Source organism: Oxyura jamaicensis, chromosome 5, assembly GCF_011077185.1.
Source record: "Oxyura jamaicensis isolate SHBP4307 breed ruddy duck chromosome 5, BPBGC_Ojam_1.0, whole genome shotgun sequence".
In the NCBI taxonomy this organism is placed as follows: domain Eukaryota; kingdom Metazoa; phylum Chordata; class Aves; order Anseriformes; family Anatidae; genus Oxyura; species Oxyura jamaicensis.
In genome coordinates this window covers 35,676,556-35,748,644 of record NC_048897.1, presented here as the reverse complement: position 1 = coordinate 35,748,644, position 72,089 = coordinate 35,676,556, and the positions used below count along the sequence as shown (strand labels likewise).

Genomic DNA, 72,089 nt, shown 5'->3' with positions numbered 1-72,089 from the left:
ACTTGTTAGAGTTCAGATTTTAAAGAATTTAGAAGTCACTCAAATTGCCTTTGTAGAGGAGTCAAGAAAGATTTCTTCTTTCTCAGGTAAAAATAGCACAGGCATGATGGATTTGCTCAGCTTCCTCAAAGTGTAAGGGAAGCAAGGGTATATATTCTTTGAGGAGGATTCGGGAATTATCATTAGTATTGTGCCCAGTGTGAACAAAGTTCAAATAATTTTTCTAAGTAAAGTAATCCTGAGGTTTCAGCAGGAGATCGTGATCGAGAAAGCAGTAGAATAGAGAAGAACCAGTTTTTATAAACTAATATCATAAACATTTGAGATCTTTTCACCTATTGCACACCTGGAAGATGGTAGGATAAAAAAGACTAATGAGAATATCTTTTGGAACAGCTTGAAGACAACACTATGTCTACAATGCATTGTATCAAGTAAGTCTTGTAACTTGACCCATTTAAAGGTCTGGAAAATTAAGTTAAGTTATACTGAAATCTGCTGCTTAAATTGTTCCTGTTATTTCAATTACCTGTATATTCAATTACTTATTGAATTGTATTTTGGTCAATCAGCTTTTTTTTCTAGGAACTCTCAGTGACTGTACCATCTCTAAGGTTTTTTAAACCCTATACTGATGGGATGATAAACTTGGTTTTATAAAGGCTCTTCAGTTCCAAAGGAATTCAGTGTAACTGGTGCAGAGTTTCAGAGCAACAAGAAAAAATGTCAGACTTGGATCCCCAAATCTTTTGAATAAGGCAACAAGCCGTCTATGGAAATTAAGATAGCTCCAGTGGCTCAACCAGTAGAGGGAACTCTTACACAGTACAAAGTCAGGCCAGGAACACATTGTAGTAAATTAAGGGTGTAAACACGCAATGTGTGTACATTGCAAAAATCTAACAATGTTTTTTGACTTCATTGTACACGGCACATTAACCTTCATGTTTTCTTCCGGCTGTAATTTACACAGTGAAAGTGTGACACTGCTAGATACCAGACTGCAACTGATTTCAATCCCAAAGTCACCTTACACGGAATGTTTAGGGGGAAAAAATAAAAATAAAAATCTGTGTATCTGTGGCTATTCTTTTCTTTAAAACCTGTGAATTGTCTTTGAGAATGGAAAACCACTTTATTTTTCATTTTCTGGGAACATTCGTTTCAGATTTTTTTTTTTTTAATGTATTTTACTTTGAAACTTTCATTGCTGTGACTGTATTACTTGAGACTTTTGTCCCCTGTGCTCAGGACAAATGTATCTGACTAAAGTGAGAAACAGACATCTTTACATTGGCCCCATGGGCTAGATTTTTCTAGCAGGAACAGTGCTTTGAATTATCCTTCTAGGTACTTCCAGGAGGCATCCAGAGATATCTGTTAGTGGTTTTGCCCATTAAATGCTTTTAAAATTTTCAGAGAATAAAAGATATTTTACTATTTATATCTGATACTAATGTGAGCCCTGAAGTTAAGCGTAAAATTTACTTTGAAGAAAGAGAGCTATACATGGAAGAACCCTTATAATTAGGCACAGCGCCATCTATGATCCTACATCTCAGTCCTGTCTGACAAACCATATACACTGTTTTTGCAAAGTGTTTTGCATCATTGCTGACCTTCTACAGGAACACAGGAACAGATTCTAATTAGTTTTGATGGGTCTAATCATGCATGTTTATTGTTTTTTTTTTTTTTTTTTTTTTTCTCTCTCCTTTGAGTTCTTTAATAGTGCCCCTTCCATCCATGGAAAGAGAAGAAGAGAGATGTACAGTAGACTGGATACCGTTTTCTCATAGCTGTAAATTCAGAGTAACTTCTCTGAAAACACATATTATATCCAGTATTCAGTGAATGGATATTTTATCCCAACACTTACTCATTTCCTAAAGAAAGGCATTATGTTCCCATATCAACCGGCTATGATGGACATTTTGTCATGTAAATAAGTGATTTTTGATTTTTTTTTAATCTTCTCATGTCACCGAATCACTAAGGCTGATCGTTATCTTTTTCAACATTTCCATGGAGTTCAGAAAGCTCTTTTCAGCAAAGAAGTTGAAAACATGGCATGTAGGTCTCTACTTATGATGCATTTTGTGGGTTTGGAAGCTATGCTATGTGGAGCCCTCCCTGTTTCATTTCTCTCTCTTGGATCATTTTGTTATGTATTTCTGTAGCCTGAAATAGGATCATTTCAGGCCTTTTGGCTTCATAGGTGTAGATGTACCCAAACGACTTTGCAGCTGCCACCTGCAATCCCAGCAAAAACACCCCAGCTCATGCAGAATTGCGATTTTGCTTGCTCAGTGCTGCACGCACTAATGACCTCCTCCAAGCTGATAGTCTTGCTAGCTTTCTCAGTGCTGCTCCGTAATATGCAGAGTTAAACTATACATCATTTAACAGTACTGTATGGATGTCAGATTAGACATATTCTAGTCTAGGCATCCATGTTGACATACAGATCATTTTACTGTCAGTATGAGTATGCTTAAGTCAAAACTGAGTAAATCAAAGCAGAGATCGTTATACATAACTCTGCGTTGGGAGTCTGTTTGGGGGAGTTGTCTAAATATTACATTTTCATACTAACCATGAAGATACACTTTTCACTTACATATAAAGAAGCAGCAGAGACATTATTGAAGTCAGTCTTGCAAAGTCCCATTTAACCTTCCTGTGACAGAGTTCTTTTTGGTCATCGCAGCAAGGAAAATTATATCATAAGTAGCACAGTAGAAAGAGTCAGGAAATAATATAAATCACACCCTGTTATCTCAGAAACCCCCCTCTTGCCCCAACAGATCAAAGTCTTTCTATTTCAGAACCAAAGCTTCTTTATATTAAATACCAAGAAAGTATGTTTAGATAACATTAAGGAACTGACTGAAACCATAAAAGTCAGGAAATTCAGAATTAAGACTGGCACTCTGATCTTAAATCACACAGTGGAAAAAGGCAGTGTTGGGGATGGGAAGGTGAACCCAGGCATGGCAGTGTAAGCTGAGAAGTTAAAGTGAGATCTACCTTGGCATCTTCCTGCCTGTATCACTGAAAGCTGAAAGGATGTGTGGTTTGAGGATTTTATTAATGTTCATTATACCACTGCTTGCAGTTTTTTTCTGGCATATTGGTCAAATAAATATGGGTTTTGGCAGTTTAATAATGTTTCCAGTATATGCTCATCAGAAATCAACTATGCTTTCTGTAGCTATCCTATTTAGGCAAAGTATAGAGAGGGTGATGTGATTATTTAGCTTTGTTTTCTTTTCCTTATGAAATTTGTGCTGCTCTTAGCCATGCTGGTATCAAGCTTTAGCTGCTCTGTTCTGAACTCTAGCATTAAACCTTTTAAAAACTGAAATCCCAGTTACATCCTTATAGATTTTCCTGTGCAACTTCAGTAGAACTCTGAAGTTGCAGTAGGGTTTTTCTCTTACATTTCTGAGTAGACTATTGTTAAAAAAAAGCTGAATATCTCCACCCTGAATGTGGCTTCATTTCAGTCATGACTAAATTGATTTGATCAGTTTATGTGACTAAATAGACACATATAATTTGTATAATCACAATATACAAGTCTGAGGTAATTGAGGGTGAAAAAAAACAAAACAAAACAAAACAACACTATAAATATCACAGTATTTATTCACTATGAGCATAAATTTACAGAATCAACAATGAAGTCTGCTTAACATTTTTTTATATTTTTAAATAGATGTGTGCTTGATAAGAAACTCTCCACCTAACTGTAAGACTAAAAGTGTCAGCTCTGGAACACGTTAACGTTAAAACTTATTTTCTATCTTTCATTTTTGTTTTTTTTGTTTGTTTGTTTTGTTTATTTGTTTTTTTAATTTCTCTTTAAATTTTTCAGATGTTTGTTCCTCATGTGCTGGTCTTGTATTATAGGTGTCAGAAACTAAATTTCCTCTTTTGTTTATTAAAATCAGAAAGAATACTAATTGTAATAACTTTAAATATGAAAACAGAAATACCGTGTTTCAATATGTATGTGCATGATAAACTGTGAACAAGTAAAAATAACAATGTACCTTCCTCTTTTTTGAAATTAAAAATACAGAAATATAAGAAAGAAAAAAAAATCTGGTAGCCGTATGATTTATGATTTACTTTTCCGTTTATTCTTCATGATAAAGGGTTGCCTCCCCAACACTTACTAGTGTTGCCTTCTTCAGGTAGAAAAATTGCTGAACAATCCCAGAAATTGTCGTTTACATTTTAACACAAAATATATAAATTCTATTTTTTGTATTCAGTCTTTGTCAACAATGATTTCACCAGCAGGATGGTCTTGGAAAGATGTTAGTGTATTTGGAAACTAATCAGAAAAATATATAATGATGAATAAGTAGGAAAAGCATAAGCATATTTGTACAAGATATCTGATTTAAGAGAAAAAATACCTGAGTAGGGCACAGATACAGAATATATGAAGAAAGCATAATGGTGTGGAAAGAATGATATTTCTATAGCTTGAGATATATAAGCATTTTCACTTTTCCATTTGAGATGAAAAATTGATATTGCAATACTTTAGTGTTTTTTTTTTGTTGTTGTTGTTTTTTGTTTGTTTTTTAAAGAGTTCTGAATACTTTTGTTTGTTCATTTGTTTTCCAATGATTTAGAATATTATCATTTGAATTAAAAAAGAATAACTGGCTTAGCATTTCAAAGGAAAAAAAAAAAAAGCATAAAGCAAATCATGAAAATCAAGATTTGTTTCCACTCAAGCATATGAAAATGAAAAGTTTCTGCAATTTCTAAACTTCTGTTTGATACTTCTGTTCAAGTTTTTCTTCTTGATTAAATAAAAAATAACCATCTCTTTGTATTGAATGCAGATTTAATGTCCAGCATATAGCAGTGAAACAAAATTAAGTCAGAACACTCTGGCTAGTTCTGCATGGAAAAAAAAAAAAAAAAAAAAAGAGTAAAGAGTTGGTTCACACAAAACACTATCCAATATCCCACTGACTCTTATCTCATATCAAAACTTTTTCATTTTCCCTTCCATCTAATAAATTTTGTGTGTTTGGGGGAGGGGGGAGGTAAAAAAAAATAATAATTATACAATACAAGCTACAGGTCTGAAATTTTTTATAGGAATTACTTATAAGTTTTTCCAAAACCTAAAAAGTACTTGAAAGAAATTACTATTTTTCATTGGAGTCCACCTGTAAACAGGCTTAAATATTGATGTACTATTGCACAAGTAGTCCAAATACTAGCTTGTAATCTTCTGAAAACTGGAGGGCTTTTATGGAATTTTAAGTTACATAAAAGGTAACAATTTATATAGTAATACCTCTTAACTTTCCAACCACAAGGGATTTTCCATTAGAGGGAGTCAGAGTAGCTGGTGAAATTAATTAAAAACCAGGACATATCTGTTATATTTGTAACATGCCTTTTATAAGCAGACAGATTTAAGTGCAAAGAAATAAGAAGTGTGCCAATATGATGTAAAGAAGTGTTATGTAACCATAGCTGAGGATAGAAATATATAAGGTAGTTAGGTTGCCAAAAAGACACACAAATTGTAAGGCCAATCCTTTTTAGCAGTGTGGCTGCTGACTTTTCCTTGCCTTGCCTTGTGGCTGCTGACTTTTCCTTGCCTTGCCTTGCCCTTGCCTTGCCTTGTCTTGCTTTGCCTTGCCTTGATTTACCGTGCCTTTCCCTTGCCTTGTCACCTTGCCTTGTCACCTTGCCTTGTTCCTTTCCCTTTCCCTTTCCCTTTCCCTTTCCCTTTCCCTTTCCCTTTTCTTTTTCCTCCTTCTCCTTCTCCTTTTCCTTTCTCTTTCACATATAAATGGGCTAGCTCTCAAAGAGTTCAGAAAGTTATGGCATTGTGCCAAGGAAACAAAGCATATATATAGATATATATATTATTCTTTGTTTTTTGAGGTATGAATGAAGTTCCATATCTGAACTATAACAGAACACAACTATTTCCTTTGGACACAGGTAGTGGAATATAGGATACATTCTAACAGATCAATATCCTTCTTGTGCAGGACGCCCCAGATCTGGACGCAGTACTCCAAGTAAGGCTTCACAAGGGCACAGTGGAAGGCAGACAATCCCCTCCCTTGACCTGATGGCCACTCCACTGTTGATGCAGCCCAGGATGCAGTTGGCCTTTTGGGCTGCAAATGCACACTGCTGTCTCAAGGATGTTTAATTCTAGTTTGGTAGAATTAAGAGTATAAAAATACAGAAGAAAATTTATTGTGGAAATGCTGACAAACCTTTAACTGGCATTGAAAACAGAGATGCTATAATCAGAATTAAGTTAACTACCTTTTATCATTATGATTGGCGTCACCAAGTTAAGACAACTATAAATTGAAGCCACCAACATAAACATAATTGGTCTTCGTTGTTTTAATGTATTTAGTTCTTAATTCTTTTAGTAGGTCCTCTGGATCTGCTTAAATTTTGAAAACTATTCAAAGAGATGCCTTAATTATTAGAATATGCAGCTTAACTCACATTCCACAGAATCTCATCAGTGAACACCTATGTGCTGCTAATTCCAGCCCTTCTCCCAATGTCTGTATTCAATTTCAAAATTTCTAAAATCCAACATGCAATCTCAGCAGACTCACAAAACAAGTTAATCATTGTCCTATTACAGCATACACATAGTCTGGCCTTGTCTTTTGGCTGATTTCTATTTCTCTCTTTCTCTCTCTTTTTTTTTTTTTTTTTTTTTTTTCCTCCTCTCCTTTCCATTGTCCTGCTGTATCAAGTTGACAATGTCTTTGCAATAAATACCGTATCTTCTCTTTTATTTCTTTATTATGGATTAGGTGTCATGTGCTTTAGTGTCACCCTCTTCAAGCGAACTAATGGTGGAAACAAAGGACCAAGAGACCTAGTAAGCACATTACTAAGCAAAACTGATTTGACTGACAAATTATGTTTAGTGCTTGGTAGCATCATGCATATCACAGTTGTCAACATATAGAGAACATCCTATTCTTTAGCTTGTTTTTGTTGGCTGTTTATTGAATCTGCAAAGTAAAGACACAACTATTGTATTGACTTAGCTGTGTTTTCCCTGTAGTTAAGAGTATGAAATATTTTAAAACGCACTTCTTTTATACAGATATTGTCTTAATATAGCAAGAAAACATATTTATGTTATTTGGATTGATACAGGACTGATAACTTAGTATCATTAATATCCGTACAAGCATCCAATCCAATCTGGTAATTTTCAGGGTTTCTATAATTTCCCTGGGAAGAGATAACAAAGTATAATTTCATTTTGAATTTGAATTTAACTCTTTCTAAATTTAGTGTGCCCTGTTGTTCTCGTGTTAAAGCTAGAGAATGCTGTAGCAACTGAACTAGCTGTTTAAATCATACATGTTTCTTTCACTAACACCTTCACATGTTAAATTTCCAATATTCATTTTTCTGGAAATACAGATATATGTCAATTAAGCTTTTGACAACACTACTTATAAATTAAATTTCCTAAATTCATTTTTTATTTCTGGAAATAAAGTTATATATCAATTAAGATTTTGACAATATTAATATAGAAGGAGAACATTACAGATTTGGCGTTCTTTACTCTTAGATACCTGTAACATGATGGAATTTACTTGAAATTACAGTAAAAGATATTGCAGGGAGTTATATCTATCTTTTTAGAAATGTTCTCTTCCATTTTGATAGTAGTGATAATGATGACACTCTAAGAGACTGCTTTGATACATATGACTTCATATCATAAAGAAACATTACTTTGTCTTTTAACAGCTTGGCACAAAGCCCTAGGAACAAATCCCTCTGATACAAAAAAGCTCGAAAACCTTGACTCAGGAAAGTCCTGAAGTTCTAAACACGTGAGAAGCAAACTAAATAATCTGAAATAATTAAAGTCCTATGTTTTTAAACATGATGCTGAATTGAGCTAAAATGCTGTGAAGTCCCACAGAAATCATGTGCTAATATGTGAGCAACTGTTGTCTTCACACGTTCAGAAACACTTCTAAGGGGTCTGGATTAGAGATGAGCATGCTGATATCTACAGTGATAAATATGGAGTTTGTATACTGAAAACTAAAGAGAACAAGTGCTTAAGCAAGTAGATAAATTTTAAAGTATTACAATGATGTATAGAGAAGAAAGAAATAAAGCAAGAGTGTAAGAAGAAAGGTTATAAGACTACATTGGGAGAGTAATAACTGTGACAGTATTATACCAAATGTTATAAGGAGTGATTTCCATTTATTTTAAAGCATTTCCAATTAAAGTTTTAATGGGAAGAAAAGCCTTGACAATAATTAGTTCTCCTAAAAGAAAGATAATCTCCAATAATTAAAGGGTTAGAATTAATCTTTTTTTATAGACAGAACATTCACCTTGATGACATTAAATTACTCTTTTGAACATTGTTCAAAAGGAAAAAAATATATTTAACAGGGACAAGTTCCATTGAAAATTGTCAGATGAAGGCATTTCCAAATTAATTTTTATTTTCACCAATATGAAATATATAATATCTGATTATCTTTAATGTTATCTACCATGAGATGCTGTGTAATCAGGCTGTATTTATATTAATGGTTAAAATTGCTGTGCTGTTGTGTCAGTGCTTAGAAATCCCAATTTTCAAGCATTTTTGAAACAACAGCAGATTTATTTTTATATAGATAATTATAATCTGTACTTTAGACCAAGACCACAGGAAGGTAATCAATTTTTTCAGAAAGTTTTTTTGTACTTTTCAGGTGCCTCCCTCTCAATGCTGCGAACTTGCCTCAGTGTGTGAGGCATGGAACAAAACAGAACTATTGGAAAACTGAATTTAACAGTTATACGTTCACAAATTATTTCATCTTATATAGTTTCACCATTGCACTGTACATCAGCTAAATTTAGAGTAAAAATGTAAAATTTTGAAAATAATGCATGTTACAAGTGTATGTTGTCCTGATTTCAGCTAGGATAGAGTTAATTATCCTCCTAGTAGCTGGTAGGGTGCTATGTTTTGGATTTAGGATGCGAAGAATGCTGATAATACACTGATGTTTTAATTGTTGCAGAGCAGTGCTTACACTAAGCCAAGGACTTTTCAGCTTCTTGCTCTGTTCTGTCAGCGGGCAGGCTGGGGGTGCAGCAGGAGCTGGGAGGGGACAGACCCAGGACAGCTGACCCAAATTGACCAAAGGGGTATTCCATACTATATGGTGTCATGCTGAACAAACAATATATAGGAGTGGCAATCTGGAGGGGGGGAGGGGGGAGGGGGGGGTGCAGCTGGTAGGGAGGGGATAGGTTGGGCATCGGTCAGCAGGTAGTGAGCAATTGCATTGTGCATCACTTGTTTCACACACAGTAGTCGTAGTAGTACTGTTACATTTGCTCTGTTTGTTTGTTTGTTTTCTCCTTACCTCTAAATTCTAGGTATAACAGATCTAAGTTAATCTAATTGTGGCATGTACTAATAGATGCAAATGCTTACCAAACCAATGAAAAAGCTTACCTAATGCTTAGATTAAGCCCCATGCTACTTTTAATATGACAATTATGAGAACTGGATGAGATGCTGGCAATTAATCTATCAGCAAGTAAACTCAGACCATCCCTCTGTTTGCATCTTACTTGACAGGACTGATTTAACTTGAATTTCTCAAGGGAATATAGAGGTCCAGTCTGCCTGTGCATCAATTGGGAAGATAAAATCTTAATTCCCAGATCCTTTATTTGCCCACAGTACTGGATTGTACATTAGTTACAGAATTTGTCTTGTTTCTTCATACAGATACAGTTCAAGCATTTTACCTAAGCTCAGGGGCAAACTAAACTCTAAATAGTCCTGCTGGAACTTGCTCAAGGATCTTGGCTGAACTAGACTCCTTTTCTTTGCCTTAAAATTAAAACAGTAGAATGTGCTCAAAAGCTTCCATATTCAAGCCTCAAATAGCAGGTCTCTGCATTTAAAACAGTTTGTTGATTCATCTTTCTTGTGATTGTTTCAATCTTTTTTGGTAGACATCAATCTTACACACTTTAGTATAAAAGGAAGGAAGGTAGGAAGGAAGGAAGGAAGGAAGGAAGGAAGGAAGGAAGGAGCACCAATTAAGCCTGTTATCTTGGTAAAAGCAGGCAATTTCTTCATTAATTGAAATAAGGATTGTAGAAGACAGACAGTTCACTATAATCCAGATTTGCTTTTTGTAATTAATAAAATACATCTCTGATACTGACCAGTTAAAATCATAACCTTAACTAGTGTTTCAGCTTGGGGAAAGATCATTATTTCTAATACATGGACAAACGTATTTTCAGCAGAGTTTATTCAGTAATATCAGCAATTATTATAATTATTTTTAATTTGACAATATTTTCTTTAAAAGAAAGAAGATTACACTAGATGGTAGTATAAACACTCATAAATGCATAACTTTCTCAGAAAGAGAGATAGAAATAGAGATACAGGGAAATTAAGGCCTAAATAGTACCACCGGTTAAATAAAATGGCACACACACACACACACACACACACAAAAAGTAAATCTAGGCTTTGATACAAACTTTGTGTTCGGATGTTGCCACATATGACAAAGCTGAAGATATGATTTCAGGTATTATAGTCATATCAGAATGAAAATAAGCTTTCCCTCTGTATCACTGTTTTGCATTTCCTTTATGTTTGTCATTGTTGTCATTTTTGTTGTTTCTGTTGAGTATGTTATCCAGCACCATTATCTTCAATACATTTTTAGTTTCCTACATGGAAACTTTATTTCTTGCAGAAATCATTGTATGGTAAAGAGAACCCACCTTGCTGGGTACTAGTGTGTTATTGTCAGACAAGTTGCAGAAAAAAATACAAAATGTTTTTTATGCATCTTCTAAGATGATACTTTAACTGTGGAATAGCATGACAGGCACTGTTTAAGGAATAAAATAGTTTCCTATCCAGTGAGATATTTAACCATTTTACCAATGTTTTAAACTATTGCCTGATATCTAGAGAGCAGTTTCCATCAAAGTTAATAGAGAAACAGGACATGATCTTTGTCAGAAACTGTCCTTTACAAAGCAGTTCTTCAGTTCTGTTGACTCCAAGTTGGCCTATGCCCAAGAATCTTAATTTTCATATGTTAATTTTGACAATTTAGGTTTAGCATGCGTTAACAAAGTTCATAACTTATTTTTATGAAAACATAATGTAAGTTATCTGATGCACATGTATTTTTCAGTAGGCACTGGAGTGGACTTAAGATGATGGGCTTCTACCCACATTATTTTAGAAATCCCAATTAAATATATATTTAAGTAAATGAGGAGTGTGTATTTCAAACATGTAGATCACTTTAAATGAAAACTACAGATTAGCACTGAATGTTGATACTTTAAATACTCTTCATGAATATTCAATTAAATGACACAAACTCAGCCAGTTCACAACACCCCTGCTTTCCAAAGATCTCTGAATATAAAAGACCTAATCAACTCACTACGTAACAGCTATAAGTTTATGCTGGAATAATACTAAAGATGCCAACAGAATCACATCTATTTTATACTGGAGTAAAGTCATGGTGATTTAGGCCTGAAGAATTAAAAAGCCTATTAAACTGGCTTCACACAGCAAAAGGTCTAAGCATTAGAAGAAGTAACTCCAATAAAGTACCACACCACTACCACCAAACTCCAGCCCTCAGAGCTCACTTGGAAGCTGTAGAAACCTCTCCCTACAAAATGCACCATGATCCTTTTTCATCAGGGAACACGGGGTGACATTAGCAGTGCAATTAATAAAACCACAACAGCCAGCATTTGCAGTTTATGAAAAAGCTGTTCAGTGAAAGAATAAAAAGAATTTGTAAATGTTCACTAAGAGTGGAAAAAAAGAAGAAAAGGAAAACAATCTACCCACAGAATACAATCACTGGAAAACAAAGCTTTGATTTCTCAGACAGTATAAATTAACACACCTTTCCTGGCATAAGTGGAGTTTTGCCAGAAACCCAATAGTTGGGAATCTTGACTAATAAAGAAAAAAAAGGTTGCTGTGGGAGAAATGAAAGGATTACAAGCACAGGAGATTCATAAATACCCTTTATTTTACTGTGTACACTTTTGTGCTTCTTAAATGTATAGGTGTGAATCTGAAATAAACAAGCCAAAAAGAATATATTTTTACATTAGTACTTGTGTTATAAATGAGATACGACTCAATCTCAATTTAGTAATATTTATACAAGACAAGTAAACAGCACTGGGTGAGCAGGGAGTCTACGTTCTACCAACACAACGTCGAACTTTCTAAATACACAGAACATTGCTTTTACATATTCATAAGAAACCCGACTACGCCTATACATATGTATGACCTATCCCCGCTTCGTATCATAATTAGTACTGTCACAAACTCCTCCTTTTGGCACCATCGCAATGTCTCTTAGTGGTGGTCGTTGGGCGTTGTGGGGATGAAGGCTCACGGTTCTGCCCCATCACCGCCCGCAACCTTTGGTTCCTGCGCAGACGCTGTGGGTTGCTGGGTCTCGTCCAGGGGCGGGCCCGGCCGGCTCCCTCTTCTGCACACGCTCTGCCCTCTGCAAGGTTCCTGAAAGCAGGAAAGTGTGATCGACACCAACCCATGCGAGGCCGTCTTTTCCCGCGTTTCGTTAACCCTTGAAACCACGCTAATAATATGATTATCATATAACATTTTAACAGTTTCAACCAGCAAACCCTCAGCAATTTTCATGCCTTAACGGCGGTAGAACAAGTAACCCGAGACGGCAAGGAGTCTCCTGAATCACCCTTCTTTGTTCCCTCTAAAGTCTTTACATTCCTGATGGCCTCATAGTTAAGAATCTTGTTGTTATCACCAACCCCCATGGCCACACTCCCATATATCCCCCTTCTTTATTAATATCAACCATCTTCTTAACACGAATTATTACATATATCACACTTGGGTAACCTAAATACACACGGCCCAGGTGGAGAACTCAATTTTCATGAAAATGTGGAAAGTGCTTGAAGAAGAATATATTTATTAGGAAGAAAAAAAAAAAAAAAAAAAAGAAAAAAAAAAAAAAGGTGAAATAAAAGTGCCCTAACAAGTGTCCTTTATCTGCTTTGACAAAACAAATACATCAAAACACAGTCATATGTTGACAGAAGTGCCACTGTCATATCATTTCCAACTGCCGCAAACATTATCTGAATTTTAGACACAAAACCACAGTAGCCTTGCTGTTCCGGCAGAATATGTTATAATGCTTGTTATGTGTCTCAGTGTTCAACAGGAGACTATCATAAGAATCAAATGCTAGGGCGCTGAGGAGAGCATGAAATAAAGGGATGCCTGCTGTGAGAAGGTTATCATTACCATTGTAGGGCAGAGAACTTGGACAAGATAGGCAAGCAGCTATTATATGGTTAATAAAGATAATGCCATACTACACCCAGTAATTCTAGATTTTATTTATTTATTTATTTCTAAAATGCAATATAGAACCACAGAATGTCTGTTTTCTGAGATACATATGTATACCCCCAGTCAAGGTATGTAGCAAATAAGGAACAAGGATAGCAGAAGCCTATGGACTATAGCGCTACTAACAATTTCTTACCTGCCCTGATTCCAGTTACTCCACTTACCATAAAGTCTCTCATGTTTAACTATAATGATCTCCATTTTCTGAATTATTATACATGCAAAACACATGAGCACAAAAGTTTGTCTTCAGTTTTCTTTCTTTCCTACAACTATTGAGGTCCTATTGAGGCCCTACTGAGTCTCTATTGAGGCATACCAGTTTTCTAGTGACTGTTAGTTGATGGCACCAGCAATAGTTATGTTTATTAATATACATGCTTCTGTTCTCTGCCACAACAGGATTTAAGTATGTGCTTGCTAGGAAGATGTGCTCTGTGGAAAGTAATAGCAAATCATAGAATCACAGAATGTTAGGGATTGGAAGGGACCTTGAAATATCATGTAGTCCAATTCCCCAAATCTTGCATAGCATGCTCTTGTTTATTCTCATGCAAAGCATTACTGTTACTACACTCATTCTTTTCTTCTATTTACTTCTGATATGAAAGAAAACAACTCAGGTTTAACTGTCTTTTGTTTTAGATAGTACTAATCCCAGGAGTAAGGCAGGTACTAAGACTGACTACTGCCCAGAGTTCTACATGCAAGCCCTTACATGCCATGCTCAGGGCTACATCACTCTTTCTGGACCCTGGCTCTGGCATTCTTGGATCCACATTTAGTCAGATACAAAAAGAGGTATGAGATATTTTCATTTAGGCTAGTTTTAACAAGCATTTAAATTATGTTTTCAGATTGTATGAGATTGTGGGAGTGTGGCCATGGGGGTCGACAAGTCCCATCGTTGGTGATAACACCAGATTCTTAAAGATGAGGCCATCAGGAATGTAAAGACTTTAGAGGGAACAAAGAAGGGTGATTCAGGAGACTCCTTGCCGTCTCGGGTTGCTTGTTCTACCGCCGTTAAAGCATGGAAGTTGCTGGGGGTTTTCTGGTTGCCGGGCAAAGTTGTTTGAACAATGAATAGTTAGTGGAAAATGACTGCTGTGGGACGAATAGTATAAGAAGGGAACCTGTCCTCAATATGGGATGCAACAGATATATAATGAAGTTATGTCATCAATAAAGAAGTAGCAGTTCCTGATCCTAAAAGAACCCTGGTGTCTGTGTGGTCATTACGCCACATTAGATGGGACCTGGCGTTGGGACCTTTCAGACTGAAAAACAAGACTCCTACAATATAAGTATATATTTTATCTAACGTTGTTATACAAAAGATGCAAACCTATAGGTATGCACTATATTGGACTCTGATTATAGGTCTTCAGAACACTTATAGAGATACTAAGCAGGTTTAAGTTAACCTCTGAATGACAGTAAAGCATACTGCTAAAGTAGAAGCTTTATTCCCAGACAGTATATGTTTCTGGTATTCAGTCCCTGGAGAATTAGTGTGCCCTTTAAATATGGGTATCATATCACTGTACCTACTGCTATCTTTTTGTTGTTGTTGTTGTTGTTTGCCATACAAAGTTTCTAAAAAGAAAAAAAAAAAAAAAAAAAGATTCAGTATGCTTTTGGAAGAAATGGAATGACTAAGAAAAAAACACTACCAATGGCTGTGAAAAAGGATGAGAGCAAAGCTGAGTTTCAGCTTTTTCTAAATATATTCAATTTCTACTTTTATATGGCCAAAAATATCAAAATGCAAAGACCTAATGCAATCAGTGAAAGCATAATATTATCTTACATCATAATAAAAGCACATCTGGCTTTTGCAATGGACCCATACTCTAAGCTATGAAATATTTCAAGCATAAATTTAAAAAAAAACAATTTGCCACAATTAACATGTTTTATGCATAAAAAACAGTAGTAAGAGGTGGAAAACAAAAACTATGAGACAATATGAGATAATATTGGCTAGGAATGACTGCATCAGCAGCCAGTTTGATACTGATATATTTCATAAGAATTTTAAGAAGAGAGATGAAATAGGTTAACAGTTGCTCTGAAAATATTTCTGATAAACTCCTCCCATGTCTGAGAGGTGGCATGAAGCTTACTTGAAAATATCACAAAGAGTGGTACATCCAGCCAAGGTATGAGCTGACATTTTGTCATAAATAAGATATGATAACTGGGTGTTTCAAGGTTGTGAAGGTCCTTGAAAATGAAGGGAAGTGGATTATGCTTGATTTGAAAGAGATCAAGTAGCTGATGGAAGTTTAAAAAGGGAGGGAAAATGCAATAAAGAAAGAATAGCAGATGAACATGAGTGGATAAGCACTTATCAGTGGATGTCAAATGAGAGAGAAACCATTGCATTAATTGAAAAACTAGAAGATAGAATCTAGACAAGAATTTTAGCTGTGTAATTTGTAAGAAACTACACCTTAGACATGTACAAAGAAAATGAGGCTCCAAGAGCCAGAGTGAAATCAAAGATAAAATATGGCATTTAAGAAGCATGATGCTATTTTGGAAAAAAGGCGTTACAGTTGTAGCTCTTCTTTATAGCCTCTGCTGGTACTATTAGCCTGAGATGATGTAACAGGAATGATTTTCGTTTGCCAGGTAAGAAAGTTGTGAACAGTAAACAATGAAAGTATCATGTGAATATACTGTGATTTCTGCTTTTGCATAATATTTTCTGTAGAAAACACCCTGAAACACCCTGAAAGAATGGAATTAGTAAGGAATGGAAGCTGAGGAATAGGAATAGGAATAGGAAACAGAAAGACATAACCTGATCTTTAAAAGACAAACTATTAAACAAAGTGTGACCAGAAAAGGACAGAGGCAACAAAACAAAAGCATGAAATTTTTCAGGAATATCTTAGTTAAAAACACCAGTCAAGGAGTGTGAAAGTGGGATAACTGTACTGAATTGGACTACATTTCAAAACTCTAGGAAGAATCGTTTCATGCCAGTATTGACAAGTTATTAAATTAGTCCCACTGAAATTCTATTGCTTAGTGTTTTTAGTAATTCACCTTGAATAAATAAATAAATGTAGAGACAGTTGCCATACAGAATTTACAGAAGTCATTAACAGGTTCCTTTTGATTACTTTTTCATATGTAATTTTATTCCTCTTTCAGAGATGCTTAGTTATCTAACACATGATAGGTTCTAACACAGAACCTTCTTTCCCTTTTTATTTTTTTATTTTTTTTCTTTCCCCCAAGGGTGGTTCAAGATAAAGCATGAATTCATATTTTAAAATTGTAGAAAAATATTTAAAAAATATATAAAAGAGAAGGAAATTCCTTTTCGATTCCTGCTTTTGGAGTAGCAGGTCCATAGCATGCCCAATAAAGACCCTACCATTACATCTTTTTTTATAAGCCAACAAACATTTCATCTTTAGGAAAGGATCAGAATAATAGCATATAAAACTAGATAATCAAGTGTTCATTGAGATTATATGAAACATGAGAGAAAAGTGTTTTTTTTTTTTTTTTTTTTTTTTTTTTCTTTTTATGAAGTCTCTTATGAAATGACACTCTATCAGACAAGCAGACTCCTTAGAAAAAACACACTGCTTAGGACATATCAATTATTTCACATCCAGGGTAATAAGTACCCAGAAACAGACAGAAATCTTTAGAAACAAACAGACAAACTAACAAAATAATAAGAATATATATATTTTTTAAAAAAAATAGAGCTTTAATGTACTGCTGAAATATTAGAAATGCACTCATAATAGCAGATTCTAGAGATTTGGGGTGCTTTTTATGCTACCAGCAAAACAAGTGAAGGTGCATAATTTCTGAGGATTGTATGTGTCTCAAATGTATATGCAGTAGAATTCGAAGAGGAACTGACAACCATATTTTTAATGATAGTCTGCTTTTGAGACTACTGAAGTACTCTAACTAATCTCATTTAACAGAACATCTGTACTTTGAGTTAAATATCTTTGGAAATCTGGTCCAAGGTATTTTCCATTAGTTATGGATCTTGCAGCTGCCATTTTTGTCATCTCAAAATCAGAATATTGTGAGATTTCATGCATCTTTCATTTCTTTATTTCAACACTGTTTAAATGTTTAAATACAGAAGATACTCCAAAATGCATATACTCAACTGTTATTTTAACTATTCTTTAAAAAAAAAAAAAAAGAAAAAAGAAAAAAGAAAAAAACTTGCTCTTTGTTACTGTATTTGTTGCCAGGCAAAACTGAACATGTCATATTTGAACATTTTAGTCCATTGCACCAATAAGGACTGTGATTTTAATTTTGTGTCCTCCTTTATTATAAGTATTTTTGCTTTGTATCTTAAAACTTCAATATAAATGGCCACTATCAAGTGCATTTTTTTATTGCATCAGACTTCTTTCTTTTTCCTAAAACCGATTGTAAAATTACAGTTTTCCACAGTCCATGTATCTATCTACATATCTTTCAGCAGTCTATCCTGTTCTTCATTGAAGTTCATTCCTGGTCAGACTCTCATGTTAAAGAGAAGTCACACTCCATGATAAAACATGCTAAACCGACTAATTGCAGCCTAACACTTGCTTGATGCCAACTCTGTTAAACAGATTCTGTGGCTCAGGCACTCTGTAGCTAAGAGCACTAAAGTACTCAAGCATAGATATAACCTGTGAAGGTAGTAATTTCATTTGGGTTTACTGAGATCTGTTACAGACAGAATATTGGATGTAGCCAAGGGCAGAGATTCACTGCCTGGTAGTGATACAGAATGTGTTATATTGGAGCCATTGTTGCAAGTACATAAAATACTGGATTAAATTAAAAGGACCCTAGGTAAATTTACAGAAGGAAATTCACACACACACACACAAAAAGAATTTTTAAGCTCTAAAATTTGTCTTGAGAAATGCAAAGAAACGTGACTATACCATCCATATTTCCAGAGTTTCTTTGATGCCTCTTTCTGTTACTGTGTGAAATGTTTTGTCAGGTTTTGAAAATACTCTCAAGAAAAATCATTTTCCTGTGTATGGGACTTCTTAGATTCTTTGTCCATGTTTTTGATATTTCTCTTGGCACCACAGTTTTCTGCAGTTATTGATATCTGCAGATGTTGATGTAGACTATATAGATTTGTCAAATCTATCAATTTTAATGTTTCATCTGTAATATGTAGTGTCCATATGTTTTGTTTCCTTTTCTGTGTTAGTTGCTGCATACTTGCCAGATTGTTTCTGAATGGCTGAGGAACAGAAACAATGGGCGACGTTTTCTCAATTATTATTATTTTTTTTTTTTTAATTACCATCCTATTTTGAACATTTTTTTTTTTTTTTTTTTTACAAATACATTATGGAAGTTGATCTAAACATAAATATGATACCAGAGAAACAATTCAGCAGTAAACTTCGTTTGAAGGGCAGTTGTAAAGGTGAATTATCTGAAAAACAAGGCACTTACTTAAATATCATGTCTCAAGAATGTTAAAGCATGTCTGCTTTTCCAAATTCCAAAAAGTCAGGACCTGAAAGTTAAGTATTTCCATTTTTTCCCCCAGTGTTAGACAAAAAATATTGAACTCATCCCTATAAGATAGGATTATTTATCAGGAGTCACTGCAGAGTAAGATGAAGAAAGAGTGTAAGAATTCTTCTCCATATGGCCTCTTATTCTGGGGTTTTACATTGTTATTGATGCTTTTTAAATTACTAGTGATGTCTTAATATCAGCAAAAATTGAAAGTACTGCAAACAGCTGCTTTTTTTTGGGGGGGGGGGGAGAGTGGCGGGGGGGGGGGGGAGCAGGGAATATGCAATGATAGTGCAACTCCATGGATCATTAAAGATAGGAAGCATTCATGTCTATTTTTCAGGATTCATTATTTCTGAGGACATTCAGAACAGCACTCTAACCCTGTGATTAACCCTACTTTCTCCTGCTTCTTCTCCTACATCATAAATAACCCACAGAGAAGTAAACAATGCCTTGAGTAGAGAGTAAGATATGAAAATATGTGTATGGAAATGGGATCAATGTGAGGACAATTAAGTCTACCATAAATTGGCATCTCAGCTAAAATTTCTCAATTACACTTGTTATCTGAAAAAGACTCTCCACAAATTGTCTCTAAAAAGATAGTTTCCATAGTTACTTCATGCTCTGTTATTAAAATTCAGCCCAAATGAATTCATTGCATGTATATATATAAAAATACATATAATATTTGTGAAATGCCATGTTAATTTCTTTGACATTTTGAAGTCTGCACAACTTCAGCCCTGAGTACAAGCATTTTATTCATGTTGGTTCTGAATCAGATGCAGATTAAGGATTAATTCACCACTGTTTTACTGTAGCAATAGATTAGTCCAGCTCCACAGAAATAACACTTTTAACAACAGATAAGAAATAAATAGGACCTTAACTGGAGCCAAGCATAGTTCTTTAACATAAATAAGGTATTTAATTCCCAAGAAGATCAATCTAAATCTTAATCTTAATCTTAAAACTCTATTTTTTCCCTGTAGATACTCCTATACCAGGTACTTCATTTACCAAACTTAAGTAAGAATCTTAACTGCTGTCAATATACTGCTAAAGGTAACCACAAATATCGATGGGTAGATCTCTATTCTATTCTTCCAGTTTCATTGGCTAAACAGAGATAAAAATTATTGTTATTCTTTTGTTTACAGTTGCAGATAGAAACTATAAAGATCAGATACTGATACTCTACTGTGTGTGTTTACACATAAGCAGAGAGTATTCCTGACAAAAGCTGTTGAGGTCAAGAGAAGCTCAAAATTTTCCTGCTGGATGCTTTGAGTGACTCAGTGACATTCAAAAACTGAGACATATATATGATGCAGAATAAACAGATCCTGGTGATTTAAATTTTCCTTTGATTTTCAAAGCCTCTCTCTTCATGAGATTTCTTTCATAAACTCTTAGTCCTTTATTTATACCTCTGCAGATTATTTTAGCATAAATGTTCACTGACTTGACAATCTTAAACACTTCAAATCAGGTAGTAGTATATTTCCTTACAATTAATTTCAGCACAACGAATTTCAGTACTAACTTTTAAGTGGCAGTGTAACAGAAAATATTTAGATTCATTATCAAATTTCAATCCTCTCTTTGTACTGTGCTACTTCATAAACTTGGAGAAGAGGCAAAACTCTTGATAATCACACACACACACTCATGCACACATATTATTGTGCATTCCTCCTATGACCTATTTACTTGTAATTTTTTTCTCATTCTAGAGAAAATAATTAAATCTGTAGCATTTGCTATGATCGTTTTTTAAGCGATTTTACCTTAATTTTGGTATATTTAATTCAAAAAAATATTACAATCATCTTTTTTTTTTTTTTTTTAATTTCATTCACTCTTTTTTTCTTATGTACCTTAAAATGTACCAAAATAAATAACAATAACAAAAATAATAACAATAATTAAAAGTTTGGATATCTCTACATAAAGAGCTATACAAATAGCTTGCTGAACAGTGAAAATGAGATAAAAAATGAAAAGTTAGTTTAAGGTGGAACAAAAATGAATCACTACAGTTAGCCTGTATTTTATCTTAATAAGCTGCACTATGAACATTTTAATGCTAAACTGGCCCAAGAATATAAGTCCTCAAGTTAATCTGTGTGTGACGTAGAGCTGACAATGAAGTTATGTACCTCTGTGTAGAAGGTTTAACCATCAGGCATGTCTTTTTTCCCAGAGGATTTAGGGCAGGATAGGGCAGGATGAATAATTCAGTATTCTATAACATGCTCTGGTGAAGCTCTTTCAGGATGCCAAACCAATGCTGACCATGCAAGAAATATGTGGTTTTAGAACCAGTACACAAAATTGATCATAAACGAAGTAGTCAGAGTCATCGGGGGAGTATGGCATGATTAACATGAACTTTCTATAAGACCAAGAAATCGCAATTTTACTATTTCTTTCTTATCATTTGCTGAGCAGACTGGGCTCCAGTTTGTCAGATGGCATAAATCACTACAGTTTCAGAAATGTCAATGTTTGTAAGAAGGATCCTTCCCGGGTCTTGTCGTGGGAATCCTTCTGCAGCAGATGGTTCTTTTGATGATCAGGAAAAGTTTCTTTGCAACCCAGAGCACGCCTTTCAAGGGTTAGCATTTGTGACAATGGACAAAAATGATGGAAGAATGGAGTTACATTGAATTACTTATGAATAATAGTAGGCAGAAAGAATGGTTGTTTGCAGAAAACCCTCTCATTACAGCTCAGAAAATAAATTTTAACAAATACATTTTTCTCCTAAAATAAAAGTTGAAGGTCTTGTTCATATAACAGAAAGCAAGATATACTAACACTACTTTTCACAGAGCATGACTGGAATGTGTTTGGGGTTAAGATAATAGCTGCTTTGCAGGCCTGAGTTAAAACAAATATTGTATTTGTATTAAGTTTATTCATTATATATTTCTCTCTATATGTGTATATAGAGACACACAAAGCAATTAGCACATCAGTAAAAAAAATAAAAATAAAATAAAATAAATCCATGGGTCAATTCATTATTAAATTTCAGGGGATATGATGAAGGAAAATATAGTTCTAAGTAAAGAAAATATGTACAAGCATCAATTTATATATGCAAAAATGCAGATTTGCATTATAGAGAGCATTTCATGTGAATGTTTTTTGTATGTACAGTAATTCAGTTCACATCAGTGCATATCTAATTATGAAGATTATTTATTTTTCTGGTGTCAGTGACCACCCAACAGTTAACTTCTTAAAACATCACACCTGTTCATTATACTATCTTCCCTGTCACAAATGCATTTTCATGAGGTAACTCTACTATAAATATGTTTATGTGTACATATATATACTATGCTAGAGTACTTTAGAAAGCTATAAATATATACAATATGTATGTAGTTCTTTTAAATGACTTCTTTCATGACACTAGGAAGAACCAAAATCAAATGCATCTGAGCAAATCTATAAGCAATTCACTTGCCTGCAAGTTTTCAATATTTTCCATTTGCAGTAATCAGTAATAGTGTCTGTCTTGTTTAGTATATATAAAATAGTTATAAAAGAGAAATATCAAATTTAACAGTCAATTTTACAAATAATAATTTGCAAGAATTTGTGAATACCAGCAAAAGTGCTGGTATACCTCAAAGACAAAGACAAAGCAAAAGAAGCATGGGTTAAAACATTATAAAGCAAAACTAAGCATAGAAAAATTTCAAACAAGTGTAAAATCTGGCATACAATGATCTAGATAATATCTAACAACATGTCATCAATATGAATAATCAATACTGAAACAGACAATAATAGAAAACAATTTGGAAATGGATTGATAATGAGACATAGCTGCAGTGAATAAGTGCAAAAAGGGATTCTTCATTCATCAGAAAATATAATTAAGTGAAATGAGTGCACAAGGAAAAAGGGAGAAATCCTTGTACTAGTAAATGTTGAAGAAAATGAAGGATCACCAAGGTAAATATAGCTTCTGGTATTTGAATATAGTGTTAGGATTTGTGCTATCCAGTCTTGCATGAACTTGCATGCAGAATATATCTTGCTGATGCACAAAAAGAAAAGGTGTGCTGGTGCTTATGAAAATGTATTTGAAAAATATAACAGTTTTATCAGGATGGTCTCCATGTCAGAGGATACAGAATGTAAAAAGTAGAAATTCTCCTCAAACATTTAAAAAAAAAATGTAAAAGAAAGAAAATAAGAATGGAAAGAAAGAAAAGGAAATTGGATGGAGACTTTAGCCAACTAAAATATTCCTTTAGCTTATCCAGTCCGAGACCTTATTCACTGGCAATGAAAAAATTCTCTCTGTTTGAATGGCATAACTGCATTGCTTCTGCAAAAGACACAGAAGCCTCAGATTTGGATTTTGGACTCCATTAAAGATGTTGAAATATTCACACTGAAAACGTGTATTAATTCTCTTCCATTCCTTTCCCTTCTTCCCAAATGCATTAAAAATTCAACAAGTTTGAAAGCAATATTCTTGTGGCTGTCAAAAAGCTTTTATTGGCAGGTTTTGCACTTTCTCTTTAGCAAATGGATTTTTTTTAAAAATCTTAATGATCTCTGAATTCATCACCAACCCCATTATTTCTGCTAAAGAAACAAACCATCTGGACAACACTTCTGCAGGTATTTAGTTAAATTGATAATAGTATATGTCCTTTTCAACTATCAACAACTCTTTCCATTCAGGTGAATTCTCTGAAGTTTTAAAATTTTACAGCTTGAAGTATTAAAACTATAGCAAACATATTTAAATAGTTAAAATTAGTTAAAGGCAGTCATAAAACCAAGGCTGTGAGCCTCTCAAATGAATGTGAAAAGCACTCATGGAAACAAGTATGTTTGGCCAAGACCAAGGGGTACCAACATGTGTTACCACATGCAATTGAGAGGGACTCATTTTGACAGTACTTTGACTAAATTTCATTTAAGATGAGTTTTTTTTTTGCTTGTTTGTTTGTTTGTTTTTAATGCAGTAAAATAAAGAAAATATTTCTGTCTGTATGGGCCTAACAGTATAACAGAGTGACCATATCGGTCTCCTCTACATTACTGCCTATTCAGAGAAAATCATAACAAACATTCTTGTTTTCAGTTATAGGAGGAAATTTTCTTCTGCTGAACATACTGCCATGCTCTAGCAGTCATAATTCCAAAAGACTGCACAGACATTTTTGCACAGAAAGGAGGCTACTCTACTTTCTGTTTTCAGGAATTTCACTTTAATCTCCACGATATCTAAGAGAAAGCCTTGTCTCTTTTATATCACATGCACATAAAGCCTTTTTAATTATGCTGTGCTAATAAAGAGGCAATAAACTACCAAAGAACAGAAACTATTCGGCTCTACTGCAAGGTGTGAGCTCACCTATGTGAAATCTGTACGTATTTAGTAGATAAACTCCAGTGCAGCCCTGCCAAATATATATATATGTGTATATATATGAAACATGCAGCTATAACTTGTCATGAAGTCAGCAGTCAATACTGGATAAATTTTTTTGTTGTTCTATCTTACCTTTCATAATGAGACTTAAACATGCTTTATACATTCATTATATATGCATGTGTACATTGTCAGCCCATGCTGACAATGTTGAAAGGGAAATGCTTTGCTAGCTCTATTTCCTTCTAAAAGACATGGGGCTACTCTGAGTGGATTGGGGCTAAATGGCAAGTTTAGGGTCAACATCAACAAGGGCCAACATCCCTTGTTGCCATATTAACTTCTCTTCAGCCATATCTTGGAAGACTAGAACAAGGGTAGAATCTTATTTTTTTTGTAAGGTCAAATTTCATTTGTCTTTCTTGCCTAATAATGGAGATTGTTCTGAAGTTCTATGTATGCAGCCAGAGTCCTGACCAGTTAGGAAGACTTTCTGTTTGTACATACAAAGAACATACTCAAATAAACAAAATCCTGGCAAATGGCCAAGGAAGGTCAATCCCAAAATAGCAAATATTTTTTCCAAAATTTAACATGCAAAAAAATCACCCAACACACTGGCTAAATTTAATAGTCTTCCTAAATTTTGCTGCTTCTTCTGTTCTCAATGAAGAATCAGAAGTAGGGAGCAAAATACCTTTTGCCCTCTTTTATAAGAGTTGAGTACACCAGTGTAAAAAGGGAGTGTTAAAAGTTTTGGTGTTAAAAGGGAGTAAGAAAGTCTGACACCTACCAATTTAGTGATATTGTAGGGTTAAACTCAGCTCTGGTACAAATGAGCACCAGCCAAATGAAAACAGTGGGATTAGTTCCACAAACACAGAGTCTGAGTTTGGCTCCATGAGACTGTTTTGTTTAGACATGCTACAGAAAATTTAAATGACTCTAGTACAGCCAGAATTTCACTCTTTCAATCCTTATGTTTATCTACTCCAAGCCTCTGAACATTGAAAAGTTCAACTATCACTCATCAAGCCATGTTTCCAAAATAGACAGGATTCATATATTGATCTACATTCATAGTTCAGGCTATTTCCTAAGCTGGCTGCTGCATTCTGCAGCTAGATTTCACCATCAAAGGTCATTGTGGAAATCAAGCCTTATAGAGGCAACACGTTTCTTAAAAAAGTAGTATGCAGGCACCAAAATTCCTGAGTTTCCAACAGGCAAGGCTTCATTAAACAGATTGGCCTCTATTTTCTGTTCTACATTTTGCTGGTGATTTGACAGCTTAACAGCTGTTGCCCAAAACTTCCATAAATCTATGTGTTTTGAAAAAAGATGAAAATATTCTACTTTCTTCCTCAATTTCAACAAAAACAAGTTCATTCAAGACCATTTTTGCTCTACAGGAAGTGAATTAATCACAGAAAAAAAGAATAAGAAAAAAAGAAAAGAGAAAAAGAGAAAGAGAAAAAAGAGAAAGAGAAAAAAGAAAAAAAGAATTTTAGATGTAGAGCTTAGGGATATGGTTTAGTGGAAGATTTGTTAGCGTTAGGTCAGAGGTTGGACTCGGTGATCTTGTAGGTCTCTTCCAACCTAGACTGTTCTGTGATTCTGTGATTCTGTGAATAATTAGATGCTTTGAACCATCTGCCTCACATCTTTCAGTGGCGTTCTCAGTAGTCTCCACCTAAGAATTAAGGGTGATACTTCTACATTTTTTGCTTGCAAAAGTTTAGATAAGGAGGAAGAATTCAAGGTTTTTCATTCTGGGTGGTGGAAAAAATCTTTCTTTGAGCTTGGAGTGGGCTATCTGAACAACCCCCTCACCAATGTGCCAGTGTACTTTCACTCCTTATTGTGTATTTTATACAGTTATCTGCTAACCAGCTTAAATGTAGGAGGCTGATTTGCTAGCTACTTTTACTCCTGGTGCTCAGATCTCTCCTATGTCATAAATTAAAACTTTGAATTTCATTCCAGGTAAAGGCACCTAGAAATAAGGCATCACACTGAGCATTTAAAATTAATTTTTAGATTTTGTCTTTTTTTTTCCTCTGCAGCCCTGTGTTATATTAAATAGATAGAGATGAAGATCATGAGCAGAAGTACTCTGTTGCTTTGATAATTAAATCTATAGAAGTGTCTTCAGGATTACTAAATATATATGAAGAATTTATATATAAAAGGAAATCACCCTGTGCATGAGGCTGTGTATCCTTGTGTAGTTGCTACTTCATGCTTAAAACAACAATTCTCTCCATTGTTATTGCCAATATGCTCAGGGGGTTACAATTAAGTAAACTTTGTAAACACAAAAACTAGCAGAAATGCTAAGCCTCAAGGTAAGAATAATTTAAGAACTATATCATCTCATACCCAAGACTACCATTTATTTATTTATTTATTTGAGCTTGTTCTTATAGTGAGAACTTAACACTATAAATAAATGAATAAAGCAAGCTTGTTGGCCAGACTGGTTTTTGGCTTATTATGTCCTACTGTGCATTCCCACAGGCAATTCACTTAAGACTTCAGGACTTGGACATAAATCCATGATCTTTTTTTTTCTTCATAAGAACATGCATTACAATGATGGGAAGATTTCCTGTCCCATGTGAATTCACATTGTAAGGCTTCCTTCAGGGAAGATGGAGTGCTGAATGAACTGCAAGTTGCAATGGATGAACTTCAAAAATGAGAAAGGTACGTCAATACTTTAAGACTAAAGCCAGACTTGGAAAGAGTATGTCAAGACTTTCTCAAAAAGAGAAATATGAGACTTCAGACATTTCAAGTCTTCCTTTAGGGAGAGACCATCACAGACTATCACAGTAAGTAAGTAAGTATGTAAGTATGTATGATTATATATATATATATATATGTATACAATAAGTATGATTATAAAATAAAAAATACAAAAACTGACATACTCAAGTTTGGTTGTTTAACCATAAGGTCCCCGAATCTTCACTACTTTACTGGAATATAATTTGGAAGTTTCCAAAACTCAACACCATTTTTTTTTTCTCTCTCTCCCTCTCTGTCTTCCTAGAATTAAAATATGGTTTAAAAAGATTCTAACTGACTGTGAACACAATTTAAAACATCAGTTTCTGACATATGAAGTATTATTGCAATGAAAAGAAATTATTTTGTGCATTATCTGTAACCAAAAGATTATTTTGCTGTATGTTTTCTCTAACTTGAGCTAGTTGGAAATACACTGGAGCTGCTGCTTCACATACCTTGTTGCACTGACATACTGCATGACTTCAGATGCAAACACCAGTATATTACTGTGGATGTCCCATCCCTGGGGGTGTTTAAGGCCAGGTTGGAAGGGGCTTTGAGCAACCTGGTCTAGTGGAAGGAGTCTGTGCCCATGGAGGAGGGTTGGAATTAGATGACACTTAAACTTCCTTCCTATACAAACCATTCTATGATTCTCTGGTTATCTGGATGTTCAGGATTTGGTAGCGTACATAGAACCATAGATAATAAAGGTTGGAAAACTTGTAAAGTCCAGCAGCTTCTTTTGTCATTCTAGGGGCCTTCAGTAAGACTGAAGAGTGAAAACCTGAGGTATGTCTGGTTTCTGGTCTTTATCTAGGCTTCTGAACTAAATCTCTTTCAGAAGGGAATATATTTATTTATTTGTTTGTTTTTATTAACTCAAAGTGGATGTGGGATGAATTGGCAATAAAACAGCATCAAACAAAATTGAGGATGGTGATTTGCCTTATGATCTCATTGGGTTTAAACAGTAATGGGAGTTAGTGAAGAGAAACAAGAATTTCCAAAGCATCATCAATCCAAACTTGTTATTTATGTTATACATATGTATATATGTTATTCATTCTATTTAAATGGGTAACAACATGAAAAACAACAACAACAACCAAAAAACAAAACAAAACAAAACAAAAAACTAAAAAAAAAAAAAACTAAAAAGCTAGTCTTAGTGGAAGAAAGGAAAGTAATCTTTGTGTATTTAGTTCAGATGAAGAAACCATCACTACTTTCTGGCTAAAGTGACTGGGCTACCTTTACAGTAAGCTGATAATAAAGAATTCAAAAGAATCAAGACTCATAATTTCTCTCTCTTACCATTCTTCTCTGATAAAAACTTCTGATTAAGAGTTTGAGATAACCTTTCTACCCATGTGTAAGAAATGATGATTTCAAGATAAACATTCAACCAGTAGAAAATGCCACGAATCAGCTGGGTCACTAGCACCTTTTACCAAATGCAATCATATACAGATGCGGAGAGTGAGCTTGAAAGCCTGTTCTGAGCATTGTAACCTTTTGGTACAGTGTTGAGGCTGTCAGCAAGCTATAACCCAGCATGCCCCTTCAAGTGTCTGTGTCTTGTCCTTTCTTCATTGCTGACTTCCGTCAGCTGAAACATTAAGTGCTTGCCTGAAATATTGCTCCAGTTATGTAAAGCTTTTTAGGAAACATCACTTCAGACAGATGTTTAACCTCTGAGCCCTGAAGGGATAGCTCTGCCAGTTGCCAGGCTTGTCAATTAAGTTTACATTGACAATCATGCTAATGTAGTTTGACACAGAGGAGAGCTTTTACAGCCAGCCAGCTACACTAGATAAACAAAGTAGATGAGTGCAATTCACTGCAAAATTCATCAGAACACACAATACATCACAAAGTATGTCTCATAAGCAGCAGTGCTCAATTTTCTCTCAACTACCACCCAGAAGATCATCAGAATTTTTTCAGAAGCTACCACAAATGTGCACAGCAACTATGAGATATTATAATTATTATAATTATTATCATTATTATCATATTATTATAATATTTGGCTTCTAGTCTGAACTGCCAAGCAAGATATGTACTGCTGAGCAGTCCCTGAGATTATTTTTTTCAACTTGAGACATCTCATTGAAATCTTGTCATCAACCTGGAAGGTGCTCAGAGATGAGCAACAAAGAATATCAAGTCACAGGAAGGAATGATTTATGAGAATACTTCACATAACCTGAATATGTCTAACTTGGTTCAGTAGTAAGGAAGGAGTGATGAGGACATGATAATTGTCTGGAACTATCTAACAAGTAAAAGCAAGGACAAAAGTAGTTGCAATATAAGATGAAAAGGGAAGAGATTGGATTAAAATAATAGAAAGTTCAAAAACAAATAATAATATATATATATATATGACACCAAAATAAAGTGTGGACTAATTGCTTCAAGATAAAGTAACATCACTTAGAAAATTTAGAATAAGACTGAACACACATGCAGTCTGGAATCAGGCATGTATTGGCTAATGAAAAGGTTTGAAGGCTTATGTCCTTGTCTTTAACTTCAAGTTCTGTGAGTGTCTTTGCTGAGAATTATTTCTTTTAGGCTTAGAGGTGCTGGAAAACTGCAAGGTCAAGTGAACTGTTGGTGTTTTCTTTTTCTTCTGCTTTCTCATCTGTCTTTCCTTTTTGACACTGAATTCATTTTGAATAAAATTCTCACTTTTAAAAATGACTTGAGCATGCCTACTGGTTTAATTTCCCTTAAGATGTTAAATAACTATTAGAATAAGTAAATAAGAAATGTTTTCCTTTCATGGGCCTGCAGAAAAGAAAAAAAAAAAAAATCTAAAACAGAATATTGTGACAAATATAAATGAGTCTAGTGTAATACCTATGAATATGAATTCAAACTTTAGTCTTTGACAGTTCCAAGCAACCATATAAATTTATGAACTTGACTGTGAGCCTGATTGTGCCATGTTTTTTCACAGTCATGTTGAGGGTGTTAATCCCTCCATTATCATGATAGCGTAATGCCTGGGAAATTATGCCTGTATTATATGTAAGCACTTTTTTTTTTTTTTTTTGTTCCTCTGGGGCAGTCTGTTATAATTTTTAACTATGGAGAAAGTCACTCCATAAGTGTCTTGAAGTACCTGTTTTCATGCTGGAAAACAAAGACTTGGTCACTTTTTTATAATCTTTTTCCAGTAGGCAGGAAAGGAAGGATTGTAGAGCAAGCAAGCAACCTTTTAGCCAGAGTAGATAGCAATTGATTACACAACACCTGACATACATTGACATCAAAGAACAGGAAACTGCTTATGAAAATAAGACACTGTAAACCAAATCCTAGGTATTTCTAATGAAAATGCCTTCTTGTTTGTATCTGCAAATATATCATTCCCTCTTCAGCTCAGACTCTCAGGACAGAGGTTGTAGTTTTGTTCAATTCTAACATGACTTTCAACCCACTGGACCAGGCCTTTGGTAGCCTGTAGTCAACAACATTGAGCAAATAAAATATATGTATATATAAAACCCACATGCTATCTCCATTGATCTCAGTTGGCAGCCTCAGTTTTAACTTTTTAATTTCCTATGGTCATGAACAATGTCAAGGGCCTCATTTACAACGTGTTTATGAAATGCATGTTGTGGCCATTTATCTATCACAATGAAGCTCTAGTCTTTGTCTTAGTTAAACTATTACGCAGATTTGGCTGATTAAAAAGTTGGACAACATATCAGAACAAGCCAGGCAGCTATCAGAGTGGAAATCATTCTGGAACTTTCCTGGAAGTCTCAAAACATTAGTTAGGAAGTATCTAAATATTGTACTGAAACAATCAATTCTTGTTCTGTGCATTGTATTTTGTGTAAATATCATGGATTTCTACTAAGTTTGTGTTAGAGAGAACTTCAGATGAGGGGACAAGGAGCAAAACAAGACAAATTTATAAACAAAGATCACATTGCTTTCTTTGGAAGAGAAGCCATGAAATTTTGTGAAGAGATAACAGTGACCTATGAAGAAAATCTAAACTTATTCGTTATTTTAAGTAATAAATCAGTAGGACGGCTGTGGCCTTACTGCCTATCTAAAGAGACGTAAGTAACCCTGTTATACAAGGGCATCAAGAAGAGGAGAGTTTGAGCAGTGATGGGTGGGCCTGGAGAATAGATACAGTGCTATAATTTTGGGAAAGCATGTTCAGAAGTGTTGGGAGGATGGAAAGCTCAAAATTATCTAGAAAAAAAAAAAAAAAAATGGAAGTGAGGCTGGAGGTGAGGAACCTGAAATGGTCAGATATTGCAACTAGTGTGTCTGGAAGAGAAAACATGTTAGTCACTATGGGATACAATTAATTTGTTTATTAATTAATTAAATTTGAATCTTATCAACTCCAAATATATATTATTCTTTCTGCTCCCTGAATGACATCCTTGTAGCTTTAAACTGTCTGAAAGAATGTGCTTCATTCCTTTGCAAAAAGGAAAATAAATTATAAAGGCAGAATCTGCATTTTTGTTGACTAGCAACTTTCAAACATTTGTGGTGGAATTCAGTACTCAAGAGTGTTTTTCCTGGCAGAATCTGCTTGCCAGTATAGTTTTGTAATCTGAACACATATAAATTATATACATACATGCACCACCAGGTATTATTTTCTCACAAAGATTGCTCAACAGTCCATTTGAAAGTCCATTTTAAAATTCAGTCTCCTTTTGTAGCTAACACACATACACACAAGCCTCAGATAACCTATAGCAGATAATCTATGCCATGTGCTAAGCAGTAGTCTGCCCTGAGCAGCTCTCAAGAATTCTCTGTCTTCCAAATAATGGCAGAATTTGTTCTAAACTTGTGGATATGTGCCATCTTTTTGGAGCTAGGGATGAACTGTTGAGACAGAAGTAATAAAAGTAAAATTTTTGTTAAAGGAGCTCAGTTGTCCTTTTGTACTTCTGTTTTTAAAAGCAAACTTTCAATTACAACTTAGAAGCTAAATACTAGAATTCAAAACTTTCCCTCTCAGTGTTACTTCCCTGCTCTTCTTTATTCTCCTCATACTGGCAACGGTTTAGCAAACTTCTGCCAGACTGATCTCTAAGACTCTCATCATTCTTAAAAAGAAATCCAGTGTTGACAAGTTCTGACACTGGACAAACACATCAACAAACACTGAGGGTGCTGCCTCCAAGCAGCAGAACACACTAGGACTGTGTTTACTCAAACTTCCCACTACCGAACCTCATTAAGAGTGATGACGTATTTAAACACCATCTCTGCAGTACTCTGTGGTACAACTAAAATCTATCAGCCACCCTTTGTACCTGCTCAAGGCATGTACCAATTTCTAAGATTAAAGATTGATCACAATTTCTAGCTAATGGGAAAGAACTGCAAAAGACTGATCATAAAATGAGCAAAATGAATAGAAAAGTTGTCCTTTTAGGAGTAGGTTTAGATTTAAGCTATAAAATAGGACATTATACATTCATCCCTACTGCCCCCTCTACTCCCCCACCCCAATATCTAAAGTTATAGAGATGGCAAAAAGAGCAAGTATATAATTCTAAAGTACGGATGTAGTCACTAAAAAAAAACTAAAAATTAAATCACTCTTACTCTTATCCAGGAATTTAATTTCTGAATGTAGGTATTTCTTCAACAAATGGGGAAATCCTCCTTTGACCTGTGAAGACATCACATCAGGAACACTGCTTTACATGTTTGTCCTGTCAGTTTTTTTCAGCTGATTTGAAGAAAGTCATAGATGAAGATAGAAACAAAGGTCCATATTAATTCCACTAAACTCTGCACAGTGTGCATAGACACCTTCAAAAGTGAACTATACTATAGAGAATGTAGATGAAACACTTTCTTGCTTGAGGAGGGGTCTAGAATTTGAATTAATGCTAGTACCAAGATGAAATTGATACGATTCTACAATGTAAGCATATAATTATAGATTTCTTTTTTCTTTATACTCATAATCTCACCTATGTTGTTCTATGTTGTTGCTTTCTTTTGTACTTTTTTCTTGAGGGGTGGGAGCAGGGGATAGAATTTCTTACAGCTATATCCTCACCATCCAGGCAAAGACAGAACTCCACTGCAGCAGAGGTTCCATTCCCAAGGATCACAGAACCACCCTGTTCATTTTGATGCATATTGTGTGTGCTTTTCTGATACCTTCTCCCTGGGCCTGGTATAGGTATTGAAATAGGATGACTTCTACGGGTAGACTTCTATGGGTATTTCAGTACATACTAAAGACGACCTCATTCCAGAATTATGCATCTGAAACAGTTAGAAAGATTTTGTTTTCCATCTTTAATAATTGTCTTTAAGTTTCCATTTACTTTGTAAGGTTTAGTAGGTAAAATCCTTAAAAAAAATAAATAATAAAATAGCTGCCTTTTTATCTGAGCATCTTTCTTAGCAGTTTAACAAATGTTTTCAAGTGAGAGGTGTAGCTTTAAAAGTTCAAAAATCACTTTTTCAATGTGAAGAACAGAATTCATTAAATAATCAGAGAAACAAGTACATTTACAATGTGGAAATGACATAGGCTGCTGTTTCCACACCTATAGGCTTCTGGATAACAGCCTTAATTCCTATTTAGGCACCAAACCAGAATGAGCCTGTTTTCAATAGTACTGAATATCTGCAAAGTAATTATATCAGAAATTACACTGAAATAAAAATTTCTCCAGCAAGCATACATTACATAAAAATAAAAATAGCAGCCAATGACATCTGGATTGGTATGTACTGATTCCCGTTGAAAATGTGAGGCCATATCTGACTGCTTAATTTTAGAACTCAGGTATGATTCAGTCATATACTAATGAAAGCCTTTAACTTCAAGCATATACTTAAATATATTGTTACTCAGAAAAGCATAAACTTAGCTGCTGCTTATTTTCAAAGGGATTATATTTTAAATCTGTGTTACTGAATGATGGATGAATTATTAAATGTTAGATATTTGTGATGGAAAATCTAGTATGAGTTCATGCTTATATCAAACAACAAAATTCTTGTAGAAATATTCCTTTCTAAAGTCAGATTGCTTGGTAATAGTACTGAAATAAATTTGAAACCACCACCTTTTACAATTTTGTAAACCCCTTGGCTCTGCACTGATTTCAGTAAGGCTAATATTTACTTGTTGATGATGTCCATTTATACAGAACATCATTTATCAATTTGTATGTTTTTTTTTTTTTTTTTTTTTTTTTTTGCAAAACTGTTACTACAAAGCTTTACACATGATTTGTAAATGTTGTTCTTGCTTTCCTAGATTTTTTTTTTAAACAAACAGGATCTATATTTGTAAGTTTGTTTGTTTGTTTGTTTTTGACAGTAGCCAAAATCAAAGTGGACTTATTGCTAAAAATGCACTGAAAGAAACAACAGGGGAAGGAAGGAATGAAAATCTCCGTACATTCAGGAACAGAGGTAAACTACCACAAACAATGAAAACTGTATAGGGCTGCACTTTATTAACTTTGTCCATGTCAATCTACTAATTGCTCAGCACAAAATGATCACTTACAATTCAGCAGAGAAGGTAGCATTTCTCCAGAAGGGACTTTGTTATTGGAGACTGTTTTTATAAATGCATAATTTCCTTATTTCCTGTATAACGAACTTTCCTGACTTAGTTATTGTTGTTTTAAGTGGCTAAAATAAACACTCTTGCTTATGTACTTTCAAATGAAAACATGAGCGTTCATGGCGTTGTATTACTGAAGCTTTCCTTTATTCCTTTATTCCCCTTTCTCTCTCACAGTTTTTTTTTTTTTTTTTTTTTTTTTTTCCTTTCAGACAACAATCTCTGGGTACTTGAGACTTTATACTTTCTTCTCATGGCATCATAACAAGGTGTTGCAGTAAAAAAACTCCTTTGGCAGCTACCATAACTTTGACTGTACCATCACATTGACTGTAACCTTTTCAAAAGGAAATGCTTCAAGGAGCTTTGATTGTGTAAACAGTGCATTCTGTCCTGAAAATAGGGACATTGTAGGAGATGAAATGACATGGAAGAATATATATTTTTGCTAACTTAATTTTGATTTTTAAATGTGCCTATTTAATCAGAGGTAACTTTGAGTGTATCGAGGCTGGGTTCACATTAGCTAGCTTTTTTATTTTTTATTTGTTATTTATCCTCACAACCCACTAGAAATATATGGAATTAAATTCCTTCATATTTATGTCCTGTGCAGCGGTAGTTTATTAGTGATAGGACCCACGGGAACGGTGTTAAGCTGAAGCAGGGGAGGTTTAGGCTGGACATCAGGAAGAGGTTCTTCACCAAGAGGGTGGTCGCACACTGGAACAGGTTTCCCAGTGAAGTAGTCACTGCACCAACCCTGTCTGAATTTAAGAAGCATTTGGACTGTGCACCTAGTCACATGGTCTGAATTCTTGGGTAGACCTGTACAATGCCAGGAGTTGGACTTGATGATCCTTATGGGTCCCTTCCAACTTGGGATATTCTATGATTCCATGATTCTATGATCTGTAAGGTACTATTATTTTCAGTGACTGCTTTTCCCCTTTCTCTTTATTCATTCCATCACCATTTTATATTCTACAATGAAGTGCTTTTTGTAGACAACTTATTTAGTTTGGTGTTTGTGAGTTGATAATTAAAATTACATGAGAAGCTGGATCACCTAATTTAAATACTGACATTTCAGCTCTGAGAATCAAAATAATGTTGTACGTTATTTTGCAAATATATCCTTTTTATCAATATCAGACAATAGTGGAGAAGCCATCTATACCTATACAAATCTAAACCCAGCATACATTATAAAACTTTTTTTCCCTAAATTCTGAAGAATGGGATTTTATAATTACTTGGGACTTATACAGAGGAATTGGGATATGTACTCATGAATATGCTTTGACTTAAACCCAAAAGCAAAAAACAAAACATATAAACAAACAAACAAAAAGTTTCTCCACAGTTTAATTGAAAATCAACCTATGAAAAATCAATTTTGAATTTAAAAAAAGTTTTCAGATTTTATTTTCTCTTGAAGCTTTCTCTTGAAGTATGGGCTTTGTTAGAAAGTTTCTGACCAGTCTAATCTTCAGTGCAGCTTGTTTGGCAACCAGTTCAGGTCACAATATAAGAGGTCATGTTGGCATTACAGATGAGAACAAGAAAATATAAAATAATTTGCTCCTAAGGTTCAAAATTAAAAGATCTTCAACCAACCAGGCTGACGGTTCAGAACCTGGCAATTACCTTTGTTGAATTTCATGCTGTTGCTGATTGCAAAGTACTGCAACAAATCTAGATCTCTCTGAAAAGCCTCTCATCCCTTCAGGGAATCAAAAGAATCATCAGCAAACTGGCTAAGGATTCCATTCCTTCATCCACATCATTGATAAAAATGTTGAACAGAAACGGCCCCAGAGTTGAGTCCTGGGGAACACCACTAGTTACTGTCCACCAGGCAAATGTAGTCCCATTTACTACAACACTTTGAGCTCTACTGTTGACCAAGTTCATCACCCAGGATTGCATAAATCTGCTTATCTCACAGCTGGACAATTTGTCCATAAGGATGCTGTGAAGAATAGTATCATGTAATTCATGACCATTGGATATTAGATGTTACATGATTCCCAAAGAACCAATAAGAGTTACAGTATGCTTAAAAAGTCTGATAATATTTCCAGCCAAACAACAACAAACTGGAAAAACAGTAATACAGAATGTTAAAATAAAGAATTAATCTATTATCAATATATAAATAATCTCTACTGTCACTGTGTGTAACATACTAACATTAAAAAAAAAAAAAAAAAAAAAAATCTTGAACACCAGATCTTTCCTCAGATGTCCTTAATAAAGCACTAGAAGATAGTAGGAAAGATATCTGTGAATTAATTATTGGTTGGAAGGAAATAAAGTGTAGCATTAAATAATGATACTTTACAATGGAAGATTAGCAATTGGATTTCTGAAGAATTCTGTGCTCAGAGAGTTCAGAACCAGACAGAGGTAGGTCTATAAAATCACAGCTGTTGTGGAGTTAAAAAGAAAATTTTATTCATTTCGCAGTAATGAAGAAAGGTGTGTAGTCTCAGAAAAATAATTAAAAAAAAAAAAAAGGAATATCACCTTAAAATCATAACAAAAAGAATAACTTTTTTCTATTTTCCTTTTCTCCCCCCAGCCAAATGAAATACATAGTACTTAGTAGTCCCTGAATCTTGTGAAAGCTAGGAAGGCCTTAGGGATTCTCTAGACAGTTCTGGTGCTCTGTTTTTCTCACAGAACAGCACCTGTCAGAATTCTTCAGGTATACCATTTGTAGGGAAAATATTCAACATCTGCCATTATCTTTCAAAATGTCTTTCTGTTTGGTAGAGGACAACATCAGAATCTTTACAAATTTTGGTCCCTTTATATGTAAATTCTTTCTTCCCCCTCCCATGATCAATGACTGTGCCTATTCTAGTCATTTATAACACCAAAAAATTAATCCATCTAAATTATCTCTGCTTAAACAGTAGAGAAAAATTGAGGTCTTCTGACTTGAAAAATTGAGGTCTTCTGACTTGAAAAGGGGTAACTCTCATCCCTATTTAAGTGTCTTTCTTTTAATCATTCATATTTTTTAACTGCTAAAGAATCAGGGCAGGGTGGAGGGTGGGGGGACAAACTGAGTAAATCAGCTTGAGGAAATCAAGATCTTAATTCTGTAATCAAAGAACAACAGTAATACTTTTGTCCAGTGGCACAGTAATAAATCGTATATTTCCTAATACATGTATTTCCTAATTAATTTTTCCTCTACATTTAGTTCACACACTCTTAAAGTAGGAGTAACCTTTACCTTTAATATGTTTTTTTTTTTTTTTTTTTTTTTTTTTATATATATACTAAACTTCTGCCTTTGTTTTTTTTTCACATATGGCTAGCAAGAGTTTTATCTTTACCTTGGCTTGCACAACTGTCTTGACCTTTCAGCATTCCTTTTGTTACACATTCCACCATATTCTACTGCAAAGTCATTTGCTGTTCTTACAAGGCTTGAATTAGGAGCACTGTTGAGATTCTCTTTGCCAATGTCTACATTTGTTACTCCTTGAAATTGAGCCATTCCACTCAAGTTCTTACATCTTTGCCTCAGCAACAGGCATTGATCAAGGTTATATTTGACAGAATATATATGATTTCATATATGACGGTTTGTAAGGTCTAATTTTGAGCTCTGTATGACTTTCCAAATGTAAGTGATGGCTTCTGTAGCTCAGCTATAATACCCTACATTACTTTTTACAACTGACATTGCTAAAAAAGAGGGGAGATTTAGATTAGAGGTTCGAAGGAAATTCTTCACTCAGAGGGTGGTGAGGCATGGAATAGGTTGCCCAGAGAGGCCGTGGATGCCCCATCCCTGGAGGTGTTCAAGACCAGGTTAGGTGAGGCCCTAAGCAATCTAATCTGGTGGGTGGAGTGTAGTGGGGTTGGAAGTGGATGCTCTTTGAGGTCTCTTCCAGCCATTTAATGATTCTATGCTATGATTCTATAAAGTAAAATATCAAAGACAAAGTTATTGGGATGGAAAATTATAAACTGTTAAAACAGATAGTTTATATTAAATTGTCTACTGTCATTAAATATATTTTAAAGTATACTTTGCACTGAAATTAGTTATATATATTAAAAAAAATAATAATTGGTGGATGTTTGTATTTTGAGACTGTTAATTATGAACTGGACATAGTCTTTCTTTCATATCTCAGAAAAGCTAATGAAAATCCCATTGTACGTTCCCTAGAAGTAAATTTTCTAACTTCCCAGTTATACTGAAGTAGCAAATTTGCACTGATTATCTTTATTCTGTATCTGATGTATAGCTGCAGAGAAGACTCAGACAAGGCAGGCTATTCACCCTATCCCCTTCAAGCTCTTTAAATTCTTGAAGGGGAAAATTGTGTCTTGTACTAAGATTGCACATTCCAGAAAAAAAAAAAAAAAAAAAAAAAAAAAAAAAAACTGAAAAGGCAGAGCACGTAATTCAAAAGCAACTTAATCCCACTAGTGCTGTTAATAAGCTTGTAGAGCTTAGAGTTTTATTTGGTAAAAAAAAAGATTATACAGCATTCTGTAACACTGGTTTTATGTGCTTCCTTAAATAGTATAATTACACTTTCCAAAATAACCTATGTTTCTTCTTTCTAGCATCTCCTTAGTGTATTTGATAGATATACCCACAACTTCTAGAAATTATTTAAAAATTGCTAGTTTTAGACTAAAATGGGAACACTGAGCTGAGCTACTTCCAGCCTGTCAAAAGGTTTAACCATTTGAAGGTGGAAAGAAAAGTTCAGATTTCATCCAGTGTAAATAATTTCATTTAAAGACAGCTAGATTAAACCACGATGATTTACATGTAAAATAAGTGGATCTACATGACCTTCAAAGAATTCATGATTTATCTGAAAAGAAAAAAATAAATAAATCTGGCAACCTTAGACAGTCTTGCTTCTGAATGAATATAACTTCTGATTTTTCTGTTTGTTTGTTTGTTTGTTTTTCTGTGGGGCCATGTAGCAGTTGTTGGCAGTTGAGGTGTGTGGTCACCTCATCTATGAGACAGAAAAGAGTGGCAATATAGATTTTCCTTTATTTGGTGTTTACAAAGGTAGAACAAATGAATGGCATGAAACTGCAAGAGGGGAGGTTCAGGCTGGATGTTAGGAAAAGGTTCTGCACTGAGAGTGTATCCAGGCACTGGAACAGGCTCCCCGGGCAGTGGTCATGACACCAAGCCTGCTGGAGTTCTAGAAGTATTTGGAAAATGTTCTCAGACATACAGTCTCAGTCTATTTTTTGTGAAGTCATGAATTGTACTCCTTCCAACTCAGAATACTCTATGATTGTATGATTCTACGATTCTAGGTCTGGATGTTTAATACTGCCTTTAGAGTATGATTAAGAGATTTTATATAGCAGTATGGCACACAGAAGCAAAGTTACCTAGGGTACATCACGAACAAAAAGTTTAATTGTGGTGCTACATTACACATTATGTTACACATAATGAAATGGAAAACAATCGTGTCGTAATATTTAGAGTGTTCTTCCTCCAGGTTGGTGTATGTGTATTGCTTATGGATTGTAAGTAAAATAACCAACAAAAACAAACAAAAATCAAAGGAGGAAAAAACACAACAAAATACAAAATGAAATGCAATGTTTGAATGTTTGTAGAGAAATTGTAATATATAATGTTACATGTAGCATGCAGCATATCTTATTGAGAATGCCTCAACACATAAATTTGTTTTTCCTTATTTAGCAGAATCTGAAAAATATACATATATCCAAAATATCTTGTGTTTTCTTATTTTTCCCACTTTTATTTCTTTTATTTAGACTGGAGGATACCTGAGATACAACTCTGAGAGCTGTACAGCACTTTTAGTCTCCTATTGTAAGAAAGAGAAAGAACAGAGTAAAAACAAAGTTTTCGTTTTTTTTTTTTTTTCTTTTTTTTCTCTTTTTTTTTTTTTTTTGGTTGCTTTGTTTTCTTTGTAGGACTTAGATGTCTCTTTCACTCAAAATACAATTCTCCATTCCCAACACTCAGTGTTTAAAAATATTTGAATATAAACAGAGACATATGAGAGAGGAGAAAAATCTGAACTTTCTTCTGTCGTGTTTCTGTCTTTTTCTTGCTTTATACCTCTGAATTTAGTTGTTTCTTTATAATCTGTGTTCTCCCTGAGTATGGAAATGTCTTTTGAATCTACATCTTTTTTTTTTTTTTTTCCTTTTTATCCTTTTTCTTTAATAGGAGTTATCTGAGATTTGCAGAACCACTTGAGCAACTTAATTACGCAAAACTCAGTCACAGTTGATTCAAAATGTGCTGAAAAGCTTTTCAAAACCTAGTATCTTCAGGGTGTAGCTCACTTAGCTTCAGGATTTCAACCCTTTATGGAAAACAGGTACACCCTGTGTGCATTCTCTCAGCAATGATTTATTTGTCTTCCTTCTTGATATTTTGTCTTCTTTTCATGAAATTTAAAACTGTATTAGACTGAAAATACTTTCTCCTTGTGCACAGAAAGAACAGTAATATCCCTGACTTCTTTGCAGCCAGTTTGTTCCATACCCAATGAACAATGAATGAAGAGGAAGCAGAGCACTGTTTGGAGAAACACAAGATGTTTTAAAGTGAGCTGCAGTTACTCCCACAATTAAGTGGCTTCCCAAGCCAACCGCCATAAAATTAATGACTTTATGGGAACTAACTAGTTGAACAGCTAAAAATATTGGCAGAAGAACTGAAGTACAACAAAATCATAATTTAAATCAGAAGTGACTTCTGAAGGTCATCTGTTCCAAACTCTCACTCAAAGCAGGCACAACTTCCAATTACATTACGTTGATAGGGTCTGTACCTGGTTGGGTTTCTATGTGGAGATTCTACAACTTCTCGTGGCAACCCACCCCAAAGATCAAAGTCATTGTAAAGATTTTTTTCCCTTATATTCAGAAAATCTGTATCCTCACAATGGGGTGTAGTGGGTTTACGTAGCAAGGTTTTGGTAGCAGGGGGCCATAGGGGTGGCTTCTGTGAGAAGGATCTAGAAGCTGCCCCATGTTTGGTAAGGGCCCCACTGCTGACCAGAGCTGAGCCAATAAGTGATGTTGTTTTGTGGTTCTGTGAGAGCATATTTAAGACAGGGAAAAAAAAACCCTGTGCCACACAGCAGCTGGGAGAGCGAGAGGAGTGAGGAACAGCCTTGCAGGCACCAGGGTCAGCGAAGAAGGAGGGGGAGAGGTGCTCCAGGCGCTGGAGCAGAAGTCCCCTGCAGCCTGTGGTGAGGACCATGGTGAAGCAGGATGTCCCCCTGCAGCCCATGGAGTACCACGGTAGAGCAGGGTTCCACGCTGCAGCCCATGGAGGAGACCACAGTGGAGCAGGTGGACCTGCACTGATGGAGACGGCGGCCTGTGGAAGACCCCTGCTGGAGCAGATTCTGGGCCGGACCTGCAGCCCATGGAGAGGAGACCATGCAGGAACAGGTGACCTGGCAGGAGCTGCTGCCTGTGGGGGACCCAGGTTGGAGCAGTGTGCTCCCAAGGGATGGACCCCATGGTACAGACCCATATCTGGAGCAGTTCTTGAAGAGCTGCTGCCTGTGGGAAGCCCACGCCAGATCAGTTCAGCAAGGACTGTATTCCGTAGGAGGGACCCCACAGCACAGGGGACGGGAGTGACTGAGAAGGAGCAGCAGAGAAGAATTGCTATAGACTGACCATAACCCCCACTCCCCCATTCCCCTGCACCACTCGGGGGGAGGAGGTGGAAGAGGGTGGATGGGGGGGGAAGGTGCTTTTGGTTTCTTTCCTTTGTTTCTCACTTCTCTAGCTTGTTAGTAATAAGCAATAAATCTTACTATCTCCCTATGATGAGTCTATTTTGCCCGTCACGAAAATTACTGCGCGATCTCCTCATCCTTATCTCAACCCTTGAGCCCCTTTCATCGTATTTTCTCCCCGTTCTGTGGTGGAGCTTGGCCACCCACCCAAGTAAAACCACCACATGGGGTTCATGAAGTTTAGGTTATAATGTTATAAAAATGATGAATGAAGGTGAAAATCAAGGTGAAAAACCAAATCTACTGAAACAAGAATCCTATGTTGTTGCATTTAGATGGAAAAAAAAAAAAATAAATAAAGTTCCAAATCATGTAAATAGCAAGAGCTATGTCACTTCAAAAATGCTTCAGTAGAACTAGAAAAAGTATACAACATCTAGATGACCAGAAGAGTTATTACTATTTAACAAAATGGTAACTGGAACACAGAACAATTGCATATCACATACAGGGGCTAAACTAACCATTCTGACATTGTGAGTTTATTTTGTTTTAAAGAAAAGTTAATGATATTTTACCATTCCATAATGAGGCAGTTTAAGGTGCAGAAATATCTGTCATGACATCTTTAGATTCATAGTTTGGAGAAAAAAAAGAAAAAAATTGATAGGAAGTTTAAGGAAAAAAATATCCACTTTGAAACAAAAAAAAAGCTTTCATTTCTATAGAATTGTAGTGTGGAGGAAGGGAAAAAATCAACATTTTTTTTTCCAGTTGTGTGATGCAGTTTCTCCTCCAACATAGTACCCTGCTAGTTCACTGTGGCAGTGGTAGGAGAATAGAAGATTTTTCTTTTTTTCTTACATTTGCTTGTGATGCAAACAAGCTAAATAGGAGTATCATGCAGTAATAACAAAGATCAGGTTTGAATATATGTCCCAGAAGTCTTAACATATTGATTCCAAATATAAATAAATCAATCAATTCAGAAAATCTGAATTTGGTTTGGGTTTCAGTTTGGAATTTGGAGCACTCTCCATTGCTTACAATCCTAGAAGACACTAGACTAAACACGTCTTATTAATACAGTCTTTTTTTCTGTAGTTTATGCTACAGTCAGCTACCATTTTAACCTACTTCTACTATGATAATTTCACTATCATTTCTTTGGTTGTCTTCAGAACTCACACCCATTCACTACTAAGCAAATTTATTTACAGCTTTCAACATTTCTCTACCTTTATAGTCAAATTTTTGTCACAGGGTCACAGCTGAACCCAGGGGAGGAAGTAGTTAGATGCTACTGAAATAGATATTAGCTCTGTATTTTCAAAGAACATTGCTACAGAAATGAAATTTCTGCTCTGCAAAGTGATTATTAACAAAAACAACACAAAACCAAATAAACCAATGAAAGAAATAAAAAACTCATACAGGAGAGGTCTTTACAATTCAGAAGGGATCTGAACTATTGTACATAGTTAACCTATGTGGAACACAACATTAGCAGCATGTTTTGTTAATCAACACAGTGTGGTTGCCTACAGAATGAAGGAATTGTTATATTACCAACAAAGAGTTTCACTCTTTTAAGTTTATTCTGAATACTGTCAGTGACTATAAGATGTATTTGCCAGAATATTATATGTACATGCATAAAACATGATTTCATTTTCTTTATATTCCTTAAAACATTTCCCAGTGGCCAGGTAAATGAGTGTATATGTCTTGAAAAGCATATACAAGAAGTGAACAACAATAACCCCTACTTCATTTCTATTCACTCGGCTTTCTAAACAGTCTTCATGTATTAATTAATTACAACTCATACATACTCTATGAGATTAGGCAGTGTTATTAGTTCTGCTTTATACCGAGGATCTGACACTCAAGGAAAACGAAGGACAAAGAAAGTACAAGTAATTTTTCTCATGACAAATACTACATTAAAACAAGTAATTACCTGAACTGACCACTCCACTTACTTTCTATTTTGACTTTATAATATGCAACCAACCCTACCTAAAGCATTTTCTATGTTCATACTTGCTAAAGAAAGAAAGGAAATATAGCGGCTAGGGTTACAGTCTTGAAGTGCTGGAAGCAAGGAAGGGGGGAGAAGGGAATGGCTGTGAGCTGCAACTGGGAAGGAAAAGAGGCCATATTTGCTATTAGTCAAGCAGGGAAGGAAAATAAGTCAGTCTGCATCTTTCTCATACCTTGGAAATCCATCCTGTTGGAGTACACTCTGAGACCAAAAAGGCTTAATTTTGACTTTTCTCAAAACTTATCATAGATTCAGGAAAGAGTATCCGTCTGTCTCAGAAATTTTTGTTTTTTAATTATCAGTGCAAAGGTTTCAAGACAAAAGTATCAGCTAAATGCAAAACAGAGCTAAATTACTATGCCCAGCCTTGTCTCTCTGCTGCTCATATTCTCACAAGGAATTTTATAATGCACTGATGCCTTAGAAACAGAAAATTCACTGAAGCATACAGTAGTTCCTGTCATTTAAGTTTTTCTGAAAATCTCTTCAAAACTATCTGCTAAATATCCTTTGAAAGTTCTGATTGAAACACAGCAGTAGAATTCTAGTAACATACCATTCATTTCCCTGTTTCCCTGGAAATTTCATCTAGTGCCTGAAAATACATACACATTTTTTTCTTCACTGCATTTCAGCTGTAAGAGCAAACAGCTTTTAAAACTTACTTCTTTGTTCTGAGTTCCCTATAACTTTTTCATAGACTTCAGCAGTTTTGGTTCAGGAAATATGGGATTAAGACTTTCTGGGGTTCTCCCATCCCCTAATTTCTGTGCTTCCTCCCCTTTCCAACCCTGTCTGCAGCTAATCTATAATAGAGGTTAATTTCGAAAAGGCAGCTCCATAATATTTATACAATGAAGTCAAACACTGAATGAAACACACTTGTAAAAACAACAGCAGCGTTTTCCTTGTGCAATATAGGATGTGGTCAATCATTTGGCAATTCAGTTTTGGCACATCATGAACTATTTATTTGTTAAATCCAGTTCTTGAGACTGCAAAAAATATGGGAGAGATTTTCCTTTCTTACTTTTTTTTTTTTTTTTTTTTTTTTTTCCCATTCCTTTCTACTCCCTCCACTGGAAACTATTAAATTTACAGAGCCCAATGTTTATTTCACACTGCAACATGCACTATTATATCAATAAATATTTAATGGTACTGGAGTTCAATGGATATAGCCTCATATGTTTCCTTTAAAAGCTTGCTTTATTACCTGGTGAGTGCACTGTGGTCAATCAAGCAAGAAAAAAAAACACAAAGCCAACACAAAAACTTTCCACCAAAAGATGACACAGTGTTCAGTTTCAGTTTAAAGTGAGTATGGAGGAAACAAGTAACCATCTATTTTTCTAAGGCTCTCAGTCTTGGCACTACACAGACAGTTCCATTTGGGATAAACAACAGGGGTATTACATAGATCATGAAAGCATTTAAGATGAGAAAGAAAAGTGATAGAAAAGATAAAGTACTAAAAAGAAGCTCTCAAAAACAGTCCACAAAAAACAAAACAAAACAAAACAAAATAAAACAAAACAAAACAAAATATAAAATAAACAGAGGCAAATTTAATTTTTGTTGAACCCATGCACAATCTGTGATAGCTTTGCTGTGAGACAGTTGTGCTCAAACTATAATCCTGGTTTAAATGCTCAAGCAAAGAGATTTCAAGACTTTCTAGATCTACATCAGTTGATATGAAATTTTAGAGATGATGTTAATTATTTAAGCAAATCTGAAAAATTGTTAACATGTCTTTTACCTAATGTTGTACCTGGAACAGCTTTGACAAATGAAGATCAAACTGTAGCGAAAGACGAAATCCTACCAACACACAACAGAAAATATAAGGTTCTTCATATTGTCTTCCTAACATTTTAATCTTACTTAAAACGTCTCCACATCCACTAACAAAGTAAACAGGTTTGGAAGCCTCAATTTCACCTCATCTAATTTTAAGTGTTCACTTAGAATATCTGAATAAATAATTTCTAGCTAGGATGTTAATGATTTCTTAACTAGTTATGTAGTCTAGAATTCAGCTGCAAGCCATACGCACATGCAGTTTGAGAAATCTGAAAATTCATTCATGCTTCTTAAGAAATCTCATATTAGTTAGTAAGCCAACACCATTTTAACAGAGATTTAGGACAAAACTCAAGAACTTGTAATTTAGAAGTCTCCAGAAAATGTGATGATCAAGATTAGTCAATGATACCTTACAGGTAATACTGCCTTCTGATTTATAGTTAAGATTTAGTAGCTTACTGAATAACTTGTTTTAAGACTAATTGCCAACTCTGAGGATATTACCTCAGTCTCAGCAGATCAGCTGGGCAAAAAACATATACTGTTGTGCCTACAATATGCTTGATTCAACATACTTGAATAAAAATAGCAACAAGTCAGACAGCCTTGTGCTCTGATGAGAAATGCTACAGTTGATAAAATAAAGGCCAAAAATGCTAGATAAAAATAATGAAAGAGGTTATTAAAAGAACAGTGACACATTGAGAGAAAAAAACAATCAGCTTGTAATGAATCTTCAAATTCATCTCTTGTACTTCATGTTTTTTAACTGTAGGACAATGAAAATGACTTGAGCTCAAGTTTCTGCCACCCAAAGAGCACAAGTATATCTTTAATCAGGGACCACAAATATCCAAAAATAATGCAAATATTTGCAATTATAACTTATGTTCTCACAATAACAAGTATAGATGAGGTTACTGTGTTTGTGTGCTCACAAACATCATAAGCTAATGAGTCTAGCATGTCTGCTTATATCTTTTGAGATTTTATTTAAACGCTTCACCTAATTTGGGTGTTGAAAGCTGTAAATTACTTTGAAACACATTGAGCTGAACAGAGGCTACAGACAGAGGTTTGGGGCATTTAAATTACACTCCTGCTGGGCACTACAAATATTGTACAGAAAATTAGCTCTAAATAAATGAAGTGGTTTCCCTATGTTCATGTTCATACATTTCTCAAATTCACGATTCAGCATCACAGAAAAATATCTGGCTTTTTTTCTCAGCTTTAGTCAAGGCCGAATTTGAAGCTGAGATAAAAAATGAGGCAGTCATTTGCAATGATGAATAGTATCTTTTTTTTTTTTTTTTTTTTTTTTTGTGATAGATATCTGAAATTCTTATTTTACTTGTAATATAAAATAAGAATATCTTAAAGGGTTCTCTGTCATATTTTTAGAGTAATTAGGCTATTTATTCAAATATTATTATAAAAATCTCTTTTATCTTGATATCACTAACAAACAGGAACTGACTCCTCTAGCTTTAAGCCATAATACATAATTTCTTTCTGGATCTTTCTAAACAGAAACTTAAATATTGGTGTGTTTCCCTCTTTCTTTGGTTCCAAGAATGGAATTAGGATTCCTCATGGTTGTGAAAAACTATAGTGAAATATATATATATATATATATATTTGTTAAATGTCATTCAACATCTCAATATGCATTAAAGATGTTAAAAAAAATTCACATTAGTATTTGAAGACTGAAATTATTGTGTTAAAAATCTACAGGCCAGAGGGTGGTTTAGAAATTGTTATACATCCTACTGTGGTGAAAAGTACTTTTGTGCAATTTTCATATATGAGAAGTAATACTTTCATGAAAATGGGAGGCTCAGGTGAGAAAAGATCAATTTGTTTCCAGATTGTGCTGTTTTCATCACAGAAATGATATAATTTCAGTTTCCATACAAAACCATGGCTTTCACAAACCTGACCCAAAGAAGAATTTGCCTGGATGTAACAGACTTTAGCTTCTATAATTTGCAGCAATTACATTTCAAAATCAGGAAAACTGATTTCATGTCCTTTGGTTCCCACTGACTACGCTAAAAGAATGCTGTATCTCATAAGAAGCCATCAGAGCCAGTACCTCACATGACTGAACTCTATGACTTGTGTGGTTTTCACAGTGAGATTTACCCATTTTTTCTGTCTTTTGTTTTAGTTCAAAGTAAATGGTGATATCTTTACTGTATTTCTGAATGGAAAAAAAAAAAAAAAACAGAAATACTGTAAATTGATCAAGGCAACCTTTGCCCACAGGACTGCTAGAAACTTTAAACCAGAAACTTAGGTTTCTTTTGGTAAACATCTACACTGAACCTCTGAACCTTCAGAGGTTGACATATTGCAATGAAGGATGTGTGCATTTAAATGACAGAAAGAGTGAGAAAGATTCTCTTAAATGTCTGCCTTACAGAGCAGATAAAGTACCTACTGCTTTCTTTTTAGAAGGAAATGCCAGTGTGTTGAAAGAGTAAAATTCTGAAACTCAGTGAGTAAAAGACTAGTTCCAGCTCTTCATACATTTAATTTTTAAGTTATTTTTTTATTTATATACTAATTGTCTCTTTTGATTGTAGCACATTTCTTTGTGAGTGTAATTATTTTTAGCCCTGATTTTAATTAAACATTTTCTTGTGTAGGTCCTTTAGATAAGCAAAGAGGTGGGAAAAGCAACCACAGCAGTGGTGGCTGTAAATCTCTGCATGAATTGTGGCATTGGCAGCATACTGTATATCAAGTGACGTCTAAGTTATATGGATTCTTGCAATGCAATAAAAGCATGAAGAAAAAAAAAAAATCAGTTAAAATTGGAAATGCTATGAAGGAGATGACAGAGCTGAGACTTTAACTTGATGTGTTTGCCACGTATATTGATACAGAGAGAGGAGAATTCAGCAAAACATGACTGAGCATCACATTTCACTCTTATCTGACTTGACAATGTGGGCATTATTGGCAAATGATCAGTTTCCCTTCTGATGAGCAGAGCACATCCATAACTTTCCTAATTCTCTAATTACGTTGAAATTTTGGTCTGTGATCATTTTAGCTCTAGACTGGGTTTCTATAATCCCTTTTCTCAGGCTAGCTTTTCCTTACCACTGTCTCACAAACACTGTAACGATAGCGAAAAGCTGCTGTTTTCCTGTCTGCTTCTTGGTCTGGTGAATAAATTGTCCTTAATTCTCTGCATGGGATTTAATTTCTCCAACGCCATATTTATTTTGCAAAACTTAACTTTGAACTTGTAAATCTTTTTCACAGATTTTGCTCTTGGATGCAACCTGATCTAATTAGCCTCGTTGTTTTTTATTTCTATTTTTAGCTGTCATTTAAAAAAAAAAAAAAAAAAGAAAAAGTTTATATAAATTGATGCATAAAGCTCATAAAAATTACCAATGCAATTTACCTAATCATATTTTTATCAGAACTATTCCTAGAATATCCAAATGTGTAATGGATGGGGTAAGGTTCTACCAAGCAATTTTGCCTTTTACCAAAATAGATTTGAAATCAGATGAGATGCAACAACCTAAGAATGCCAGATTTAAAGTTGTGTCATAATAAAACAAAAACATGATTTTTCCAGTGCTTGAGGCTCCAGTGCAAACCAGGTACCATGTATGAATATGGAAAACATGTCAGCATGATGAGGAGAAAGAAAGAGCTAGAAAGAATAATCCTTTCCTAAGCCATATGAACAATTTGGGCTGGATCATATTTAGTTACAATTAGAAGAAACCTCTCACTCACTTTTAATAGACAGCATCAGTCAGCTCTGGACTTGAGCTTTCTTCTTTAACTTTTATAAAATTACTTTTCAAGAGAGAGAAAATATTGAAAAGACAGGCATAATGGAAAAGTTTCTTTGCGAATTGGTAACCAGAAAATATTAATTTAGAAAGTTTCAGGTCTCAATTTGAAATTGTTCTCAATTTATTGTCTTTAAATTAGAAGCAGGACTACTTTTGTTTCATAAGCGGATGCTTTGATAATGCTCTGAACATTTGGCTTAAGTTGTAACTGAATGCTCTTAGTCTTAGTTTGATCTATCAGCTGATACAACATGAAGTATCAGTCATATCTGCTGACAATAAATAGTTATGAAAACTTTATAGTCAAACAAGGTTTTTCAAAATACCTTTCCTGCAGATAAGTTCAGTAACAGGCATGAGCTGTGGTGTTTTTACTCAGGTGTGCAGCTGAGCTCCACCAGAACTGTTGTCTCACTCCCCCTCCTCAAAGGAAAAAGGGGGAGAAAATACAATGCAAAGAACTCAAGGATTGAGATAAGGACGGGGAGATCACTCAACAATTATTGTGACAGGCAAAAAAGACTCAGCACGGTGGGATTAATAATAGTATTGCCTATTACTAACAAGCTACATAAGTGAGAAACAAAAGGGGAAAAAAAAAAAATCACCTTTCCCCCATCCACCCTCTTCCACTTCCTTCCCCTGAGCAGCGCAGGGGAATGGAGGAATGGGGACTGCGGTCACTCTATAGCACTTCTCCTTGGCTGCTCCTTCTCGGTCACTCCCTTCCTTCCATGGGTGGGACCCCATGGGATCTTTCCGAATTGATTCTGTGTGGGATTCCCACAGGCAGCGGCTCTTCAAGAACTGCTCCAAATATGGGTCTGTAACACAGGGTCCATCCATCAGGAGAAAACTACTCCTACATGTGTCCCCCACAGGAATCAGCTCCCCCAGACCCTGTGCTCCTGTGTGGGCTCCTCTCCACCAGCTGCAGCTCCGGCCCGGGGCCTGCTCCTGCGGGGGCTCTCCATGGGACACAGCCCATGTGGCCCTGCAGGCCACATCCACCTGCTCCACTGGGAGCTCCTCCAAGGGCTGCAGCATGGAAATCTGCTCCACCATGGGACCCATGGGCTGCAGGGGGACAGCCTGCTCCACCAGGGGCCTCTCCACAGGCTGCAGGGGAACTTCTGCTGCGTGCCTGGAGCACCTCCTGCCCTCCTGCTGCACAGACCTGGGGGACTGCAGGGCTGGTTCTCACTCATTACTCACCCAGCTGCAGGTTTTTTGTTTGTTTGTTTTGTTTTATTTTGTTTTTGCTGTTGTTATTTGTTTATTTTGTTTTGTTTTTTCCCTTTCTTAAATCTGCTCTCATAGAGGTGCAAACAACACTGCATATTGGCTTGGCTCTGGCCAGCAGTGGGCCCCTTATCTAACATGGGACAGCTTCTGGATTCTTCTCACAAAAAAAAAATCCCATACAGCCCCCCCCCCCCAAAAAAAAAAAAAAAAAAAAAAAACTTGCCACATGTACCCACTACAGCTTCAAGAAATGTACCAGCTTAGCCTGATCATTCTCAAAGATTTTGTTTTTAATTTCATCTGCCTTTTTAAAAAAAAAAAAAATAATAATAATAATCCTATTTATAAGATTCTTCTGTGAAAAATTAACTTACAGGAGAATACAAGCTTGGCTCTGGTCAGTGTTAGATACAGTTAATTCCTTCATGCTTCTGAGTTCTCTAGAATTTGTTAGGTACTACTTTAGTAATGATAATGACCCCTACTATCAATCCCAAATCTCTGCCTGTGCTCTGGAACTAGTCACGTAGAAAACAAAGATCTTCAGATCCCATGCTGCATTACTTCAGGAAAGATGCTGTCATCACGATGTGCTTTTGCGCATAGTTGTTGTTTGTGCTGTTGTTATTTGTTTGTTTCTTTGTTTGTTCTATGATTATTGTTTGAGCAGGGAAAGATTGAAGTGAATGAAAAATGGGACCGTTGCTTTAGGTAGTGGAACTGATGCAAAAGGCCATGGAGCTGCCAATGTCTTTTTGATTTTATTAGAAAGAATGTGTGTGGTCAGGAAGTAATGAGGCTGGGACATCTTGCAAGAGTCTTGCTCTCTGGGGACTCACAAATCTGGTCACTTAAAGCTGATTTATTTGTTTTTAATACTCTCATATTCTACAATTATAATTTGTCTTTGGTTCTTTCATATTATTCTTGACCCCTTGGTGCAACACCCACATTAGTACAAATAGTTTTCAACAATCCAGCACCACACACCATCACTCCTGCCCTGAAGGACAGTTATAGACAGATGGAGCTCAAAGTCATGGACTAAGTGAACTCATCAGACATTTCAAGTTTGGAAGGATGGCCCATCCCATGACTAAGGGAATGATATATGTGTGTATCACAGACAGGAAAGGTGTTGGGGATTATTTGGGATATATTAGAAGGTGTGGAACCTTGAGTATGATGTAGATGGTATAGAATAGATATTGTCCTGCTTCAGCCAAGATAGAATTAATTTTCTTCATAGTAGCTGATATGGTATTGTGTTTGGATTGAGGATGAGAATAACCTTGATAACATTAATGTTTTAGTTGCTGATGGGCAGTGGTTACACTAAATCAAGGATTTTCTCTCAAACTTCCCTGCCAGAGAGGAGAAGCCAGGAAGGTAGAGAGCCAGGACAGATGACTCAAACTGGCCAAAGGGTTATTCCATACCACACAACAACAAACAGAAAAATGAAACTGGGAGGAGTTTGCTGGGGGATAGCCAGTGCTAAGGAACAGGCTGGGCATTTGTCAGCAGGTGGTAAGCAACTGCAATGTGAATCACTTTTTTTGCATATTCTTTTATTATTATTAGTAGTAGTATTTCTCTTCCTTTTCTGTCCTATTAAGCTGTATTTCAACCTATGAGTTTTGCCTTTTTTCCAATTCTTTCCACCATCCCACTAAGACGTGGAGTGAGTGAACATCTGTGTGTGATGCCTGCCAGTTTAAACCACAACAAAAAGAAAAAACAAACAAACATGGAAACAGATCTCTGAACAAAGAAATAGATAATACCATTTAAATGGCAGGCAAAAGAGGGACTGGGAACAGATGCTTAGTCTGCTTTCTGATCAGAGTGGTTTCTTTGATCTGTTTTCTCAGTGTTGCTAAGGAAGGTGGTGCATTATAATTGCTCAAAACACACTATATCTACAAATTGTTCAAACATGTGGAAATGGCATTTTTTTTTGCAGATGCGGGTTTACCATTACAACAATTGGGTTTAGCCCTTGTCTTTTATTAACATCAGCAGGTATAGCATAGCTATCATGTGTTATCACAACTGCTGTAGGCTCAGATGTCTTATTTCCTCCTTTTAATCCCTCATTTTTATGAAAAATGAATCAGTGAGCTACCCCAAGTTAAAGGATATAGATTAAACAAATTGACTGAAAATTAAGTTATAGCTATGATCTTTCCTTTATGTTAAGCACATTACTTAAAAGTTATTGTCCTTGTTGGAGTTCCAAATTTTCCTGGGGAGATCGTTCAACTGGTTCTTTTTTGTTCTCCATAACCACATCTCTAGCAAAAGCATGAAGGTGACAATGAGAGAGAGAAAAAATCTGGTGCTGAAGAAAAAGTTTAAGGACCAGAATGAAAACTGACAAAAAATGTGTGAAGGAAGAGGCCAATCCAGCATGAAGACAGATATGAAATATTATAAATATGTTCAGCCCAACACTTCCCTGGACAGAAGAAGACATCTTGTTCCTTGATACTACAATTTAATGCCTGCATTTGATTTAGGGCCAGGAATCTTTTCATTTTAGGTAGGCACCCATTGTCAAAGGAGTCCCACACTGTGTATTTTACTTCTGGCTCAAAAATACTTTTTTTTTTTTTTTTTTTTTTTTTTTTTTTAGTCCATAAATTAGGCTTATGGAAGATCTTCAGGCTTCACATTTGGGGGAAGAGTAGAAATTTTGAGCCAGATCATAGAGCTTTTCTCTACTATGATTCAGAACACTGCTGCTGCTTATAGGGTATGAAATGGAAAAAGCTCATTTTTTTCATAAAATTTTATTAGCACAGTTGTGTTTTGTAAAGAAAACACCAATCATTAGAACTATAAATATAAACAGTTTGAAAGAATTACCATAATCTGAGTTTGGAACCTTGAGTTTTTCTTTGTCTTCTATTCCTTCTCCAAGATAAAATTATTAGTTAAGCCCTAAAAACATGAGTTTTAATGAATGAAATAAGAATATTACCTTGTTATCTTTAAATAAATTCTACTGCTGTAATTTAAATTTAATTTATTTATTTATTATTGATCAGCTTTTTAATTTCACTAGTCTTAGAATGCAAGCTTTTCTTCACAACATTTTGGAAAAGACCACTTTCAAAATGATGGGCTTTATTCCATGATACCATGGAATAAAGCTTAGAATTTTACAGAAAAACACAACACATAAATAATGTGACAAATATTACACAGGAAACCTGAGACAGTTTGGGTATAAGCCCTCAGGCAGTTAACTAAGGAAAACCCATCAGTGATAAAACTTTCCATTTTACTTCTGTTGTACAAGCTTTGTGCATGTCTGTACATATCAAATAAGTAATTATTTTAGATTGACATAATATATAATGCTGTAATTTCATATGCTATTCTCTGAATCATTTGTAATTTTGTGTTTAGACACATTGCACAACAGGATCACACTGCAGTCTAAGGATTAAGCTATTTGTACTACCGTGGCATCAAAATTACAACAACAGCTGGGCAGTTGAACCAGAACCACTGAGGGGTAGTATTTCATTGAATTGCCATCTAGTGACAAACACTGTATGATCTTTGACTTCCAAAGTCTATTTTTGCACTGTTTCCATCTGACTTCTGTAAAACCTATCATTCCTCTGTTAACTCCTTGCTCCTTGCTAGCAGGGGAAAACAACCTAGATAATTAAGTTGAGTTAGAACTGTGGTCTGACTCATTCTAGCTGACTTCCTTTACTAAATTACATTTTGACCACATTTCTGTGGAGTGGCTAATGTTGATTCCAGTACTTCTTCAAATCATTTCCAATACAGTTTATAAGACAGATAGCAAGTAACACAGGAAACAGACACCACTGGTGAAAACAAAATTTTGGGATTCTGGTTCTCTTTGGTTCTCTTCCTGCTTTGATAAATTGTATGACCTTGCGTAAATCACATAGACTTTTTGTTCCCTTTGTAAACTTGAGCCTAGTTTTCTTATTAGTTTCTAAGGGTTTTCTGAGGATTAATTAACAAACATCATGTTAAGCCCTTTTAAAAAAAGTGAAAAATAAAGAAGCTAGAGAAACATGTAGGATTGTTTTTTTTTTGCTATATTTGTTTGCTGGTGTGATGCATTTCCCATTTTATTGATGGACTGTAATTGTATAACTCCCTCATATACTACCCTGGAATAAATCCTTCCAATATAGCTAGGAGGAACACAGAGCATTTATGTTTTCTAGTCATGAACGTTTACCTATTGCAGTAAAGTCAGGACATTCATTTCTTAGTGTTCCCAGTTCCTGAGGGCTGTTTATGCTGTTAGTTCATTTTGCTTACCTGTCAGAGACCTGTCTTCCCATGACTGTTCGACATTTGGAACACAGTCTTTTTCTGCCTTTTTCTTGGGTCAAGGAACCTCAAAACTACATTGATTTATCCATTACAAATATTTTTATCTGCTTTTAGAATATTAAAATCAGCTGGAACAGTGACAGTACTAGGTATCATTAACCTAAAGTTCACATCTATGACAGGATTGATTATGCCAGTAGAAGAAGAGAGCTTTTGCTGACTTTTGGACTTATACTGGAAGATATGCTCAAATCCATTGCACAAGCAGTAGATTGTCTCACAAACACAGAAAATTAAAGATGTAACATCTCTCTAAGGGGTGGGAATATAATTATCAGAGTTCAGAAGCCTTGCTGTGCGGAAGAAGGATTTAGGAGAGACAGTCAACCCCCAAATATATTACATGAAAGTGTAGAGATTTTAGCATTGTATTGCACCTGGGGTGTGGGTGTAAATGAGAGAACCACTCTCATGGTAAATCTGAGTACACTTAAGTTAACCATATCTCCCTAATAAGAAGAAACTACCAGGGAAATTTTAAAGGAAAAGTGGCTTGGGAGAAAGCTTATGTACAAGGCTTATATCAGCCTTAAAGAAAATACAAGAGATAGTTTCCAAATATGTTCATAATACTTCATCTCATTTAAACAGCAGTTTGAGCATTTAAGAGGCATTGATTCTGATATGAATCAATGAATTTTGATCAGAATGTATTCTGATATATTCTTCTAATCTGTCCCCTGTACAGATCTAATCTGTACATCATGAAATAAAAGAGATGGATTTTTTAAAGCTAGGCACTGATTGACCCATTGATGTACACACAGTGTAGCTTTATTTCATGCTCAGTTTTTAAAGCTATGACAATTGTGTACTTACTAGATGCATTAACTTAGATCCAAGAAAAAATAAGAAACCTTAAAAGGAGATGCTGCCTGTATTTCAGACTTCTGTATGATCTAAACATCCAAATTATATATAACGTACATTATATGTCTATATAATAGCTAAACTCTCCATTTATTGTCTTGGTGAGGAGAATTTAAAAGTCTCAAAACAGCAATTCAGAGAGACTACAAAGATCCAATTAAAAGCAGAAAGAAGAAAGAAAGGTGTTGATACCAGACTTAGCCATATCCTAGATAGAGTCTCTGGTACAGGAAAGCTGTAGAAAGCTCTTTGATCCAGAGGAAACTACAGGCATTTTCTAGAGAATAAATATTTACACATGCGGCTCTAAGTGCCAAAATCCAATTGCCTTTTTCTATTTCTTCTTATCTTGCCACATTTCTGAACTAACATTGTTAAAGAAGAAAAAAGATTGCTGAAAAGCAAGATTTCCTACAAGCTGGCAGTAACAGAATAATGAAAAAATTGAGTCTCGTTTTGTCAAAGTAGCAAGAACTTGGAAGAATGGATCTGCCATTCAAGAGCAATACATGATACTGACTTGAGAACCACCTTCAATTTTAAGTAGAAATATCTGGATATCCACATATGGCTCTTCTCAATTGATGGTCCTAAGACTCCTAACCTTTGTGTCTCAAAGAACTAGGTAGAAGTTCTTAGAAATTAGCTTTTTGCATCTAGAGAGCAGTTAACTCTAAAAGGAAAACATTTATTTAACAAAAGCACTTTCAGTCTTTGAAAGATATGAAAAAGGAGTTAAATCTATGTTTTGGTAATTTTTTTTCCTTTTATATTTTTCCCCCTGTTCTCTGTGGTGTTGTGCCCCCCCCCCCCCCCCCAAGCTCTGTGATCACAAAGTACATATGGGCTGCAGGTTTTGATCCTGAGGAGGATCAAAAATGTCCCTGAAATTTAGCTCCAGCTACCTTCTTTTCCTGAGCTTATGATTTGTTTTTTAAAGTTTACTATTTTCACATCTATTTTCATATACTCATTCAATTGGGAAAAAAATAAATAAATGGTAGCTTGATAGTTCTGATTCTGCTTGTGCTCTAAACCAGAGCAGTAGTGTTAAAAGAGGGCAAGTAAGATTAAACTCAGCATTTCTTATGAGTAGGAAGTTAAAAAGTAGTTCAGAATTCATCATAGAAAATAGCTAAATGCTTAGTTCTTTTGCCTATTTAAAATATAGCTACTAGGTTTCTCCTGGTTTTAGTAGAAAGGCATTTGTGTAAAAAAATATACATAATCTTCTGAAGGTAAAAGTGCTCATTCAGTACTTAGAGACAAGATTTAAAGCCAATATTTGTGTCTGTGTTTCTCCACTGGCTCTGTTCCTTGCTGGCAATGTAGTTTCTCTTGAGCATAGCTGCCAGTGTGACTATTCAGTATTGTTTGATTTGAACTGCATTAATTTCTGGCTTCAGTTTTTGGGTGGAAATGCAGAATTCCTGGAAGGCTTGGAGACCAGCAGCAATAGCAAGCATCACCTGATATGTTATTATGCCAGATACAAATTCCCACTGCAAGCAGTTAGTTTCTAAGAATGCTAATGAGTATAATGAGCATTTGGTGGAAATTGCCTCTTTTTTCAGCTAGAACAGCAAAATCAAAAAAAAATAAATGAACTAACTGTCTCAAAATATAATCAGTAAATAAACATTTTAAATACCTAGAGAGCTTCCTAGCCCTGTTTTATTTTATTTATATTTTCTGTAGGCTGGTTGAGAGTGAAAAATCCTCCTGAGCATGTCATTGCATTGTAAATTCTATTGCTTAGATTTTCTGATCACAGCTTTCCATTCTTCTCAGCCATGTCACAACCTCGAGAAACTATGGTCATTTAATCAGCATTGAACATTTCCATGTTTAGCCTTCAAGCAGTGATACCAAAATTCCTATTCACAAGTGATATATGAGTTCACTTACTCCATTGCCTTCTGTATAGTGGTAATCTACAAATCAGCTGAAGTTCACCATTCTCAGCAAAGCGGAGTTTATATGCCCAATGACCTTCTAGGCTTTCTCTCTCTCTCTCTTTTTTTTTTTTTTTTTTTTTTTTTGCGGTTTATAACAAACAGTTCCGTATCGCTGTAAAGCTGAAGATCATGACAGAATAACAAAGGATTAAACTTCAAGATGAGGCATAGTTTGCAGAAAACATTTCCCTGTAGAATGTTTAAAGTAGACAATCTGTGATCAGCCTGCAGATATTCAGTACAACTTCAGAAGCTACTTAACTATCTGGCCTTTAGCACAATGCGACATTTCTGAGTAAAGCTTCTGTGACATAACTTATATAGTGGGGAACTATCTACGATGCAAGTTTCCATTCTTCCATACTATGTCCCCTTAAAATAAATAACTAAAATCTAGAAATGTGCTCCTATTATAAAATAGAAAATGGTATATAATCATAGAATGTTTGGGGTTGGAAGGTCCCTTAAAGATCATCTAATTCCAACTCCCTTGCTGTGGGCAGACCAGGTTGCTCGAAGCCCTACTCAACCTGTCCTTAAACACGTCCAGGAATGGGGCATCCACAACTTCTCTGGGCAACCTCAGTCTCTCACCACCCTCATGGTAAAGAATTTCTTCCGAATAACCAATCTAAATTTACCCTTTTTAATTAAAAATAAAAATAAAAATAAAATCTGTCTATCTTATTGTCAAGATCAGCTGGGCTATTTGGATTTAACATGAACTATCACTTGCACCAGAGCTTGTGAATGAAAGCACAAGGGAACCTGAAAGCTACTGTAAATATCTATTATTCCAACAGTAACAACATCAAATTCCTGAGTTGAAAAGACTATAATAAAAATATTATTTTTGTTCCAAACCATTGTTTTTAGATTATTCTCAGTCAGAATATTAGACAGAGAAAAATCAAATCATTTAAAACTACTATCTATAGGTAAATATGTTAATTTACATGCATAAGTAGTTTATATAGATTTGTGCAATTCCAGAATGTAGTTAAAAAAACATAGTTCTCAAAAAGAAGCTGTGAGTTACTCCACGAAGTGTTACCTGCTTTGATGGCACTCAAAGTGATGCTTGCTCCAAGTGGTCATACATAAGGTCATTTAAAGGAAAAAAAAAAGGGGGGGGGGGGGGGTGGGGAGGGTAAATTATTGATTTTTACTAGCATGTCAAACAAACAAACAAACAAACAAAACACACACACACATACACACACACACAAAAAAAAAACCACCACCACCACCAACAACAACAACAAAAAAAACTAATGCACTATCGAACTGGAACTTAGACTTAATCTAATTTGTCTTGTTTTTTGTTCAGAGTGCCAGCCAGTTGAAAAATTGTGGAAATTAAAAGAGGTTTAAAGATCAGGATTTTCATTTTGTGTAGATTTTGATTTATTCCAGTAAACAACCCTTGACTAGATGGTTTAATAAACAGTTTTCATGTTATTTAATTGTGCCTGCAAACCTTAGCTATCCTGTGTTTTATCACTTCTTTCTCTGTGTAAAACTGCTACTTCCAGATGGCAGACTGAATTAAGACTTACAGTAACATATAAACAGAGATCACATTAGTTATTAGGTTACATAGTTTCTTTCCTTCCTTTGTAAGATTATATCAGCATTTGTAGGAGAAAGGTGACTCAATTGTATTTAATAATGGATCAAATATTTCTCCTCTTCCTTATCAACATATTTCTCTCTTCATAAAAACACTTACTTCCACTACTGTGTGTAATCTCCTTAGGCCTTAATTAACTTTCCTTAGCCTTGAAATTATTGGTTTGGTGATTTCAATATTATTCTTCCAATAAGTTTTTGCCTAAGTGCTGACTTTTCTCTAGAAAATAAGTATCTCACAGTAGAGTTAACTGAGGGAACATAATGCTGCCAACCAAATGAATTGCTTGGTTAAATTCTATTCTATATTGTTTTTATTGTCAGTCAATTGCATTAACCGCAGATCTTTCCAATATTTAATAGCTAAATTGTTGGGATATTCAGTGTCATTTGATTCTTTTAACAGTTGCTTCATAAAAATGCTTTTCCTTAATGATTTTAGTTTTGTTCTTCAGTTACAATATTCTGGAATTCAGTCTTGTTATTTCATCTAACACCTATCTAAAGATGCTAGGGTTGTCATTAGGCAATTAGGAATCTTTTCAAACTCCTCTGTCCTGCTGAGATATTTACTGAACAATTCTGGAGATTCATGTCTACATAAACCAGATAATCAGTTTCATAAATAAAATAAAATAAAATAAGAATAATGTAGACCTAAAGGGATGAAATTTTAGTGTTCTTCTCTAACAATACTACCTTTACTATCTTTCTACTATTTTGTGAAATAGCTTCAGTAGCCATTAAATACTGGCTCAGCTGAGGAATTAAAGCAGCTCAGCTGACTCTACTTGTGTCTAAGCCCTTTTTACGTGAAAACATCTTGAATCACAGATATGTTTTGAGTGTTTCATTGATATGTTTTGCATATTTCATTCAATAATAAAATATTTCATTCAATAACAGAGTCATACAACATTTCATTCAATCATAGAATATCCTGAGCTGGAAGGGACCCACAAGGATCATTGAGTACAACTCCTGGCTCCATACAGGACCACCTCAAAATCAGACCGTATGTCTGAAAGCATTGTCCAAACACTTCTTGACCTATGGTATGATTGACTAGAGTAATGGCTTGATTGCAAGTAATTTATTAATTTACAACTTTGCTACCTAACCCTCTAGGATTGAGGAACTTCTTATGGAAGCTAATCTTGTGGTTGCCCAAAAAAGTCTAGGGAAGGGTAATCATGCACACAGTTTTTCTATTCTGCAGGTGCAAGACATTAGGAGATGGTATACCTTCCAACAGGTATACAGCTACAAAGAGCTCTTGACTTGAATTTAAGTGTTGGAAACCTATTCAAGATTTTTTACCATATTATTTTCAGATATCACAACTATTATTTTATCACAGGAGGTAAAGACTGAGATGATGAAAGGAATTGCTGAGGAATTTCTGTTGTCTTCAAACACATTATAAAGAAAAATGTGATTGCTTCAACTCCATTAGAATAGACTGTATGCTTTCTAAAAGTAAAGGTTGTAAATTATATATAATAAATAAAGTAATTTAAAGTAAATAAAGTATAGACAACATGAAGTTGTCTACAGAGGGTGGAAGATCAAGTTCAAGACCATCTAATGAACTGGAAGCTGTACAAGTCCATGGGACCTGATGAGGTACACCTGCAGATCCTGAGGGAACTGGTGGATAAAGTGCTAAGATACTATCCATCACACCTGAGAAGTTATGGAAGTCTGGTGAAGTTCCCACTGACTGAAAAATGGGAAGCATAACCCCATTTTGAGAAAAGGAAGATGCAGAGTACTACAGGCCAGTCAATCTCATCTCTGTGCCAGGCAAGATCATGGAGCAGATCATCCTGGAAACTATTCTAAGGCACAAATAAAATAATGAGGTGACTACTGAAAGCCAACATGAGCAAAGGGCAAATCATACCTGGAAAATATGGTGGCCTTATACATTACAGTGTAATGTAGGATTACAGTGTAGGTGGATAGAGGATGAGCAACTGACATAATTTACCAGGACTTGTGCAAAACATTTGATACTGTCCAATGTGATCCAATTGTCTTTAAAATGAAGAGACAGGCATTTAATGTATGGACCTCTCAGAGGATAAGCAATTGACTGGTTGGTCACACTCAGAGTTATAGTCAATGGCTCAATATCTAGGTGGAGACCAATGATAAGTGGTGTCCCTCAGGGGTCTGTATTGGAACCAGTATTGTTCAACATCTGCATTGGCAACATGGACAGTGGGATTGAGTAAAACCTCAGCAAAGTTTCCAATGATGCTAAGTTGCATGTTGAGGTCGACGTGCTGGAGGGAACGGATGCTATCCAGAGGGACCTACCTTGACAGGCTTGAGAGATGGGCCCATGAAAAACTCATAACATTCAAGAAGGGCAAGCATGAGGCCCAGGCAATCGCAAGCACAGATGGAGGCTGGACATAGAATGGATTGAGAGCAGCCCTGAGGAGAAGGACTTGCAAATGCTGGTCAATGAGAAGCTCAACATGAGCAGACAATGTGTGCTTGCAGCCCAGAATGCCAGCCATAACCTGTACTGCATCAAAAGAAGCGTGGCCAGCAGGTAGAGGAAGGTGATTCTCCCCATATACTCTGCTCTCTTGAGAACCCACCCAAAGTACACTGATCATCTCTGGGGCCCCCAGAAAAAGAGGGAAATGGACCTGTTGGAGCAAGACCAGAGGAGGACCACAAAATGATCAGAGGGCAGGAGCGCCTCTACTATGAAGACAAGGTGAAGGAGTTGCGGTTGTCCAGCCCAGAGAAGGCTCCCGGGACACCTCATAGCAGCCTTCCAGTACTTAAAGGGGGGATAAAAGAAATCTGGTGAGGGATATTTTACAATGGCATGAGTGATAGGACAAGGCGTAACAGCTTTGAACTGGAAGAAGGTAGATTTAGATTAGATATAAGGATACAATTCTTGACTATGAGGGTGGTGAGACACTGGAACAGTTTTCCCAGAGTATTACTGTGGATGCTCCATCCCTGAAATTGTTCAAGACCAGGTTGGATGGGGCTTTGGGAAACCTTGTCTAGTGGAAGTTGTCCCTGCCCATGGAAGAGGGGTTGGAATTAGATGATATTTAAGGTCCTTTCCAACCCAAACCATTTCTATTATTCCATGATTCTAAGTTACATTACTGTAAATGGAAGTTAAGGAGTATGTATGAGGCAATCATACACTACAGACTCTCCCCAATCTCCTTTTTTAAAAAACAAACAAACAAACAAACAAAAAACAACTGTGGAAACCACAGGAAGTAACACTGACCAAAATGACTGTTATCCCTGAACTTTCTTATTTTGTACTTAACTGGCTTTCAAAAGAAAAAAAAATCCCATAATAATGTCTAATATACAATACACAATACAACACATCATTTTAGGATTCTTTATTGGATAAAAAGGAATTAATTCATCCCCTCTTCCTTCTAATCCAGACACTTTTTTTGACAAACTTGTGGTTGATAGGAAAGCTTACATGTCAAGTTGCTAATGGAATTACAGATGCTCTACATAAATAATGATAATCTCATGGCACTTTTTGTTGGACTTGTACCTTTTCCTCTATCTTGTACTGCAGTTGAACATATGGGTTGGCTGACATCCTTCACCTTACAGATGGATGCCTTCCATCATGTTCCTTTTACTTTCTTTATGACTTACTCTTGGTGATGTAACACAAGCTAACTTTTCAAATCAATTTGGCATGATGTCCATAATCTTAATCTGTGTTTTCAACTACGCCAAGTACTTCTTAACAGATACATTTGCACACCTGAACTGAACTCATCCACATGAGGAATCTGGATGTCAGCATTCCTAGTGCTGACTGCAGCACTCAATCATGCAGACAATGCCTATTGTAGATTAGAAAAAAAGAAAAATCAACTGATCTTTCCTTCCTTCTACTTTTTTTTTTTTTTTTTTTCCCATTCAGCTTGATAATGTTGTTCAGAGCTGAATTTTTAATGTTCTTTCTTTGGAATAGCCTTTTAAACTGAAAAATATTAAAATAATCTGTTTCAGAGAGAAAACACATGCACAAGTAGGACAGTAAACGAGGATTTTCATCACATAGCTGGATAGAGTTCTGTGTAGCAAAATTGACAAAATAATACTTCTTCAACAGTGTGTGTTAGCCCTTGGGGTGTTAGTTGTACAATGAGGAAAATGTAACCTCAGGGAGCAGAACTATATTGTACACATATGTAATGCACTAGAATTGAAACAGCAGAGTGACAGCTCTGATACATGCTGCAGGGCAACATCCTACAATGAGAATGGAATTGCTCTGTGTCTAGAATCCCACAGAAATCAAATAATTTACTATTTTGTGACCATGAAAATCTTATCATTTTTGTTGTTTTCCACTCTATCTTTTACACATATTTTATTAAAAATGATTTACATTCATCCTGGATTTGCCGGAAGCCAGTTAAGCTCTAGACCTAGACAGAAAACTATTGACAGTTCAGCAGAGTACTCTTATAATATAAAGCAGGCTAGAATATGGTGCATTGCTGTGCAGTCCTAATGTTTTTCCTCTTCCTTCTGTTTCTTCTTGCTTTCCTATATATTATATACCTTTATTTAAATGCTAATCTACTCATGCAAGTGGGCTATGGAGAAGAAACTAAGATATTCAAACTGAAGGAGAATTAACTTTCATACAAGACTAATATTTGGGTAACCATCATTAGAATGAAGATAACACTCTGTTGAGTGGCTTTTAGAATTGATGTTCCAAATATAATTTAAGTTTTCCTCATGGAACAATTATTTTGAAACTCTACAGGAACAGCACTGGAAAATGTGTCAAAGGAAATATTTTCTTTTGAAGCATACATTTATGATTACTATCAATTTCTGTATTGTATAAACTTTCTGTCAGATCTATGTGTGAAGACTTCTGGTTGTGATATCCAAAATATAAGGTAAAAGATATCAGGGAGATGCTGAAGAGGAAAGGGATGCACAGTAAATAGCAAGGAACATCCTTTCAGGTGCTACCTTGCTTAGGTCAGTTTTACACTTGCATTTAAGCAAAAGTCATGCCTATCAACTTTACTGCAGTGTGCAAGAGAAATCAGGATCATAATGTAACTTGATCTCTGAAAAATTTCACCTGCAACTTGATGAGTTCTTCTGTTTTGCCTTTACCTACCTTTATACTAAATATCAAGGATGATAACTGAATAATACATTAATTAATTAAAGCTTATTCATGTTAAGAGCAGTTCAGCAGGGAAGGACAGTGTTCCAGCATTCTGACTTCCTAGAAAACAGAAATCTGAAGTTCCCAATTTATTTTAATTGACTCCAAATTATTTTTAATAGACTGATAATGTGTTGCTGAATGTTTAAGTGTTCAGAAATGCAAATCATTCTTTGATGTTCATTTGTAATATGATCTCTTGATTCAACATCAACCTATATGGCTGTTAATCTCTATGGACTAAAATCAACACAGCGTATGTAGGTCAACAGACAAAACCTCCACTGAAATCAATAACAGAAATAATTTACTGTAGTATAACATGTCAGTCTGCATTTTATTTGCTGTTACATGATTACACATGTACACAGCTGGTAGCCTCATTTACTTGTATTGTTTTTGACTGGGCAATACTTACTTACACATCAAATTTTTAAAGGTGCCTACTTTATCCTAGTGTTAAGTTCCATTCAATATTTATCTGTGAAATATGTTCCAAAGAGTTACACCTCTATGCCAGGCTTGGTTGGTTTCTTTTTTTTTTTTTTTTTTTTTAATATTACAGACATTAGGTTTATGAAAGCTGAATCTAGAATAACAGCTACAGGGGTGGAGTACAAGAGAAGCTGGCTCCATTTTCAGGACTTGAATGCCACAGGCAAGATCAAAAGCTTTCCTAAGAACATGGGATCCATTCAATCCAATCAATCCATTCCATACAGTTCTGTCATTCCATACAGTTCTGTAGATCCAGACTTTGAACACTACGCAGTCCAAGCAGTTTGTCTCTTGGGTCTGAATGAAGGAAAAGTTTGCCATTATGTCTAACACTACAATAGTTAATCTATATTTTTGTAGTTAGCTCTTAGAGCAGAAATGAAAACTCAAGTCAGATCCCTTAGATATCTAAATCAGAACTTATTCTATATCCCAACCTTCTTCTGGAAGGCTGGAGATAACTACCCTGAGGGGTCTCAGAGAGAAAAATAATTTACCGCTTCACTGAGAGGGCTGTGGGTATAAAACTGCTACATGAAAGTCAGGCACTGCCGCTAGCAGCCATGCATTCATTGACAATAGCTGTGAGGCACTGGTTTGCTCCAAATTCAGTGAGAGTTGTGACCTGTGTTTACACATACAATTAAGGGATTTGGGTGTCATTCTACCTGCTCTCTAGAGCCCATTCATGCCTAGGTGACAGAATTGTCTGGTTGGTGTGGTACTGTTCAGACCTTCAGGAATTAAATGAAATTGGGAAGTGGGTATTTTACAGCAGTTACATGTATTACTATGTAATTCCTGATTTACGTATTCAAGTTTTGTGGGTTTTGGTTTGTTTGTTTTGGGTTTTGTTTGTTTTACTTTGTTTTGTTTTGGTATTGCTACTAGTGTTTGAATTGAGACCATTATTTATAAATAGGAGCATTTATGGATGTTCTCTTTGGAAGGCATTTTTACTTCTACTCAGTTTATAACCAATCTTTTTTTAAGCAATATTCCACTGAAGTTATCAGGAGACTTGTGTGGGGTATATATACTGGTGAGAGTGTAAAACAGCAGTGAGAAAATGAATAAAACACTGGAAAGTTATCTGACCAACTTCAAAACTGGAAACAAAACTTGGATCATAGCTGGTTCTTATTTTATTCAAATCATTTCACTAATCCCTATAAAAATATAAATCATTCATACTTAAGTATCTAGAGTTTTGTCTGTCTTGCTAATGTGATCTATCTGGAGACTGTTAAATCATTCTGCAATAATATTGTCCTGGGTAACTTTGAGAGCAATGTGAATTTAAAAGAGGCTGATGGTCAAGGCTGTCTGAAATGCATCCAATAACCACATAAATGAAATTTAATTGAGGCAAACACTGGAGTAATGTGTTAAATCTGCTAGGCTTCTCATTATAACACCAGGTAAAAATTTTCCCCTGAGCATTACTTGGCACAAGATTTTTCATGTTTAAGGGAAAGAAAAACATTCAAATGCTCAACATTTTTGAATCACAAAAAATAAAATAAAATAAAAAAAATAAAAATCACTTTATAGCTTGCACAAATATTGTTGCTACAATTGTTATTATTACTATTGCTATTGCTATAAGAAAGAACTTCATGTTTTGAAAATAACTTACTGGAAGTAAGTAGTCCTAACCAGCCTAAGTTCTGGTCTGGTTGAGGACTGAGGTAAGAAGTCAGATCTGAAGATATGAGGCAAAGTCTGATGTTTCAGTTCATATTTATTCAGCCTTTTGGGGTACAGATTTTTTTATGATTATATAAGTAAACTCTCCACCAGCTTTTTTTTGCTGTCTGCATCTCTTTTTATCAGGAGTAGAAACATTTCAGGAAGAATCATCATCTGACAGTCATAAGTTCACTTCTTGATTCTATGTTTTGAGTACAGCTAGCTGTAGTCTGTGACCTTTCCTTTCTCCCCAGCTGAAATCCGTGGGTTGGTCTGGTCCTCTGCCCAGGTCTTCAGGTGGAAAGTAGCCATGTCGTCTCTTACCTCTAAAGTGTGCCAAACACTGTAATGTGGTGGAAAACAATCCTTGTGGTCTGAGCAGTGCTGCTTTTAAAACATTCAACTGCTCTGTGGGGTACATTGCTACAAAAATGACTATACAAATGGCTGTTGCAATAGCAAAGAGGGCAGTGTATTGCACTTACTGCAACAAGACGAAATATAAAGCACAAACCACAGATCATGCTTATGATTTTGAAGCAGGTGAATATTCTTCTGCTAGATCCTCAGATGGATATAAATGAGGAAAGGGTGACCAGGTGGCAAGGTCCTCTATGCTCAGTGAAGAGTTGTCTGGTCTGCAAGCAGAAAATAGAGAATAGAGTAGACTTTGTTGTTTTGTGTTTTTATCCATCCTTCTCCTCCCTCCCCTCAACCCCCACCACCCCCCCCCCAAAAAAAAAAAAAAAAAAAAAAAAAAAAAAAAAGCTAGAGGGCAATACTCAGCTGCTTTCTGCAATTTTTGTGGAACTGTAAGCATTTGGCTCCAAGACAGCTCTGGGAAAAGAATTGTTGAAAGAAAGCTTTCTCATATGGTATTTCTCTAACATGGACAGAAGAAGTAGAAACTGCTGTAAAATTTATGACAAAAAATATTCTGTGTTGATTCATACCCCAAAAGTGAAGACCTACATATCGAAAAGAGCCTTTAGGTACTTACTCACTGTACAAGAAGCTGGGAGCTTGATTATCAGGCACTCTGGTTTTGCATCTGTCTTTCTGGATAAGGTGTGTGGCAGTTTCCGAAGTGGGAAGTAAGCCAGCAATCCTCAGCACCTGCCACAGCAAGATGTTAGGACTCAATAGGACTCTGAGCAGCTCTAAGTCTTCTCTAATTTATATTCACAGACAAATCAGCTCTATACAGTGTGGGAAATGGAGAAACCTTTTTTTTTTTTTTTTTTTTTTTTTCAAATTACAAATAAGAATCTGTTCCCTGAATCTGTTGTTCACAGTTAACTTGTCTCTGTAAAAATTTTATGCAACAGGTGAGGAAATTCAGTCAATTAAATGGGAATATTGATAATATTACTAAATTCAGTGCTATCTCATTTGAAATATTTTGATCTGTTTTTTGTTCTCAGATTTCTGTGCTCAAACTCATTTTGGAATTACCAAATAAAACAATAGTAAAATTTATAAAAGCAGAACAAAAGCACCTGGCAGAAGCTAAAGGATAGGAGATTTATGTTTATATCTAGAAGTGGAGGGAACCAGAGAAACACTAGTGATTTATAAAACCTACTCAAGTACAAGAAGCAAAGCATATAAAATATCCATGAAAACATTTATGGGAGAAATCAGAAAAACACTGTCAGAGAGATATGGCTATGAGTGTCAACACATTGGAGAAGTGGGAGCAAGAATGCCAACAACTGTTAAAATAGAATTTGGAAGGAATTACCCATTGTGATTTTTCTAAACAGCAACAAAAATACTCGTATGTTCCTGGTTATTTGTTGATAAAAACATTTTAGATAGTAAGTGTTTAGGAAACCTTCACTACTTATTTGAGATATTAGTGGAAAGTGAGACAAGATCTAAAGTGCATAAGATAATTAGTAGGAGCTTCTAGAAGTGAAATGGCAGAAAATACTTCAAGTCCCTCAGCAATACTGCCCTTCATTGGAACTTATGAGGACAATAACATTGTAGTAAGCTCTGAAATGCAGGAAAGAGGGAAAGGAGCTGCTGAGACAAGGCTACTTGTAAAGCATGGGGAAACCATTTCCTCCTGTCAAGAATGTGCTACCTTCAATGGCTCTGCTGACTGCCATTGCAAAGTTGAGAGGTCTTAAACTGAAGACAATCCCTGACTGTTCCATGTGCTGGTAGTCAGCACAGATCACATGCATTGTGAGCACAGATACATGGTATCTTTACTCTCCAAAAGCAATATAAGATAGTATCCTGAATACTCAGGAAGGTATTCAAAAAACATCCAGCAGAGATGTCTGAAGTAAACAGTTGCAAACAGAGCTGCTTGAAATGTTTCAAAAGCATTTTTAAGTAGATGAATATACTTTACGTAACACTGACTGAATATGTTTACAACAAACTGCAGTTTTTCAACTTTTTTTTTCTGTGTGTGTGTGTGTGTGTTTCCTTCTTCTACCCACCAAGTTCTAAAGAAAAATTATGAAATCAAAAAAGGAAATGTTCTCAAAGTCACAGATTAAGACAAAGAATCGCAAAAAAGCTAATGAGACAAGATTGGTAACATTTTAAAACTAATTTATTCACAATATTTTTTTACATTTTTAGAAATGTCAGAAACAAACAATGACAACAACAACAAAAAACAAGCAGACAAAAAAAATTATAAAACATAAATGTTTACATTTATGTTGATAAAACATAAATGCCTAAAATATTTTAACTGATATACCAATTGAACACTGATTTCCAAGGTAACGTTGTTACCTTGGATGCACATTTTAGAAATGTGCGTCATCCCCTCATAAAAAATATCCAGATAGTTTTCAAATGTTCCCTAAAGAGTGATTCCCACAGTGATGAAATAAATGCTAGTCACTTGCCTGCAAATAAATATTTCCAAAGCCATGGGGCTATTCCATGTCACAGTTTGAAGATTCATTCTTTTTCCTGGTCTTTTTGAAAGCAAATCCTTATGTACAGACCTAATGTTTATATACCATGGGTGTCATTTATAAACACCTATACAACTAAATTCTACCCCATTTATTTACTGTCTCTCTACTCCGTCCCCATACTTCCATTCTTTTTTCAATCAAAGAGACATTACTGGACATTAATAAAAGCAGAATCCGGAGCTTTCTTTTCTAAGAGTTATGGAAACTGAGCTACTTACTTCAGAGCTAAAGGGTTACTATCTCATTCAAGGCCACTAAACCCTGAGTTTAGTGTGTGCATCACAGAAGCAAGATTCAGCTCTTATGAACCCACATTACTCTAGGGAGGGTAATAGATCTTAAATCCTCTCTGTAAAAAGCTGGTGTGACAAATATTTTGTCAATTGGTTTAATGTGTGTTAAAATAATATTACTGGTTTATAGTAATTAAAATATTAAACCACACTCATCCTTCCCAAGTTTAATTGAATCCCCATAAATTTGGAAATCTGTCAAAATGAAAATTTGTAAGAAAACACTTTTTGTCAAACTGAAAATTTGTAAGAAAACAGCTTTTACTTTAAATTTATAAAAAATAATCTCTTGCTCTACACATCTGTAAAATTTTAAATGAGTGTAATTTGTATACTTAAAAAAAAAAAAAAAAAAAGTTAAAATTGAGTGAAATGTACCATGGTTTTCAATTGCTTTCAATTACCATTAAACCTTTCTGAGAGCAATTTGCATAATGTTTCATAAACATGTAGGCAGATTAACCTTTTTAGTTAATTTATTCATTAGCAGTAAAAATTCAAAGCACCTCTTATGAGAAAATAATGTCTTGCTGTTAAATTACATGGAAACAAAGCAATTGGGATATAGCTGTCTAAGTTCTCCCTGTGTCAAAGCACAAAATAGTGGAGAGAATAAAGCTTTGCCTGTTAGCAGAGTGTTGATTAAATTGCCTGTTTGTGAACAATTAGCAGTATTACAAGAAGATTATATGAAGTATTAATTAGAGATGGGTTAGAAGACTCATGCGTGGAGCAGTTACCTGCAAATATGGGGGAGGAAAGAATGAAAAAGGCTGTGAATAGACAGAGAGCTGCTTGAACTTTCCCTGCCTTAAACCTCTTATAACTCTTACATCCCGTCAATGGAAAATGTGGTAATTTAGTACTATTATTTTTTTTTTTCAGTTTGTGGTCCCTTTGCACATTTGTAACTGGCTGCTCGAGATAGAAAGGATACATTCCTTTAGTAGGAATGCCCACATTCCTTCCTCCCATCTCACCCCCTCCCGCCATGTGGTCTCAATCTTTCATTTTAA

At 35.2% G+C, this 72,089-nt stretch overlaps 1 long non-coding RNA gene across 1 annotated transcript; it reads right to left on the bottom strand.

The window, feature by feature from the left end:
* Window positions 1–35,598: 35,598 nt before the first annotated feature.
* Window positions 35,599–61,264, bottom strand: LOC118168348. Its single transcript, XR_004751505.1, has 4 exons — window positions 61,233–61,264; window positions 60,485–60,494; window positions 58,779–58,782; window positions 35,599–35,774 (listed from the first exon to the last, which is right to left on the bottom strand). It is a non-coding gene; the product is annotated as an uncharacterized LOC118168348 (long non-coding RNA).
* Window positions 61,265–72,089: the final 10,825 nt, after the last annotated feature.